This window comes from Cololabis saira, chromosome 6 (assembly GCF_033807715.1).
Source record: "Cololabis saira isolate AMF1-May2022 chromosome 6, fColSai1.1, whole genome shotgun sequence".
NCBI lineage: Eukaryota > Metazoa > Chordata > Actinopteri > Beloniformes > Belonidae > Cololabis > Cololabis saira.
In genome coordinates this window covers 22,359,690-22,431,778 of record NC_084592.1, presented here as the reverse complement: position 1 = coordinate 22,431,778, position 72,089 = coordinate 22,359,690, and the positions used below count along the sequence as shown (strand labels likewise).

The 72,089-nt window shown below is 39.5% G+C and overlaps 1 protein-coding gene across 1 annotated transcript; it reads right to left on the bottom strand.

Moving 5' to 3' along the window:
* Nucleotides 1-42,365: 42,365 nt before the first annotated feature.
* Nucleotides 42,366-67,640, bottom strand: LOC133446019 (neuroligin-4, X-linked-like). The gene is made up of 9 exons (XM_061723693.1): nucleotides 67,200-67,640; nucleotides 64,834-65,789; nucleotides 63,889-64,041; nucleotides 59,030-59,215; nucleotides 58,237-58,687; nucleotides 55,212-55,425; nucleotides 53,917-54,041; nucleotides 47,500-48,109; nucleotides 42,366-45,365 (listed from the first exon to the last, which is right to left on the bottom strand). The coding sequence occupies exons 2-9, from the start codon at nucleotides 65,303-65,305 to the stop codon at nucleotides 44,958-44,960; spliced, it is 2,619 nt and encodes an 872-aa protein (XP_061579677.1). The 5' UTR covers nucleotides 65,306-65,789; nucleotides 67,200-67,640; the 3' UTR covers nucleotides 42,366-44,957.
* Nucleotides 67,641-72,089: the final 4,449 nt, after the last annotated feature.

The window sequence follows — 72,089 nt, the reverse complement described above, 5'->3', positions numbered from 1 at the left end:
ATTGAACCTTTGCACTAGAATTAAGACCTTCTTATGTAAAAGTTTATTGTACTTCACGGCATATAAAAAAAAAGGAAGTAATTTCTCATTGTCACACACATTTGTTTTACTGTTGGAGTCCTATGAGTAGGCTTATGCTTTTGGTTTGCTGTTTCGCTATAATTAAACTTTTATAACATTTATATTTGCCACAAGATAACAGACCTGGAAAAATACTATTTGCTGTTTTGCATACATAATGTATAGAAGACAGTAATGGCCCTTTTCCACTAGTACCTACTCAGCGCGCTTCTACTCGCCACGCCCCTGTCTTGCGCTTTTCCACTACGGGCCGAGGCGGGTGGAGCCGTGCCAAGCAGATACTTTTTCTGTATCTATTCTGCCGAGGTTCTAACCGGGCTGAGTCGGCCCTGTATCTGACGTCATCACCCTCCACACCACCTATTGGTCGGGGGCGGGGCCGTCAGACGCTTGAATGAGGAAGTGGAAGTCAGCGCGAGAACGACTCGCAGCGATTTTATTATACAGCGCAAACGTCTGTTTGTTGATCCAACTCTGAGGTGCAGATGTTCATAAACCTGGTGGCTGAGGAGAGAATTACAGTAAAGGAGCATGAGGCCGGATTGAGGCAGGATTTATGAAAAAAATTTGTATACGTTTTAAGTTTTCTAGTAATAATGTCAGATGAAGCGTTCCAAACCAAAAAGAATGAGCCCTCTAGTGTATCTCTCCGTTGCCTTGAACAGGCTGTGTGCTGCAAAATGTGCTGCAATTCCGGGCCGGAATTTCCCGCGCTGGGCTGCGGATGTGACGTCACATGACGCTGCATGCGCGTTCTCCCCGTTCTCCCGTGCCGGCTTCACTGTTGGCTGCAGTACCCCCGACGGCCGTCGTGGTGAAGGGTGGCGCTAATGAGTCTCATTTCTTAAAAGGAGCCTCATGCTCCTTTAAAAAAGGGATGTAGACCGGCGATAAGGAACGATCAGATCCACAGGCGCTCTGTTTAACTCGCCGCCGCTCGCGGATCCAGCTGATTTTCTGATCAGCGCCGAGTACGTCACAGCAGCTTCACCCCAACCCGCCAACTTCTCACCTGGCTGTGGAAAAAACGAACGAGGACAAAGCGGGTGGAGGCGGTACGAGGTGTGACGAGCCGTCCCGAGCTGGGGCGCGCTGAGTAGGTACTAGTCGAAAAGCGCCATAAGACAGTTCATATCTCCTTTTCCTTGAGACATGTGGAGTTAGTTTGGAAGAGAAATATTTTTCCTGTTTTTGCTTGATATGGTAAATAGATCCAGTATTCCTGGAGTTCATTTTCATTTTACTGTTCTCCAAAGCTATTGGCAACTATGAATGGCTGGCATGTTTAATTTAGTCAGAAATTTGGCTTTACATCTTCTTTCCAAGAAAATAGTAATGTAAATGTAACTTGAATCAGAGATGACATACATTTTTTTTAAATTCTTTAAAAACATTTTTTTTTTTTATTATTCATCAGTGTCCTTTGGGAGTAAAAATTATCTGAGCCTTTTGCCATCAGAGGACGAAGAGGCTGACTTCATCTAGTGTGAGTATAAACATGATCTATCATCTCTGATGATAGTTTGTCCTTTGATTTAACTCTAAGCATGAGTGAGATGAAGAGGGCTGATTGAACCCACTGTAGTGGAAATACTATCCTTCATCTGCTCCAAAAGCTTGTGTTCATAATTAGTTCAGACACACTGAGTTGGTCATCTATCATTGTAGCCAGAGCTACACTTGGGCAAAGTTCACGAGTGGAAAATAACTCACACTTTGACGATGATACCACTGTGGCCATTGAATTGGTCTCACTGTAATTTACCTCATATTAAAGTTGCTGTAAAGGTTATAGATTAGCGTGTGATTACAATAAACACATCATCACTTTGGTGCTAAAATATTATAACCACCACTGATAAATATGCGTTTGATCTAAATAGCTTATATCAACTGAGTGTTGGCCTTTGCAGGATCTGTTTCCATTGAATGTAAAGCAAGCTTTGTGTTTTCATCATCACAAATTGTGATCCATGTCAAAATAAGTACAATCCACTAGTTTTTGGTACACTTCTGGGGCATACACCTGCCATCAATTAGACTGATTCGGATTAAAACCAGATAAAAGTCAGTTGTTGCTGTAATATTTGGATTGAATATTGGCATTGCATTTTGCAGAGAACCGCTGGCTACAAAGAGTTTCCAAAGAAACTGTGGGACATTATTGTTAATATGTATCAATAAGGGGAGGGATGCAAAATATATTGAAGGCACTGAATGAACCGTGAAACACTGTCAAATCTATTATCAGTAAATGGAGAGAATCTGGGAAGATACCCCTCCAAAGTTGATGAAAGGATGAGGAGAACAACAGCAACATTGAAACAAATAGCAGAGTTCCTGGCGACTCCGATAATATTAAGGGGTAGTATTATATTTTGGAGCTGCTTCCACTCGGGTGACCCACGGGCAATTGTCAAGATAGATGGGATAAATCATTTCTCCAAATGCCAAGACATTTTGGCTCAAAACCTTCTGTCAAAAAGCTGTAGATGAAAAAGAATTTCAGAGACTCCAACATAACAATGACCCAAAGCACACTTGAAAATCAGCTAAGAAGTGGCTTGGAAACTGAAACTCAAAGTCTAGGAATGGCCCAGACCTCAGATAAATCAAATACCTATAAAAGGACTTGAAACAAGCCGTACACAAGAGATCTCATCTCAATTTCAAATTTGTACTTTTTTTGCAATGAACAGTAAGATAAAACTCCGATGTCAAGCAAGAGTTTTTACTATGAAGATTTGCAGTCAATTATATTGCAGGTGTTTGAAATATACCTTTTAACCAGGAAATTCAACCTGTTCAGTTTGTGATTACTTACAAAACTTTTATGATTTTTCAACTTAATACCATCCACATTATTCATACTTCATCCTGAACTTTCATTGTTTCCTGGTAACAAGCTAATTGTGTTTAATTTTACAATTTGTAAACGGCTGACAGCATCCAGGGCAGAGAGCTGAAGCTTTTCAGTGTTTGAGAAAAAGTAACGGCAGGCGAAAGAAGGGGAAGAGGAGGTTGAAGGTACCCCAGTAATGGGATTGCAGATTTTTTTTCCCCTTTTATACCTGACCCTTCGAGGTCCACAATATTTTAGATCAAGTTTAACTCAGGCTGCCTGGCCTGAGGGTTAGGCATTGATCCATTTGTCAGTTCTATCAAGCAGCACATGGACACGGCTAGAAGCTAGCCGGTGGCTGAGGTTGAACATTTAGCAGCTGAAAGAGAATTTCCCTCAAACTGATAAAGACCAAGGTAAGGAGAATAATTTCCTTTACCTTGAAAAGGTGGCTGAAAGCACAACTCCACGAGAATGCTTTGTCAGAGTTTCATGGAGGAGCCAGATAAAAACTCACAGGTGGAGACCTGAAGGTGAAGAATAAAATGGAATTTAATTAGCAAAAGCAAAGATGCTGCAAGGCAGAATAACCACAGCTCATTCCAACTAGAAGCACGCAAATCAGTGGTGAAAGCAGGTGAAACCTATTAAAGCTTAATTTGACAAGATAAATCAACTGATGAAACAGAGGTGCAATTAGGCAACTAAACACTGTAAACAAAAAGAAGGAGGCAAAACTAACCTAAAAGAAAATTAGTTTAAAAGTAAAACCAGCAAGAGGCAGAACATTGCAAAATGAAAACAAGAAAACCAAATGGACCAAACCAAACGACACCGTGATAAATTTCGATTCTCTCAAGCTGCAAGACACAAAAATAAGTAAGCGTTAAAAGATACACAACTGAGATGCCATGTCTGTGTGCAGTTGGAGAACTAAAGGCCTCTTCTTTGTTGCAACACACCACATGCAGTAATAGAGAAGAGGTATCAAACAGAGCAGCTCTGATGAGGAAATAAATTGTCTTGTTTCCAGGGGAAACTGGTGGACACAACTTGAATACATTGCTTTAAATGTTTTAAACATGACGACATCGCTGACCCTTAAAGACGTTAGAGGAGAAAGGAGAAAACATATCACTCTAACATGTGTTTTTACAAAAGTACAGTTATGGAAATGATTTCCTTCATCTTAAAATTTAAGATGACCATTTCAAAATTTGGAGAAGAAAAAAGAAGAATTGAATTAAACTGTAATGACTCCATTAGGAAAATGATTTGTGCAGTTACAGAGGTATACTTTCAGGTGCGACTGTGACATTCTGTTTCAGGCAAAATGTTCAACTGAGACTCTTAATTTAAAAAAAGGGGTTTTATTGCTTTGCCTGTGCAAACATCATCAGATGCCTCTAATTTAGCATTTTTCTTTCATTTTACATTTTTTCACAGCTCTGCCTGTAAACCAAACAAAATGTGCAGTAATTATGAATAGATACATAAAAAATTTAAGACCGTCTTGCTAAAGGAAACACGACTAGTTATGCAAGTGGCATCCTGAGGAGACAGGCCAAAGGGTCCCAATTAACATAGCTTCCTTCACCAGAGGAGAATCAAATTTATTCTGAATAATTGCAGTCCAACAGGAGGATACTTCTGAGGTCCTCTCTGATCTTCTACCTCATTCCTCATTTCTGCTACAACATTTTAATGTGTATCTCTGGTTTTTGCGTCCGTGTGGGAGATCGTGTTGTTTTCCCTCAGCCCATCTCCAGATGTCAGGGGAGAGGACGTCAGCAGACGGTCGTCATTGCCCTCTGACAGTGACATGGAATCAAGATGAAGAGAGACGAGGAGAAAGAGAGAGAGAAAGAGAGAAAAGAAATGGAGAACATGGGGAACAGAAGGAGGCACTCAGAGGAACGAGTGATGAAAGACAGTAAAGTCAAACCTGTCAAAACACAACAATCTGTCAGTCTGTCCAGAAAATAATATCTTGTTTTGTTGCTTTTTTTTGTACTTTTTCCCTCGTCCCTGTGGAGCAGACTTGAATTTCCATAGACTGTTTTGTCACGGCTGTTTCTTGAGACAATGGAACTGTATTGCATGTCTGTAAAAAGCAATAAATTTTCTGAAACCGTTCGTTCACGCATCGAAGGCCATAAATTGTGTCGATAAATTGGACAGAGACACCACAAGGAAAAGTTGTTTCGTCATGTGAGCTGTTGTGGTCCAAATGTTTAGATGTCATCACCAATCCTAAAACTGACTCTTACACAACACTATTTATTTATTCACTTATTTATTTATGTCTGAAGTTAAACATTTATAGGGAAAAAAGTACTTCAAAATACTGTAGTACCTGTGTGGTACCTTGAAAATATGAGATCCATTTGTGTGATTACAGTGAGTTTGTTCTGATGCACTACATGTACTGCAAACAGAAATGTCTCCTTTGATCGTATCTTATCTTAAATTTGCCACACAAGGACTTCCCTGTCATACATAAATAAATAGATGCATTGAGCATATTATAAGATGGCATGATTAATGATGTTGACTGTGTACATATTTGCATCGTCCTGCGCTGCCTTGATTCTTGTCTGCCTTCATTCATAAATGTGACTTTGACCTTGTCAGGGACTTCTGTCCTCTCGCATCTACTGTTTACTCTGTTATGTCTTCTCCTGCCACAACCACCCCGTCACTCCTCTTTTTTATGACGTTCTTTTCCTAACTTCTCATGAATTCTCCTTCCAACTAACCTCTAAAGAACATCTTCTAAAGAAACCGGCACTTAGGGCAGGTACTATTAAATACTGAGCAGATGATTGGTGAAAGCATCTGTCTATGAAAGTCAGAGTGAACAACCAATAAGATGCACCGACAACAACACAGAACCAGTCGGTACGAGCTCCCTTTGGTTTTCTGTCACTTTGTGTAAAACCTGCCAAGGTACTGGCATGCAACACTTGTTGGCTCGAACCTTTGAGTGTCACCAGCAGACAGCTTGGACACCCTGCAAGATGGATTTTCTTAATCTTGATTGTCTGATTAGCCTCCGATGCCATTGGGTTAAATTAAAAAAGAATCCTCTGTACATACCAAAGAGGGCAGGATTGTTAAGGAAAGGTGATATAAAGCAGAGTGTTTTTGTTTCTTTTAGTCTATTTGACTATATCTACGTAACAAATGTCACGTAGAAGGTCATTTACAAATTTGGCAAACATCTCAAACATTTAATATGAATGATATTATTTAAATGTGTGTGTACGTGTAACAAAGGACGTACTATTGGCTATTGTGCAAGTATTGTAAAATTTTATGAGTTGGTTTTTAAATCGTTTAAATAAAAAGCTTATATATTTTTTTTTTTTCATTCAAGAATTGGGCCAAAACAGATGAAGTGTGAAATAATGAGCACTACTAAAATGTGCCTCTCTTTGAAATAGCATGTGCTTACAGACAAACGTTACATAATATGAATAATCACGATATGACACACTTTAATGGAAAAAATAATTCCTACATATAAAATTCTGATGTGAATGTTGGCGTGAGGACAAGAGAAAGGTTTCAGGAAAGTTAGGTTGGATGGGGAAAGGAAAAAGAGAGAAGAAAGGGAGGAATAGAAAGAGGAATTGAAGGTTAATGAGTAGTCTGCCTCCCTCGGGGAACCTTTCCTCGGCTCCAGACATACATCCAAATACGTACAGACACCTAAATGCCACGATAAAAGCCCACCAAAAGCAGTTAACCTGTAGTTTGGCTTATCAACTGGCCAATAACACAGGAAGGCAGCCTCATTAACACACACAAGTGCAGCCGCAAGACAAAATGCACTTTTGTGACTACAAGCGCGTGCTGACAAACAACAGATAGCAGTAAAGTGGCACTTTAACAGAGAGCAGTTGTGCAAAGAGAAATAACTCTGAAACCCCAGTGCCTGCATGGAACCTAAGCTGGCCGAGTTTACTGCACTTATTTAGCCCACTTGAAAGCTCTTTGGTGTTTTATTATCCTCTCATTTATTTATACTGTAAACTACAATAAATTGATATTTATGACAGAACCCATTCTCTGAGAACCACTCTGATACTGTAGTGTGCACGAAAACAACAAAACCACCTGGAAAAAAAGTGCTTTATGTAAAAGTGTTTCTCTCCACTGTACTGATCGGGGACAACAAATTGAATGTTTTTAGTTTAATTATATTATGACACATTTATGTTTCAAAGTAGTGAATGTGATATATTGATTTGGTTGAGTTTTAATCCATCTCAGTGAAAGACTTTATAGATGGCAGTGTTGCTCTGGTGACTTATCCAGTCTCATGTATCGTTCTATCAGCAAATAATAATTTATTGCCCTGACATTTTATACAGATGTTCACATCCCCCAGATTATTGATTGCATTCACTTTTTAATCTAGCATCATTATCTAGAGGGAAAAAAGTTTCTCAGACAAGCTATTTACCAAACAAATATCCAAAGATCCTTTTGTATGCTGTCTTTATTTTGTTTAGAAATTGTTGCATATTAACAGACTTAATTTGTTAGAAACGTCTACAGGGTGTCATTTGAGATATTTCTGTTTAATTTATTATTATTAATGTGGGTGGGGACCTTGACAGGGAATGGTTGTCAAAACACCACAGTAAGTTGTGGTCTTAATTAAAGATGGTAAAATATCTTGCATCAATGCCTTTAAATGAAATAAGATAAAGTCTGTTACTGTCACCAAGCTAAAAATAGCATTGCTTCAGTAGTGAGGACATGCCTCCTCCTAGTCCCTCCCCCTTCCCTGCTCTGGCAAATCCAGTGTAAATAACAAATTTGTTGCTTTCAGCATTTTTTAACCGTTGTGACAACACCTGCCTGGTAGTACACATGTGTTTATTTCCATTAGAACAGATAAAAGGCAATTTTCTAATATAAGGAGTGCCATCTCTGCATCCAAGGGATAGCGTATTAGGCTTATGTGCAGCTCCAACTGCAACTTAAGAAAGGTCATTTTGACATGACAAAAGCAATTCCAGACCAATCAAGACAAGAATGCTGTATTTCAGTGCATGGTTTATCGATACAGGGTGAAGACAAATCTTGTTTCAGAAAATGATCGTAGCAAACTTTGTGAAAGATACACCAACACATACACTTGTATAAGAAAAAAATGCTGCTGGTTCTGTAATTTGAAAAAATTTTGAAAAATCAATTTACTAGAATCTCGTGTATTAGCCCAGTCGGCCAAACCCGTTCACTTACCACACAATCTCTGTTATGAAATAGGGCTGGTACCCCTCCAGCCTTTCCACTGCAGAACGTACAGATCACAGCAGAGCGGGGGTGAGGTGACTCATGCAAGAGCTTCCAAGGGCAACTATTCAAAACAATCTAGATGGTTGCAGACACATTTGATCAACACATTTTTACTGAAAAACCTACAAGTCACTCACCAACATTCCAACTTCAGAGCTGGCCATTTTGGATGTTTTGTTGTTGATACTAACCTGGATTTCACATTCTTCATTTCACTGATTGGTTGTACACTTGTATACTATACTTTAGCGGAAGTGTATCTACTTCTGCTTTCTTGAAGGTCAGTGCTCTGCTGTGCTCTAATGTCACTGTTTAATAACTTTCAGGTTGTACCAAATGAAGTGTTAGTATTGGTTTATTATAGTACCAACAGTGAAAAGCACCCATAAAAAAAGAAATTAAGAAAAAAAAGATTGGTACTGTAAATGTAATTTCACTTCATTTTATTTGGACTGCCTGAATTTACAACAAAAATCATCTCAATGCACTGTGCACAGACACCATAACAATTTAGTATTTATATTGTTATATTAGTCATATATACTTCTTGTTTCTACTTGTTTGTATAGTTTTACTTAAACCTACACTTTTCTGAGCGCTCTGCAGTTCAGGCACTTCAATACAGCTGTCAAACCTTTAGAGAGATTCTCATTATTTCTGCATTAATATGGATGTGGTGTTATTGCCGCACAGCCAGACTTCAGATACCTGACAGCATTTTCCAGACATTTTACTGCAAAACTACAACAAAAGCATGTCTGAAGTTGATGAGTTGTGAAAAGGTTGGGAGATAAGCTTTGGAACACAACATTTTCATCACTTCTGTTTAAATATCCTGCCTGCTACTCGAGGACTTTTGATCATCACTGTTTGTGTATCTTTCTGTCTCCTGCAAACTAAAGTGTTTAAAGGCAGCTTGTTAACTGAATGAGTCTGAAGTGTTCATGGGCTCGACGTAGTTTAAACTTTAATCTTTGACTAGCTGGAGTAAAATAAAAAAAAACTAAAATAATTTGCCTCCATACTCACTGTATGGTGTTAGGTTATTTGGTGCCAGAGGCGCAGAGACCCACACATACAACAACAAAAATAATCTACATAGCAGTTTATTTGTTTTCTTCTTTTTTTTGTATCACTCTGCTGCCGAACAGGAAGCACAAAAAAGACCTTCAAAGTAAAAACAGAGGTCGCTGAGGTGCAGAAAACCACATAACCCAAACAATGCAAGCTGCTGTTGAGACACATTTTGCCAAACAAAAGGGACATAAAATGTTGGATCCTGCAAGAAAGTAAGGCAGATCCTAGGCAGTCAACTGAATGACATCAAATGAAAGGAATTAAACAAAATTAAAGCTGCAAGCAGCGATGAACGGGCCCTCGCACTCACGGCCACTGCCCCCCATAAGCATATCAGAAAAGACACCACCCACGAGTTCCTATGTCAAACCATTCAAAAGTTATAGCAGAAAAAAGGGACAACCAATCAGAAGAAGGGGCGGGGCGAATTCAGGCCAATGAAGGTCAAGGACTCCATACAGAATCTGATGACACCACCCACGACTCTCTATGTAAAACCATTCCAAAGTTATAGCAGAAAATCGGGACAACCAATCAGAAGAAGGGGCGGGGCTAATTAAGGCCAACGAAGCTTAAGGACTCATTACAGAGTCCCATGGCACCACCCACGACTTCCTATGTCAAACCATTAAAAAGTTATAGCAGAAAAAAGGGACAACCAATCAGAAGAAGGGGCGGGGCTAATTCAGGCCAATGAAGGTCAAGGACTCCATAAAGAATCTGATGACACCAGCCACGACTCTCTATGTCAAACCATTCCAAAGATATAGCAGAAAATCGGGACAACCAATCAGAAGAAGGGGCGGGGCTAATTAAGGCCAACGAAGCTCAAGGACTCCATACAGAGTCCCATGACACCACCCACAACTTCCTATGTCAAACCATTCAAAAGTTATGGCAGAGAAAAGTATTCTAGGGGGCGCTGTTGAGCCGTTAGGCCACGCCCATTAATGCAAACCATGAAATATCAAATTTATCGCCAAGTCTGTCTTGCATGCAAAATTTGGTGACTTTTGGAGAACTATCAAATATGGACCAATCAGATTTCAAAATGGCCGACTTCCTGTTCGGTTTCGGCCATGGCTCCAAGAGACTTTTCTTTAAGCTGTGCCATGATACAGGTGTATAGCGATTTTCGTGCATGTACGTCAAACCGTATTGTGGGGCTTGAGGCACAAAGTTTTCCGGGGGGCGCTGTTGAGCCATTTTGCCACGCCCATTAATGCAAACCATGAAATATCACATTTATCGCCAGTCCTGGCTTGCGTGCCAAATTTGGTGCCTTTTGGGGAACTATCAAATATGGACCAATCAGATGAAGGGGGGGTGCGCTTGTTGGCGTCTAGCGTCGCCACGGTAACACTTTTGAAAGAGAAAAGTAATGCGTGTAGTCGCAGGATGGAGACGCACATTTTGATGTATAACACATCTGGGTTCACGATACGGTTCGGGCCGTATTAATTCTCGAAGGAATGGCATATATTGCTCCAAAATTACGCGATTAATTCAGAATGTTCAAAATGGCCGACTTCCTGTTCGGCTTCGGCCGTGGCGCCAAGAGACTTTTCTTTAAGTTGCGACATGATACAGGTGTGTAGCGATTTTCGTTCATGTACGTCAAACCGTATTGAGGGGCTTGAGGCGCAAAGTTTTTTCTGTCTGAACCAATCAGATGAAGGGTGGGCGCGCTTTTCGGCGTCTAGCGTCGCCACGGTAACGCTTTTGAAAGAGAAAAGTAATGCGTGGTGTCGGAGGATGGAGACACACATTTTGATGTATAACACACCTGGGTGCACGTTACGGTTCGGGCCGTATTAACTGCCGAAGGAAGGCATAAATTTCGCCAAAATGACACGATTAATTCAAAATGGCCGACTTCCTGTTCGGTTTCTCGACATGACGCCCAGAGACTTTTCTTTAAGTTGGGCCATGATACAGGTGTGTACCGATTTTCGTGCATGTACGACAAACCGCATTGTGGGGCTTGAGGCACAAAGTTTTCCGGGGGGCGCTGTTGAGCCATTTTGCCACGCCCATTAATGTAAACCATTAAATATCAAATTTTTCGCCAGGCCTGACTTGCATGCAAAATTTGGTGACTTTTTGGGCACGTTTAGGGGGGCAAAAAGGCCTTCCTTTTGTCAGAACAATAAGAAGAAGAAGAAGAAGAAGAAGAAGAAGAAGAAGAATTCCTACAGATACAATAGGGCCTTCGCACTGCAAGTGCTCGGGCCCTAATAAAAGGCTCTGCCACTAATCAGGTACCCTGCTAGTATAGTCGCATGACCACAGGGAGAGATGGAAGCCACTGATGTCAAGACAAGGAAACTCCTGGCATTGCACAGGATCCAAGGATCCAGCACCACAAGAGTCTATACAAAGGAAAAGCAGAACATTAATAAACTGAGAGATTCGTTATCAGACTTTTTATGTAGATTTAGAACCTGGGATGAGTTTGTGCCACTTTGCGGCGCTATGGATAAGAGTAACATGCTGTTTCCAATCGTTAGATGGGACAGGGGGGTTTTGCAACCAGAGCCCACGCTGATCCTGAGATCTGATGCTGACAAGCCACTGAGAGTGAAGTGGATTTGCACGACTTGTAATCGAATGACCAAGCAGTGGAAGGAGGACATGCAAAGAGGTTTAGTGCAGAGACGGCGAACAGAGACTTGAAAGAATGGAGAGCTTATAAAATGAGAACTAAGGTTATTGTAATTCCTCATAGGGATTAGTGCTATCTTCCACAGCCTTGTAGACATTTACACACAGACGGCAAACACACAGATCCACAGCATGAGCATGTGCACACGTACGTGCAGGATTTATCCTGATCCAGTCATAATCACCGCACTTCTGATGCTCTGTTCATGACTTCTGGCAACATGCATTCTGACTAACTCTTTTTCTTCCTTTGTGTGTGAGTGTGTGTGTGTGTGTGAGGGGGGGGGGCTCTTGAAGGAGAAACCCTCTTTCTTTTACATTTAATTGTAATGGTTCTCAAGTGTCATAGGAGAGAGGACAACAGATTTAAAACAAAGAAAAAGGAATGAGAAGTTTAGAAAAATGTGCTGAGATAAAGGGTAACAGAGATAAAGAGATTAAGAAAGGCAGAGGAGATTTTGCAGGGAAAAAAATCCTTTTGAGGTTGCATCATGGTTTTTGTGCTATACTTTTCTTTTTTCATTTTTTGTCTTTTTATTTTTTAAAGTTCGAATGTGTCTCCCCATTATTTCTTTGCTCGCACCAACAGATATAAATATAGAAATGTGAAATAATCCTGTACAACTTTTACAATTCAAAAACTTAAAAATATAGATAAGAAACCTCAATATAATATATTGTACATTTCATCTCTATTGTACAATTACTTGTTAGAGAGGGAATACTGAAAAATAATATTTATAGAGGTGCTACAGAGGCGGGACAAAGTGACCATGTAAATGAGACTCATGACTTGGGATTAGGCTATAGGCCTATGAATGTATTGGAATATGGTTTAGGATGGCAAAACTCAAACGACATGGCTTTGAATTTGGGCTGTAGAAAGTGATGTCCTTTTTTTGTTTTTTGTTGTTTTTTCTTCTCTTCTGTTCTTCAACTGCTGTTTCAGTGAGTTTTTGTCACAGACCAGTGATCTTACTACTCCTACATCCTGCAATGCAGCAGTAGCATGTAGCAGTTGGCTGCTACATGCATATCTTGAGACACTTAGCGTTATCGTCTTTTTACGATGTATTCAACTCGTGTCTTGGTGTTGGACCTGCTTTCAGTTTCGATGGAAATGGTGTTAATAAGATTAAAGCTTAGTTTTTCCCCATTGTTTTGTGAGTTTTGGTACAATGTCTATGGCAAAGCCAAAACTTTGACTTTAACAAAATATGAGTTGAATAAAATGTTGTTTTCCCCATTGAAATAGTTTTCTCTCACATTTGCAGCATAGCAAAAAAATGATGTTTGACCTCTGCTCCACATTCTTCCCACAGTTTATGGCTTCTGTTTGGTCTGGGCTTCCAAGTTTAATGACAAAGCGGCATGCCCCCTTGCCGGTGTCGGTGCTTTTTTTTCCCACCTGCTTTTTTTTCCCGGCTCCCCGTACGTGATGACGTTCCGTCTTGTGATTGGCTTATGACCGTACGTGATGACGTTCCGTCTTGTGATTGGCTTATGACCGTACGTGATGACGTTCCGTCTTGTGAAAACTGATGATTATTAAATGTAATAAAGCAAATCGATAATTTAAAATGTCTATTAAGATCAAAATATTTAACTGCTTACTGCTATGCAGCAAGCAAAACATTGTTTACCCTATACTGTATATAGTAGGCTATTATTGTTCTCAGCTCACTGATGAATCTCCTAATGAAGAGAGGAAATAGTGAAAATAGTCCCTAATAAATATTTTAACTCTAATACTTTTTTTAGCCTATGTCAGTAAGATCACTGATAATTCCTTGTATATGTTTCTTCTCCCTTTTACCTCCACTATGATCTGCTGCTTCTGACTAAAATACCATCGCGGGGAAAAAAATGCACACTTCCGGGGAAAATATTGCAGCCCGATACAATCTGGTACCCACACCGGCACTCCGCTCATCACAAGAGCATAGAACAGCTTTGCCCTCTCTTTAAACAATGCAATCTTAGCCGAGACCTTTCTCACATGTGGTTCGAGTAGCCCCAAGAGCAGAGTCGTCCCTTGCTACACTCGGGAAGCTCTTGAGAGCTTTTCTCTTCAAATAACACCTTCTGCTGTTAACTGCTCTCTCTCCTCAGCTTCCTAAACTGCACTTGAATGTCTTCTGAGCTGCATTTGTTTGATGCTGATGTAACGGGACTTTGTGATTTACTGTGTCACTCTGCCTAGATTGTTTTTCTTCTGTTGTAGGTTGCTTTGGATTAAAGTGTCTGTTAAATGTAACGTAATGTAAAGTCTTTTTTATCTGTCTCTGGCGGATCACTCACAGCTCTGAAACAATCTGTTTGGTATTACCGGTATGTATTCATTTTCAATTCAGCTGTATTGAGTTTGAGATTTTCTATATACCGGTATATATATATATTTTTTTTGCATAAGTACCACTAAATGTAAAGTGAAAAAAAGTGGGGCTTTTTACAATTTCCAAAATTCCTATTCGCTCCTTCCAACAGTCATAGTAGTTTGTGCATCCAGTTACTGCATGCACCATTTTACAATGGCAGAGATATAACTGTCTGAAATGAAATGCAGATGCACGCACACACACACACACACACACACACACACACACACACACACACACACACACACACACACACACACACACACACACACTCGTATATCCACAGAATGCATACACACACCCATAATAATACAAATTATGAGTGTGCACAAGAGACAGACATACTGCTTAAAGCGCTAAACATATACCGAGGGGGCATGTGTGTCAGTGGCGTAAAAGACACGCCACAAACAGGAAATCCTGCAGGATTTTTCACAGATCTCTTTTCATGTGGTGGAGTGTTGCTAACTCAGGCTTGGCAGTAAACATGTAAACACAGAGAGATGAGTAGTTTAATTGGCAGAACACAGGATCTAGATCAGACGGGTTCTGATTATAGGCAGAGAGTCACATATTTGGACAACCAAAATGATCTTAAAGAAGCATGTGTGTAGCATGAGGTTTTTACTTTCATAAAATATCTTAGAATCCAGTGTAAAAGAAAATCAGGCACCAGCTACTAAAAATGTGTAATTCCTTGAAAATGTCTGTTTATTAGTTTAAAAAACACCAACATTGAACCAAGAAATTCCAGGGGACAGTAGTCTTATTGACAAGCACGCTGACATCAAAGTCTACTTTGATCCTGCATTACCCAAGATGAATCCCTTAAGGCTTAAACAATTCATACCACTCAATAGACTCAGCTCAGACAATCTAGATTTTTGTGGTTATCACTCTTATCCTGTTTTCCAACACAATCTCACTCCCAGACACATCCAAACACTTATTCTCTAGTCCTATTTTCATGCACGGTTTTGCTGTTGAGGGTAATTTCCCAGAATGTAGAGTATTGAGTAAAATCTGCATCTTGTTGGCTGCCTGAAGGAGCCTACAGCTGCTGATTAAAGGGTGCTGAAGCAACAATGGTGCAAAATTTCCAGCAACAAGATCCAACTTTGCCTCTAACTGTTGAAGAAATGTTCCTGACTAATAAATTTGAATATGATTACTTTCAGTCTACATTTTTTATTTACTTTTTCATAATGCATGATTAGGTTTTGCAACAAAAAAAAAGGTGTTAGAACTTTTCAAGCCCTGCTTCAAAAAGTTTCTCCCGAGTATATGCAGATTTTTTGTTCCACATAAATGTTGGTCTCTGTTCCACTGCCTGCAGCGAGTTAAAGATTATTGGAGACGAAATTTGATGTTGCAGAGATTTTGTTGCTTGTAGTCCTTGGCTCCCCACTGGACAGTGTTGCAATGGATATGCATGGTCTTGATTAGGTAAAAGATTGGTTTGAAATGAAAAGGAAGCAACCATGACAGAGTTCAATGCAACAATACAGCCCTTAATATGCACTGCCTTTGCTGGTGCAACAGATCGGACAACCACAATAAGGTGCTATATATATCCATCACTGTTTAACTTCCATACAAAGAAGGTTTATGATCTCTGTCAAAGTGTCATAAACAACAAACGAATAGCATTATTTTGTTTCAAATGTTTATGGCGCTATGTATAAATGACTGTAGACTTATGTGATCGCTCTCTATGATCTCCTATTAACATTAACAGAAGTTTTCAGACTCTCATCTTGTGACACAAGAGCCATGAAGAAAATGGGTAGGACAATTACACTTACACGGTGCACATTGTTAGTTTAACTGCACTTTAACTTGATGGAACTTAAAATGCACCATTCCAAGTTGCACTCAAAGCTGAACATGACTGAAGTATAACAACAATGTCCGGTTCCACCGGAATCACTGTTAAACTGCCTGAAAACCCAAAGTACACACAAAACTAAAGGGAGTTTCCAATTTGGAAACTAAAAGCTTCAAATCAGGGCCGGGAGGGAGTACCGCTGGATAAGGCGACACAAAGCAGCAGCTGTGCATTGTTTTGATCTTGAATCAGGAGCAAACTTCAGGGTCGTGAAGTTCACAAAGATTTTGGGATTAAGCCCTTGGACCCAGTCTTGCTTACATAAAATTAATTGCTATGCGTTGTTTTTTTTTTCCTGATTGCATTTCATAGATTTTATCACTGCATTGGCCTAAACAAGGGTAAATATTAACAAAATGTAGGATGTAGGGTGAGCTTCGATTTTGATAAGGAAATTAGCGGTAGTGGTAATTAGTTATAGTGATACATGTGATAATTTTTTAGGACACAGCAAATGAGATCTTAAACCCTGTTGCTCAAGATTGTGCAAAAGTGTCACCTCACCCCCAATAACTTCCCCCCCTGCTAACAGCTGTCAGTGGCATGGGTTCCCGGCCTCAGTCATCGAGCCAAAGGTCCCGGCAGTGCTTGTTCTGGCAAGTCATTGTTTCAACTACAGAAGAACTTGATTCAGATATTGTTTCTGTAGCAACATTTTTTAGATTAACCGATGGTGGGTGGAGCCCAATGGGCTTCTAAAGCATTCTTCAGAAAACCTGTAAGGGATGTTACTGAGGGTTAATTCAGTTCTTTTTGTACAGCACATTTAATACCAGACACCACCATTATATCCTCTCAAGCTTCATAAAATGTGCCCTCTGTGAAGGTTGTGGAGGAAAGGACCCGGATGCAGGAGACCAGGAGGCAGGATTGCAAAGAAACCAGACCATGAACATGACCAAATCCAGGTTTTGAACAGCACAGACCAAGGCAAAGGCAAGACAAGATATACACAGAGGGCTTGACGATACATAGGTGCACACGATCAGGGCAGATGGGAACAAGGGAAGTCAAGACATAACTGAAACACAAGGACATGGGGTTTCCAAATTAAACAGGAACTAAATCAACTAAACCATGACACTTATCTTACCTCAAATCTTGCTTTTAAGAACCCAGTTGAGGCCAAGTATTACAACATTAAAAATAAACCTGTTTGTTGATCATGCTTAATGTGAACATGTTCACTGGTCAGTGGGATTTGGTCCCCCAGCCTCAACCACGTCTTAATGCCACATCTAAGATGTGACCCAGAAAGCGTAATATAACAAAATACATGTGATTAATCTCTCACAGATTTTGCTCTTGGTTTTATGAGATCATCAAAGCTCATCCACTGACTCACAGCCCCTCTGATAAAGACCACACTTCCCTTCAATCTGTTCGTAAAGAATGACCTTTTAGAGAGAAGCAGAAAACTCCCTGTGGCAAGAGCATGTTTGGATCTCACTAAAGCCTCTGAAAGAATAGTCCACCATGACAAGGATGAAGTAGGGATGCAACAGACCATTTTTGTGCAAGTGTGGAAGAGTTTTGACTCTCAATCTGTGATATAAAAATACATACATACGTATATACATTATGATAAATGAAACAAGCAGATGAAACATTTATTAGGAACCTGAATAGTGCAGCCCTTCAGCCGGAAAGTCATGTTAATGTGCTTTCCACCTGTTGTCAAAGAGAAAACTTCGGGAGCATTAATCATACTGACACACACATTTAAACTGTCATCCCAGGATGGTAAAATCATTGACAACATAAAGGTTTCCTGGTCTATCTAAATCCATGTTGCCATGACGACCGCCAGGCAGAGGATGTGTAAAACTCTGGACTTTGGTAGCAGTTATGTAACTTACATCCGTTGCGCTCCCTGTCTAAATTCTGGCTCCGCTTTCAGTTTATACCACGAAAGGATAAGAAGATAAAACTCACATCTTGAAGCAAAGCTGAGACACAGATCCGATAATCTTTTGGTTTTTCTATGCCAGAGGAAACAACTTTGTGAGTTTTTGGACTGAAAAAAGATCCCATCTGTGCAGTCTGAGTCTTAAAACAGACCAGATCTGTTGTTATAGTTGAGAGGAAACCATTTATGGTGTTGAAGTAATATAGTGAAATAATTTAAAGTTACAGTGAAATATATTGGAAACAAATTAAAAAAACAAAGGCAGAAGTTATTACAAGTATATTAATCAGCATAATAATCTTTAATGAAAAAAGAGACACTGCTCATTTTTCCAAAGAGCACAACACTTATTAGTATGTGAAGTCATACCTCTTATATGTATTCACTTCTTGTTCACTGTGAGTCATAAAACACTGGAGTATTTGTTTGTTTCTTTCGGCAATAACTCTGATTGTTGATCCCCAGGTACGAACAGGCAATTGCCTGGGTTTTACACACAAACAGGCACATTATATAATATCACACTGGTCACTTATGATTAACATTGTTTTCATTTGTGGCTTATAGGCAGTTATCCCTGGACTACTCTCTTTGTTTGTAAGTCTCCCTTTCCTGTCATCCCAGATCCCTGCAGATGGCCAGCCTTCTTGAGCAGTTCTGCAGAAGTTTTTTTTAGCCCTGTAAATTAAGTATTTTCCTCTCCTTTATCACCTCATACTTGCTCAGGGTGGAGGATTGCAATGCAGTGGAGATTCTGTTGGGAATGTAACTGGACTGAATTGTCTTTAATTTGACTGTATTAGACTTGTCCTCTGTGCAAAGTGCAATGAATTGACTTCTGTCTTGAATTGGCTGTATACAAATAAAGAGGAATCGAATTACACACACTTTCACAAATGCACCAAATTATAATCAAGAGTTACCTTGTAAATAGAAGCTACATCATGGTAAACCGGATCAAAAAGAAAAGTATTGTGTGGTAGCGAAAATGCTGAAAAAAAGAAAAAAATGCAAGTAGAATAAAATCATACATTCATAACAGCACTTGAAGCCAGCAAAACATATTTTAAAAATAAAGAAAATCATGGAAAAAATGTTACTGCATAAAGCAAAAGGATCCTAGACAAAATTGTACCAAGAGCTGTCAATCACTTATGCTGTTACATAAGTAAATTGATCATATTGGGATACATTTCTCAAGTATCATTATGTACACAAATGCCACTAAAAAGAGGAATTTGTATTGAACCCCTTAGGGCTGAGGGGTACTGAACTGGTCTGCTGGCTGTTCTGACTGGTCCCAACTTGAGAAATTTGGAACCAAAATCCATCAACAATCCTGTTCCACACATATTTCCAGAAAAATGGGACAAAATAACATTTACTCAATTTGTATCCTCAACACTACAAAGAGGAAAAAGTGTCTCAATATTTTTTGGAATGTGTTTGCAGGTCTAAAAATTAAAAAAGATAATAATAACAATAGTGTGTATTAATCAATCCAAAAAAAGTTTGAGCGGAATCAAGTATCTGAGTTTCATACTGTCTGTAAAGAAATAAAAGCTCAAGCAAATGTCAGACTCATCCATTCAAGCCTTTTCTGATTTGGCATCGACCAGTTACACTTCATCAGCATACTCTCACACATGGCTGTAAAGTTATTAAACATCCCCTCCAGCCTCAGTGTGACCACCTTAAGAAAAATAATTAAGTACACACTGAAACACTTTCAGATTTAAAGAGCCAAGCAGTTATGTGTTAACACACACATTTACACGCGTGTGCATGTATACACATACAAAGTACAGATGTAAACAATTTGGGCACAGGGAGATGCACTCACACACTCTGATCTTTGTGCCTTTGTGAATAAACATCCTGCACTCACAAACACACACTTAATCACATCTATTTGCTCTCCCCCAACGAAATCTGACTTGGTTGGTTTCTGTATTGTTGTGTGTTTCCACGCAATAAGGACATGCACTCACACTAAAAGTCTTTACTTGTGTAATTTGACATTGACAAATAGCTGCGCTTTTGCAACAGCATACAAATAATGGGCTGCTTGGACACAATGCATTCATTTTATAAAAAAAAATAAAAATAGAAAAAACCTGTAAATAAATAGTAAATCTTTATCCTTTCTCACATTAGAGAACAAGGGACTTTGTAACGAGTGTTGACAGATTTCAAGTTATACTGGAGCTAAACTTCAAGGTGAGACAAATATATCCAATACATGTGTATGGGTATGTCAAAAATCAGATTCCAGATTCTAATATAATTAATTATGAAAAAAATAGATCTTCTTTGATGTTACTTTTTCATTTGTGGAAGAGGTCAAATGTTTTGTGCACTTTATGTTCAGAGAAAGATTTCTTTGAAAATAAATGAAGGAAGAACATAATGAGCTATTATGATCTAAGGCCAATATCTTCTTTATAAACTATGTTTAGGGCAAGAATCGTGATTTTAGTGGTTGGCACTGCTGCCTCACAGCTAGAAGGTTCCTGGTTGAAATCCCAGCTGGAGTATTTCTGCATAGCGCGTTACATGTTGTGGTCATGCTTGTGCAGGTTTTATCTGGGTATGCAATCGTCCTCCAACAGCCTAAAAAGGTGGTTTAGGCAAACTTGTGATTTTGACTTGACCACAGAAGTGGGCAGTGTGGTTTCTGGAGTGTGTGGGTGTGTGAGGGTCTGGTGACCTATCCAGGGTGTACTGGAGCCTTTTGACTGGAGTACACCATGGATAGGTACACTCCTAAGATTCGGAATAGGGAAAACAATGATGTAAGTTTGATGCAGATGCACATCAGATTAAAAAAGCCTGCATGCACATTTTCAGCCGACACATTAAGGTGGTCAAAACTCAGATTGATTGACAAACACTCAACATTGGGAACCAGTGGGATTCTCTTACAGGGTTTGCCCTTAATTTTGCATTAGCTTTCAGTGAAGACACCTCACCTGTGATCTGAAATTATGAATTCAAATGTTTTGATCTCCATTATGAAACATGAGACAAAACAAATTCTAGATAATGAAAACACCACTTGTGTTGTAATTTCATCAAACAGCAGTCATGTTTAATTATTGTCAAAATGGTACTGGAGGGGAACAGTGTTCTCCAAAATAAACAAAAAGAAAGAAGGGACTCTATGTAGAAATTGTAACAATTCAAGCATCTTGGCAGGTAGATGACATTAAAACCAAATGCAATGTTCGACTAAATAGAACTTAAAGAACATTGAGTGCTGTATTATCTTCATCTTTTGTTGTCAGGTTGACAACATCAAATATAACAGTGTTTCGACTATTGAACATAAATTAAGAAATGTTTTTAAGTTTTCTGAACAATTTTCTGCCCATTTCACATATAAGTTTATTCACACTTGAAAGATATTCACGACTAGTCTCTACTCTTGCTAGCTAGTTCACCATGGGAGAATCATCTCTCTGAAAATAGCTCGGCACAAATGCTTGCTTTGCAAAGTTGCATGTGTCCTTTGAGCAGATGAGACCAAAGTGGAGATGCTGGGCATAAGACATAGAGCCATGTTTGCCAGAAAATTAAATTTGTCACCTCTGTATAAACACCTCTCTGTGATGGTGGAGTGTTGATTTTTTTTAAACTCTGTGGCTTACTTGCAGTCATTAAGTAAACACTGAAGTAATTTGTTGTCAAATATGAGGTCAACTGTTTAACAGCAAAGGATTGACTGAAACTATGTCATCCAATAAGAAAATTTACGTCAGAATGGCAGAAAAAGTCATCTCTGACTGAATCAGGTTTCATTTGTTAATGAAATGCGTTACGTTAGACTGTCAGGCTGGTGGAGGACACACACGACCTACGCACAAGAAAACTAACATCTACTGCAAGATTAAAATGCACATATGCTGCACTTTAAAAGATTTAGCCAATTAAGGCACTAATAAAAATACACAAGTAGACAAATAAAGAATAATGGCCAAAAAATTATTAAATAATTGAGACATTATGATGGTCTAGTTCAGGGATTGTCAACCGGTGGTCCGCGGCGGTATTGCAGGTGGTCCGTGAAATAGTAAATTAAAAAACAATAGGGCTTGGTCACCAAGGTGCATTCTGGGAAACGGGTAAACAAACAGCAGTGTTGTAGCAGTGTAGTAGCACCAAGTGAACAGACGGAGCGCAAAAAAAAGATGTTAAAATGCCGGAAAAGAATTGGAATTTACCGGGATAACTTAAACAAGGAAGCCAGGGGCCGGTATTTGGAGAAAATAATGATTATTAACGGTTTGGATCCATATGAAATCCCTTCTAAAGAATGGAGCTCCTCGTCGGAGCTCCACTCTTTAGTAGGGACTTACTGCCGCAGTGTTTGGCAGCTGCTTTGGTAAATGTTTGACTCGCCATGTGTTTCAATAAATTAGTATAATAGTACAACATACAGTACGTGTTTTGTATTACTCTTACTTTTTTCTTTTTTTTTTTTGACTGCTATATTATGCTGAAGAGGCTCCGAGGCGTGAGCAATATTTTTGTTTTCCTCGTGGGATTATTTTTTTCCTCTGCAGCTACAAATAGAGTTAATATTTTTTCCTCAACAAACTAGTTTTATCTGAAGATTGGGGTTAATCACACCGCAGAGAGCTGGCCAGCAATGTTTAGCTTGAGAAGTGGGGAATAAAACCCGTGTTTTGATCCGACCCCGGTCTGTGTGAGTGTTTGTTTGTGCTTTACTGTGGAAGGTTATGTTTGGTCGTTACAGCCGCGATCCAAGCGAGCCGATGACTCTTTTACTCTGTTATCTCAGATACTTGGCCTCCGTGGTTCTGCCTCCGAGCAGGAAAGCGGTGAAAAGTTAAACCATTAGCGATCTTTTCCCCACGTCTGTTATGTGTGGAGCTGCTGCAGCTACAACACAGCAACGGGTTACCATGGTTTACAGAATAACGGAAAGTAACGATTACAAGTAAGACACAACGAAGAGGGAGCACGTCTGTACACAGTGCGCAGTGGTCCGAAGAGCTGCTAAGCTAAGCTAAGGTAGCTTCCAATATGGCGGCTCCGCCAGGTGATGACGTCAAGACAACCAAGCCCTATAATAATTTAAAAAATATATTTTTATTCTTTAGACTCAATTTATTTTCCATTTACTATTCATTTTTGTGAATAATTTACCCAGCCAAATTATGTCCAATGAGTGAGAGTCAACTTTGTAATATTATAAGCCCTTTTGGCTTGACTTCCTCCTCTTTGTCTCAAAGCACTTTGAAAACACCTTGACTGAGTGTTTGTTAAGGGTTTTGTCAGGTGTTTGCAGGTGTTTGCCATGTGTCTTTTGGTTTGACCTCCAATGTAAGTAGTTTCTTTATATTATTTTAGTTAAAGTGTCTCTGACATGAAGAATGGATAGATTTGATCCAATTAGTTATATGTTATTGAGAATCATGTTTTTGATTATTGGAGATATTTGTGGTCATTTAATATGTATTCAACATGCTTTAAAGAGTAAATTCATGATTTATTTGTCAAGATAATGTAATTTGTTCTTTATTTTAGAACCATGGCAATCATCCTGAAACTTCCCTAAATCAACATTCACCTCGTGAATTTAAATAAACTTGATAATTGATTGACTGCAATCCTGTTTCCTGGTGGTTGTGTGGCTCTAGTCAGAACATTCATTCACTACACTATTGTTATTTTTCATTGACTTTTTTTTGTTTTGTTTTGTTTTGTTTTTTATACCAAAAGGTGACAATAAAAATAGACACTGATGCAAATAAATAGCCTATAGCCGAGAGAGAGAGACCTCAATGAAGTAAAGTAACATTGTAAAGAAGAGTTGGCAAAAATTTCTTTATGATTAAGTGAGACTAACAGTGTCGTATAGAAAAGCGTTACTTCATGTAGTTTCTGCTCACTTAGTTGCTGTGAATCTAGTCTTCTAGTCTTCTCTGTATTGAGATTTTCAAATTTTGTCAAGTCAGATAAAAAATGTCAAACTAAAAGGAAAACAGGGGAACTTGAAAACTTAAAAGCCTCTCAGTGTTTAGGAGTTTATTCAAGATGTTTTTTAGTAACTGTATCTTTACAGATGTCAGGGGTCAAACTGTGTTGGCCTCTTCTGAAGAGGTCAAACTCATATTCTTTTCTTCTTTGATGTTGCCCCTCCTCCTGCTCCTCCTCACTTCCTCTTGTTACCTCTGTCAAAGCACAAGAGAAGAATGACATTTTTTCATCTCCCAGCTGTCTGACCTCTTTAATCTGTGTGACTTTTTCATTCTTCTCTATTCATTCTGACTTTTCTTGTTGTATAGAGCGCTCTGCCTCACTGCTCTTTCACTTTAGACCTCAATTCTCTGTTTAACCAGATGCTTTGGGCAAAGACAGTATCTAGTACAGTTGGGGCCAGTTCTGTGGGAATGTTTCTCTGTTTCTTCTCACAGTATCTGAGTGTTGAGTCAGTCTGATATCTCCTATTAGAGAGAGGAAACCAGAACTTTGTCATATATTAAACAAAAACTCTGTCTCAGTCCATTATCTTCTGTCTGCTGCAAAACGATTTTAGCGGTCTGCTTCTTTCCGATTGTTTCATCATCACACAACAGAGGTCATTTTCTCTTGGTCAATTGTTTTACAAATTCCCCTCAAATAACCTTCCCGCTCTGTTACCTCATTTGACTGTTCCTATTACTCTTTGTATAGAAATGTTTCTCTTCACTAACACATGCACACACAAGCATGCAAGGTCTATTGATGCCAAACTTGATGGATTCCTACTCAAATTTCTGTCTGAACAAGCAGATATGTGTGCAGGTGTGTCAGGTCAGCAGATACAAGGCCACGGTTGACAAACAGGTGTGTGTCTGTGTGAGTACATTGCAGAATATATATTTGTAAAAGTGTGTATGCAGCTTCATATGCATGTGTGCAACTCCAGGAGGTTGCATTGTGTTTGACTTGAGGCTACACTTCACTCCCAGCATTGACATTATTGGGTGTCTAAATGTAGCCTACTTGAAAGTAAAAATTACTACCTGTGCTCCTGATAAGTCCTTAACTGTACTTATATGTGTGCGACTTATAGCTTCTGCATGCATATGACTCTTTGTACCAGTTTGTGTATGTACAAAGGTTTTACACATGTTTCAGTTCAGTATTCATACCTGTACATGTGAAACCTCTTTCTAAACAGATAATAATCCTGGTAATAAAAAATAATAAATAGAATAGACATAATAGTTGGGACGGTGTGAGTGGTGGATAATTTCATTTTTTATTTTTTTATATAAATGCTTTTAACTTATTTGAAGGAACATTTGCATACTTTTCGTGTTGTCTAGCTGTTGAGGTCTCCCAACGTTACTACCCACAAAAACCACCCAAAGTAAGTGGGCTCCTATTTCAGTCATTTCTTGGGATAATTGTTTATTGATAATGTAACACAGCAGTAATGATAAAACGGGCTCAGAGAGTTGCAGTGAACTTCGTGGGACAGGTGCCTTGTACTGATTTCCCTTTTTGAACGTGTTGGCACCACAGTAGGAAGGAGAAAAAAGAAAATGCGACTAATCAGACACGGTCAGCATTCAGGCTCATTACTGTGAAACAGAATATTTAAGAACGTAGCAAACTGCTGCTACTCAGGGTCCTTTACGAACACAAACAGACTAAGAGAGACATGATTTGTTTTATTTCTTTTCATTTTCATGACAAAGGATGTTGCGGCAACCAAGTCATCACATATTTTCCCCTTTTGGTTCCAGTAAGCTGCCACATAAATAGATAAAATATATGAGCAGCTAAGTGAGAGCAGCTGGTTCAGTCTCATCTAGTGCTGTTCCCTGAGCCACTGCCCCACCTCTGTCTGCAGATGAAACCACACCCCACCATTACAGAGGACATATAGACGTGTCTTTGTTCTGAAACTCACTGGCTGTTTCTGTTACCTGTCTCCTCATTTCTGATTCTATGTCTAAACTACTCACAGAGCTGCAGGGTTGTGACTGAAATGGAGGTGCACCTATCAAAATGTCCAGCCATCTTGCCCACTGCTATCCCACTCCTGAATCTAAACAGTTCTAGACAGAATTCCTTTCCTCCAATGATGACCAGAGGAAATGCCCGTACTGCAGGTGAGCAGCAGTAAGACATCCTGATGGATATTGTCACAGAAGAAACTCTCTCTCTCTCTCACTCTACAACATAAGGAATTAAGATCAATGATGTCATTTTCTTCTCTCAATTTGCAGATCTTTTTTCCCCTCAGCATGAGCTGCCAGCACTTCCTTTATATTGTTGTCATTACTGTTGTCATTTCATCTCTTTTCCAAATTGTTTCGTCTTGTCATGACTTTTTGTGGGATACACAACCACTTGTATTATTTACTTAAGTCACCACACTAACAAATCAATACACAATGTAACAATAACAGGCTGCCAGGTTGTAAATCAGGCTCATTCCAGGATGTTGGAGACATGTAGGCAGACCACATAAGTGCAACATTTGTGGATTTTGCCATCTACCTGAAAGGAGCATAAGAGTTTTAAGAAAATAATGAAGGAAAAGAAAATGACAAACTGATCAAACAAGCGTTAGTATTGGACAGGGCCATAAAAGCAACTTAACCTCCATACCATAGGTGGACTTTCTGTGCTAAAGGTTGAAAAGGTTCCCCTGCGCTCCTTTTATACATGCAAAAAAGTTGAGATGCTGAGTAAAATGCAAATAAAAACTGATTGAAATGATTTGATAATCTGATAATTTTGGTAATCTTGAATTTCCCTCTATCTATCTATCTATCTATCTATCTATCTATCTATCTATCTATCTATCTATCTATCTATCTATCTATCTATCTATCTATCTATCTATCTATCTATCTATCTATCTATCTATCTATCTATCTATCTATCTATCTATCTATCTATCTATCTATCTATCTATCTATCTATCTATCTAAACCCAATAAACAGCATATTACATGTTGAACCAGTGACATTTTGCACTAGCAAATGTATAATTTGACAGCAGCAACACATCTGCCACAAGTTAGCATAGGGGCAAGAAAAGGCTGCAAAAGTAATTGACACAAATCAAAAACAACCACAGGAGCATTTGATAGCTAATCAAGTTAAGTGGCAACAGGTCAGTTGCATGACTAGTATTTTGAAGAAGCAGAGCCTTTCAGATGTAAAGACGGGCAAAGATTGTGTACCAATTTCCAGGAAAATGTTCTTCAATGTAAAAATTGTAAAGACGTAAGAAGCATTAAATACAGTTTATGCAATTCATCAAAGGATTCAGAGCATCGAGAGGCCATAGATCAATACTGAATCTTTGCACCTTCAGGCATTAAAAACATGTAAGATTCTCTGCTGGAAATCATGGCATGGGCTCAGGAACACTAGGATATTTCTGTCTGAGAACACAGTCCACTGTGCAATCCACAAATTTAGCTTACAGCTAGAACAAAAACGTCATATGTAAGCATGACCCAGAAACTCCACCATCTTCTATGAAGCAAAATTCATTTAAAAGTGGTCTGAGGCAGAAGAGGAAAACTGGTCAGAAAAATCCAAATTTGGAATTTTATTTGGAAACAATGGATGCTTTGTCCTTCAGGCTACACAGCAAAGGAACTGTCCAGCTTTTTATCAGTGTTTAGTCCAAAAGCCTGCATCTCTGATGGCATGGGGTTGAAATAGTTTCTCTGGTTTGGGCAGCTTACACATCTGGAAAGGCACCAATTATGCTAAAATGTACTTCCAAACATCACCTCTTTCAGAGAAAGCCTTGCACATTTCAGCAAGACAATGCTAAACCACATACTACAGTACATCCATCACAAAGGCAAGGCTTTGGAGGAGAAGAATTGCAGTTCAGAAGTGGCCTGTCCAGACTGTTCACCAATATAAAACACTTGGAGCATCATAAACCAGAAAATGTGGCAACAACGCCCAGAACTGTTGAGCAGCGAGAATCCTGCACCAGTTTTGTACTTTTCCTTATTTGTGAGTTCAGTTCAGTATCTCTTTTGGCTTTTGATTATAACCAACATCTAAGCAAGTTTGTTCAGACATTTCACATTTCAGAGAGAGAGGTTCAGAGGGCTTAATTTGGTACAAAAGTGATGGACAAATGATGTCCAGTTTCTCAACAAATGCATGATAAAATTATTGATTTTCTTTTTAAACAACAAACCTCAAAGACAGATTTTAAGGTATTTTCACATTTTATCCTTTACAATGCATATTATCTAATTGCACTTGTATTCTGGTTAGACAATTCTGTATTTAAATAAAGTTTTTCTGTAAGAAAAAGATGCCATACGCTTTCTTTCAAACATAAGGATTATCCAGGCTGTTGTCAGTAATAATGGTATTTTATGCATCTTTAATGGCAGCATTAACGCTTCTTCTACTTAAAGATTTCCAGTTTTAGAGGAACATACAATGTATTGTCTTCAAGATGGTATATTTTCTAAAGATCTCATTCATAACTAAGACAATCTAAAATCACATTCTGCACTGATTACAAATTCAAGGCTGCAGAAGACGGGGGAATGTGTATTGGACTTATTTGGCTGTAGTCTTGACCTGTTCCCATTGAGTTTGAAGCAAAATGAAAAATGTGCCCCCACAGTGTTGCAAACCTTGAGGTGTATTTTCAGGATGAATAGGACCAAATAACTAAAAATAACTACTGACAACTTTAATCCCTTGGTATCCTTAATGCTACAGTGCCTCTAAGGTGTCCTCAGAGGGAATGACGACATTAAACAGTTGAAAGAACTAAATCTACACCTGAAATGTATGGTTGTATACATACAAGTTTATTTGAAACTTGTCAGTTTCAAATAAATTGAAACTGACAAGGAAAATAATTTCTTTTGTTGATACCATCTGCAAAGAAATGAAAGTGAAAATGAATAGAAGAATTTTATTCAAATTTCAGTGTTTTATATCTTTTACACTAGCCTACTTTCTTCTGATTTTGGAATTCATTTCAGATGCACGAGAGGTTTGATATCCAGTAGATGGTGTACCACTTAGATAAACGCTATTCTGTGCAGGGAAGGCTTGTCGCAGGGAAACAGGAAGCAATGGCCTGTTTAGAATAACCATTTTTCATATGAGTTTCATCTTTACTGCAGAATTTAAAACTGGGTTTGCAATCTGCTCTGTCAGGAAAAATGAAACTGCAATATTTTAGCTCTAAGAGCCAAAAATTGCTCCTGGAGACAGGCACACATTAAAATAAATCTGAATTACATCGTTCTTGTGAATCTCTGCAGATGGGCTTCCCATCCTCCCCATAATGAATTCTCAATGCCACAGATAAGTATTTTACAAGGAGTCAAATATTTTAAGTAATATCAAATATCAAGCACTGTAGAACTATGCTGGGATATACCAGTGTAATCACTTTAAAAGTAATAAATATCTCACAAATATATGTATTTTCAGCATCCTCCAGAATCTGTTTTTAATATTTGTATAATACAGACTTTTTGTTTTTAGAAATCTGATATAAACATTAACATTGTGTGATGTAGGCTCCATCAGCCTGCTAAGATGTCGATGGAGACAATGAAGATATAATCAGGCTGAAGGAGAACTACCTTCATGACATTGAAAAGTCTGTAAGTCTGACACTGGGCTCAAACTTCCTCACCATGTCATTAATCTCTCTTTGCAGTAGACACGGTCTTCTTCACCCTGAAACAGACATTATACAAATTTACAGATATGCATGCGTGGGTTTGTTTTGAAAAGGATATAAATCCTACAAAGACACAATAACAGTTTCAGAGCCAGGTCCTCTCTTATTGAAAAACCAGTTTCAGCCTGTTTGTTTGGTAAGTTATTAGTATTCTGGCGCTGAATACATTCACTGGTAGGAAATCATATCAGCCTTACCATCAAAACTGAGGAGCAGAGAACAAAATTGCTCCTATCAAAGCTGTATTCACCAGCAACAGTTGAAGCTGATAAAGAAAAGGTTTTATGTTTTCTATATAATTTCTATTTATTCTCTTTATCTGCAAGTACAAAGATGAAGATATTTAAGGCTAACAATAAACATCTTACTGATCTGATTCTGTCTGTCTAAGCTATTTAATGTCTATCTGTTTGTCTATCTAATGGGGTTAAATACATCCAAAGGGGATTATGTGGTTTGTTTGTTTGTTCATTTGTTTGTTTGTTTGTTTTAAACCATAGGTGGGAAATAACTTCGACATTATTAACTTTCAATGTTAATGCTTTTTCTTTTAATTCTGCTTCAGTGAAAAGACATCTCTTCTTGAATCAAGAACTGCTTAATATGGCTTTATCAAAACAAATTATGTTATCGTTTTGTTTTCTAACCATTTGACCTTCACTATTATGAGGTAAAACATAATAATTTGGAACCTATACCTCATCTATGAAATATTTGAAATTAATATACACACATTTTTCACTTTTTATAAACAAGAAACCTTCAATTTTAGAAAGATTATTTTAATTATAGTCTCCAGTTCAAAGCTGCTGGCAAAAATTAAATATTCAAATCAGAAACTCCTGTCCTAGGTTTATCTGTTCTGTAAAGAGAAATAATAAATGCTTTGGCTGTCTTGTGAATCATTTAAAAAAATTTCTTCCTAAGTCAGCCGGACACATTTGGTGTATTTGAAAGTATGAAGCAAGTATGATGTTGTGAAAGTTGTTGAAGTGGCTGGTGGGACAGTGGTGATTTGTACTGACTGGTGTAGCAGCAGAAATGTGACTGAAAAGAGACTGATCAGCTGTCCATCCATCCATCCATCCATCCATCCATCCATCCATCCATCCATCCATCCATCCATCCATCCATCCATCCATCCTCTATACCCACTTCATCCTGTTTTTGTCGCAGAGAGGCTACAGCCTATCTCAGCCGTCATCATTTGGGAGAAGTGTTACACCCACAACAAGTCATTAGTCCACAGGGCCACACAGAGATAACCATAAAAGCTGTTGGACAATTAAATTCTCAAACTTATCCAGGAATGGTCAATCAAGGGAGAATGTCCCTTGACAACACACACACACAAGGCTTTTTAAATGTCACTTCATACTCCACAACAGCTCCTATGGGGTTGCAATGTCCAAAAGTATTTGGAAAATGACAGAGTTTTTATGATTTTCCTTTTAAAACCTACCACAGTGGGTTTGGAATAAAACAATCAAGATGTGACCAATGGGTAGACTTTACAAAAATATGGCATTCATTAGTCAGGAATTACAGTCACTTTAATCAGAATAACATGAATCTATCAGAGGTTAAATCTGTCACACTTAAACACCATAGGTGTGGCCAAATCAACAGTTTGGTGTTTTATTTATTTCTGCAGGGAAAGAAAGCACTGATTCCCAACAACTCCAAAAAGTCTGAAAACAACTAAAACAACTAAAATGGGCAAAAATAAAAGTTTTTTCCTGATGATGCAAACAAAAAGTCAACAATACAGAACAGAAAGCCAAATGTGGAGAAGGAAAGGAAAAGCTTACAGTACTATCCCAAAGCATACTACTGTAGATCATGTTTCAAACATGGAGGCAATGTTTTGGTATGGGCTTGTGGTGTTTATTGATGATGTGACTACTGGCAGAAGTAGCTAGATTATTTCTGAGGTGTATAGGGCTAAACTCACAACAAACATTCAGCTAAATCCTTCAAAACTGTTGGAGTTTCATAGATGAATAATCATACAGCAAAAGCAACTTAAAATTTGGTGAAGTAAAGAAACTGAATATTCTTTAATAGTCAATTGCTTTCAAAAATTAAAATGGAACACAGATACTTAAATTCCTCCACTTGGGACAGTATCTGATTCCAGACCCAGGGGTACTCCACCCTTTTCCGACTGAGGACCATGGTCTACGCCGTAGACTCTGCGTCAATTTAACGCGGACCCATAAATCAGCTCCGGAGCCGGCAGGCAGAAATCTCGAAATTTTCTGAGCAAATTTCTTAACAGGCGTAGCTACAACTGTTAGATTTCATCTATTAAACCAATATTTATGTTCCTAAATGATTTATTTCAGCCAGCGGTAATTCTCCACAGAGCTGCAGGTTTCTCCCAGGCACAACGGCGCAGGGCGATCACGTCTGTACTCCGGCTTCTGCTGCACCGAGCCGGCGGCTCTTCTCATCTCTGAAAACATCGGGTCAAATTTCTTAACAGGCGTTATTTGGATAAACTTAGGCTGCGTCCCAATACTCCCCCTCGCCCTCGTTTTCTTCACTAACCCTAACTTTTGCGCGTTCCCGTGAAGGTAGTGGTGTCCCAATTCCTCTTTTCACCTAGGGGGAGGGGGCATAACGAGGGCTAGGGGCTGAGAATAGCCCCTTCAAATCGAGGGTTTGCAGATGCTCACTTGGCGAGCGAGGGGGTATGAAAATTTCCCAGAATGCTTTTCGTCGTCATTTGCGGACTGAATCAAAAAAAAAAACATGGCGGACATTTCTTATTTTTTTGGGAATAAAATCAATATTTTGAGTTAGTTTCTGCATAAAAATGCATTTTGATTACATTTCTCGGCGCAAACCAATATTTTACTTTCATAATATTCACTCAGTGAATGTACATAATCCCTTTTTTGTCCGTTGTTCGCTAAAATCGCGCCGGAATATGGTTACGTAACCTACGTAAGCGACGCCGTAGGTTACGTAAGCTACGCCATAGGCTGCGTTGATTTAACGCGGACCTAAACTCCTGAGCCGGCAGACAGAAATCTCTAAATTTCGGAGCAAATTTCTTAACAGGCGTAGCTACAACTGTTAGATTTCATCTATTAAACCAACATCTTCCTAAATGATTTATTTCAGCCAGCGTAATTCTCAACAGAGCTGCGTCCCTGGAGAGAGTTTCTCTCCCGGGACGACGCAGCAGCTTGACCCGGCGGACACGTCTCTTCTCGGGCTGTGAGCTGCTGCTGCTCCCCGGGGGTGGCGGCTCTTCTCATCTCCGAAAACATCGCGTCAAATTTCTTAAGAGGCGTTAATTGGATAAACTGAGCCCCGGTTGCGGATCTTAAGGTTACCTTTATGCCTGAAAAAATATTAAAACTTAATAAACTGCCATATTAACAGCGCTACAGCTGAAATTAAAACAGCTTTTGGCTCTCAGCTTCCTGTTCAGGTTAGGGATGAAAACGAGGGGGAGTAGGAGAAATGGGACAGGCACCTGGGCCAAGTGCCCTAGATCTCAAGTACCCTAAAATCTCCCCCTTCTTTTTTAGGGGTTAGGGAAGAAAAGAAGGGCGAGTGGAGAAAAGAAGGGCGAGTGAAGAAAAGTAGGGGGAGTATTGAGATTGGGCCTTAGCCCAGGTTGGGGATCTTAAGGGTTACTTTTACGCCTGAAAAAATATTAAAACTTAATAAAGTGGCATATTAACAGCGCTACAGCGGAAATTAAAACAGCTTTTGGCTCTCAGCTTCCTGATTTTAGGGGTGGTGCTGAAAGTAGGAGTAGTGGGTGTATTGGGACAGGCCCCTGGGAAGATTTCAAGTGCCCTAAAATCTGTCCCTTCTTTTTTAGGGGTAGTGGTAGAAAGTAGGGCTAGTGAAAGAAAGTAGGGCTAGTGAAAGAAAGTAGGGGGAGTATTGGGATTGGGCCTAAGACAGCCCCACAACATCCAGAGTCTTAAGGAACTCAGGGCAGATCTCATCCACCCCTGGTGTCTTGCCACCTAGAAGTTTCTTAACTTCCTCAGTGACCTGAGAGGTTTGAAGGCTGTGCTTCTTCAGTGGAAAGGCATGTCAGTGGGATTGAGCAGGTCCTCAAAGTATTCCCTCCACCGATTCACAACATCCCTAGTCAAGGTCAGCAGTGCACCCTTTCCACTATACACAGTATTGGGGGTGCACTGCTTCCCTCTCCTTAGCCACCAAATGGTGGACTAGAATCTCTCTGAAGCTTGTTGGAAGTCATTCTTCATGGCCTCTCCAAACTCCTCCCATGCCCAGGCACCGAGCCGGGGGGGCAATAAGTATGCCCACCCCAGTGTGGCACCTCTCACCTTGGGCAAATCCAGAGTGGAACAGAACCCAATCTCTCTCAACGAGAGTGGCTTTGGAGCCCAAGCTATGTATCGAGGTATCAGACTATATCTAGTCGAAACTTTTCAGCCTTGTGCACCAGCTCAGGCTCCTTCCCCACAAAAGAGGTGGCATTCCATGTCCTTACAGCCAGCCTATGCAGCCAGGGAATCGGAACGCCAGGGTCCCCGCCTACGGCCACTACCCAGCCCACCCTGCATAACAATCTTGTTTTATTTGAAATCCATTTTTGTAGTGTATAAAGGCAGGGTCAGAAAAATTCTGTCATTGTCATAAAACTTCTGGAACTGAGTGAATATCTAAGGCTTATTCATATTGTTCCTCTCTTCTGTCTAAATGAATGTGTACTATATGCAGTTCACAACAGAACCATACCTGACTTTTGTTTTGTTTTTCGGCCCATTTTTCTAGAAGCCTGTGATGAAACAGCCCATGGTAAGAGCACTGTCTGGTATACTTAATGCATGTCATACAGAACAAGCAGCTGAGGGCTATTTGGTCAGTTTCACTGAGAAAATGTTGCACCATCACAAGGTCACGTCCAAATCCCGCACAGTTATAATCAGCTTAACTACTTAAGAGAACATCCAGAGCGAACAGAATATTGAAAAAACCTGGACTTACACACACACTTACACATTCAAGTAATTATCTACATCTCCCAGCTGTGAATCTACTAACATAAGTTACATCTCAGCTCAAAGGGACACCTGGGAATACCTTAAATAATACGAAGAACCACATGTGCAGAGAAACACGTGCAAACATGCTCAGGCACAATCTTCTACATGCATCATGCAGAAGTAGTACACAACAATGTATTTACCCATGTGCAGGTCTGAAGCAGGCACAGTAAAATTAGGAATACATCAGCCTCAGTAGAGTGTGGCCTTGCATCTGTCAATTGAATCAGTGCTTCAGACAGTACAGAACCCGTTGAGCTGGCCAAGTGATTCTGTTTGTCTCATCTGTCTTTACATGACCAGACTGGATAAGCAGATCCATTTTTCTCAGAGGCCTGTCACTTACACCACCAAGGCCACAGAAACTCCATACACTGGCATCCTAATGACTGAAGCGTGCAGAAAGCAAGAGATGAAGACTAAGGTAATGTATTGTGGGAGAAAGAAAAGAACTGGTTTGAATTGTCACTTAACACATTTTGTGCTTAAGTCAGGCATTTGATGGCAAATATAAAGGTACTTCTTATTCCAACAGCATGAGACTAATTCACATTCTCAAGCTGTGAGCTATTTGAGCATGTTAACGTCAAGACGTATGTGACTCATTCATTTGGACAAAGACAGGATTATGCTCAGCAGCAGAACTTTAATCGGATACATTGAATTTAAAAAGAAAAAAATTTAAAAGGGTCCACATCAAGTCTGATTGAGTCTGTGTAGTCAGCTGCACTTCTGAATTGGCATGTTTGTCCCAGGCTGACACAGATCTGACATTACAAACATTTTGGGGCTGTAATTGATAAAAGTATATTATGCTTCTTTGTATGATACAATGATGCTTGCATACATACGCCTACCTTTGATTATTCTACTCAACTATCACCTTAAATATTGTCATATTTTCCATAAAATGCAAATTTGTAAGTAAAAAATATTTAAGGGGAAATGAGACATTTTCAGTCAGTGGGCTCATAATCAGGTGAAAGTAATTGCTCTTTTTATAGTTAAAACTAGGGATCTTCTAAAATATGTTCCTCTTATGTTTGTAAAAGAGTATACATATAAAAATTATAATAAATATAAATTTGAAAAAACATTTATGAGGAAATATTTGTTGCTGTTCATCGCAGTAAATAAGGTTGGAAATTCACCTTAATGCAAATCAATCAGTCTCTGGTCAGGCAGTTCCTGCCCTTCACGAGACACAAATGAGTCAACCATGAGCAGAATGCGACTGTAAAAATAACATACCTCCCTGCCTGCAGGTTACTGAAGATCACAGAAGCTTGTAACTCGTGGGACCAGTGATTTTTTTCTTTCTTTCTTTTAAATGGAATCTTTACGCTTGAAGAAAAAAAAAGCACTGCACTCTAGCAAAAGAGTCTCATCTCAGCTGCGAAACATGGTGGTAGTAGTATCATTTTTTAATCCAGCATTGATTAATTTACGACAGAATAATTTACAAAATTTACTTTTTATTAGATTATACGAGCAAACACTGAAGGAGAATGTCAGGATATCAGTGTGTGAGCTGAATCTCAAGAGAAAGTAAATCATGCAGCAAGACGACAACCCTGAACTCTCATTCTACCAAAAGACCAATAAAGAATAAAGTTAATCTGTCAGATTGATCAAATCAGTGTCCTTAATTAATTTTTGCTAAAGGACTTGAATCTAATATCTTAATGAGGAAAAGAACCAACTTCCCAGCGTTGGAGCTCTTATTTATGGTGGAATGGGCTTAAATTCCCTGCTGAACTGATACCGATAGCAAAGGTTTGTTTCTTTTCTTTCTCTTTGTTGTTTTACTTTTTCCTCTCACAGACATGTAACATCTGGACATTTTCCATATACTAAATGACCAGGTCTAGTCTAGTATCTTTTTATTTGATTTGTTCAGATGGGGTTTGTTTATCAGGTTTTAGAATTAAGAAAATAACGATTTATATATATTTTCCAGCAATGTTTGGGTGATATTTAAAAAAATGATTAATTAGATTGATTAATTAATTACAGATCTTAATTAATTAAATGCTCAATTTTTTTAATCACTTGACAGCACTAATATATATATATATATATATATATATATATATATATATATATATATATATATATATATATATATATATATATATATATATATATATATATATATATATATATATATATATATATATATATATATATACATTATTTCTCTGCAATTCTCTTAAGTTGCAGTATACTGAGCTTTAAGGGTAGCCACATAAAAAACATTAAAGACTGGAAACTTGCGTCAGTATTGTGTGGACGAGGCAGAAATAATGTGGCAGGATAAAACAAGATGTTCAATATTGGGAGCAACAACAGCAAGATATTTTTAGTTTTCATTTGCTACACTCAGTTACTCAGCTTATTATTATGTAGCAAACATAATGAAAAATTAATAAATGAGGCAGAGTGGAAATGCAGAGATGCCTTGCATTGTTTAACAAGCACAAGCAACCAGACAAAGTTGCAACGCATTGGACTTCTGTGTGACACAGAAGGTCACACTGCAATTTCAATTAGCTTGTTTCAAGGCTATTTGAGGGGACATTGTGGCATAAAGCGTGAGAAGTGGTAGGGAATTTGAAAGTAACTAGAAATGACTTCAGTTTTCTGCCTGCAGCCAAAGATGTTGCAGGGTGTGAGATGACCATGTCTGTGTGTGTGTGTGTGTGTGCATATGTGTGGGTTACTTGTGTAGGCTCATAGTGTGGGGACATAAACCTGTTAAAACAGTCACACTTTGGCGACTTGACAAAAAGTAAGTGCAGTGTTAGCATGAAAATCTCATTTATAATAAGTATGAACTTTGGTGTATTTCAATAGTACTAAAGGCCGAGGTTAAGAAGCATTTCCATTAACCCTTGGAAGGTACTGATGGTTAAGCAAGCCCTCTAGGGGAACTGACAGGCTTCACTCTGTCTTCGGTCATTTTGACCCCGAGCCTTAGCGCCTTGTAAGGGTTAAAAGAGTGCAAGTTTGTTCTGTTGAAATGGTGGAGACATGACTATGTGTGCAAGAGACTGCCTGTTTCGTAAGACAGTTTTTACAGTGAGGAGAGTCAACGCTGAAAAGCCGTACTTCCTTCCTGTCTGAGACATCACACGCCAACAATAACACACATATTCTCTCTATTTTCATCTGTCTCGCTCCCTCTCTACTCGAGAATAGAAAAGGTTCAAGTGGATGGTACACACCCACACATACAGATGTGGAGAGCTAATATTTGTATCCATAGTTACGACTATTTCACAAAAAGTACATTTTAATTAATAGTTTTCTACACAAGAAAATGGATGATGTTGTGGGACCCAGGATTAATCTGAGCTAAAGTCCCTTAAATTGTTTAAATGTGATCTTTTTAATTAAATAAGGTTTATATAAGTGAAGTGAAATCATGGTTGTCGTTGTTGACAGTCCCTGATTGCAATAATGGCATAAAAACTAATAACAGTAATCAGACTTGATATATGTTAATTCAATCAGATTAATCCATGGCACGCCAGAGCACTTCATAATGTTTCTCCATCCAGCCATGCAGCAGCGTGGAAGATGAACTTGGTCAAGTACTGTAGCTGCAGTTCTTTACTCAGAGGTGGTCGACATGCTTTGAAAGGATGGCTAGATGCTTTGCTCTAGCCATTCTTATCCAGAACCCACATGATCCCATGAAATAAACAAAAACATCCCAGAAGGTGTTGTAAAAGTGAAAGGTTTGCTGCAAATTCTCTCCTCGACTCTTGCTCATTAATAATTAGGAACAATGCTGACCTCAGCTGGACCAGGCGAGCTACTGCTGTTGTGCGCACTAGGAAAATCAGAGGGCATCAGATCGGACTGAATTATGTAGCAATTTTTCCACAGGCAGAAGTCTAACAGCGTACATTCGAGGGGGGAGAAATGAGCAGGGAAAAAAATACTCGGGAAGGGTGAGACAGGCAAGACGACACACACAGACAGACAGATGGAGAATAAGTCTTAACAGGTTGGTAGACTGTATCATAATGGTAATAGAGTGGGGAGAAAGACAGATGGTCAAAAGCAAGTGAGACAGATGAGCAATAGATGGACTCAAGCAGCCCACGCTAAATTAATTTGAGTGAAACACTGCAGGGCTCTTGGCTGCTTGAGAGACGTTGAACGTCTCAAGAACAATAAACCCACACTCAGAGACCCAGATACATCCAAATATAAACATGTATGCAGAGAACCTCGTTTCACCTCATTTCAAAACATTTAGTGAGAAGGGATAGCAAAGAAACCAAGGATGAAAAGGAAGGGGAGGAGAGCAATTGAGTTGTGGGGGTGAAATAGTAGGAGGAGGATGCCGTGTTTGCGGGGGGAGGCAGGCAAAGGAAGGCACAAGCAGAGATGGAGTGAAGATCTGATGAGAGGCGATGAGAGCAGATGAGGTAAAGATGGATGGTAGCAGAGGAGGAGAGAAATGGAGTGTGAGAAAAGAAAAGGATGCAGAAGGAGTGAGTGTGGGAGGAGGACAGATTAGATGGAGTAGGGATTGAGAAAAAAAATAATAAGAGTAAAGAAGCGGTGGTCAGGAGAGGACAGAGGATGGAATGAGAGAGGAGCAGGCAGATGAGCAGTATAGGAGAAAGAGACACGCTGTGACCTCACATCCTCAGCTGCAATGAAGCTTTGAAGATCATCTCAAGGTTGTTAGATAAGAGGGAGCCCATTCAGGCAGGAGAGAGGAGGGGAGGAGGGTGACGAAGCAAAGATGGAGGGAGAGGACGGTAGCGAGAAGACCAACAGCAAGAAGGCAGAGGAGGGGGCAAAAGACAACATGTATAAATCAAAAAAATTAAATAAGTAGCAGGTGAAAGGTGAGAGAGGATGTGGGGAGAGAGGAAGAGAGTGATGAAGACTATGAAGAAAATGATTCAGTGACTCATGTTGCCATGAGGCATGCATTCATGTGAGTGTGCATGTTTGTGTGCACATTTGCAGCTCCGTGTTTTGAGTGCATACGCAGGCATGTGTGAATGTGTGTACAATGTGTGTGCACCGGTATTGGGAGATATGCAAAACTATTTGTATGCAGGAGTGTGTGTGCCTTTGTGCACATGTTTATGTGAGTGTGACTTTTGCCCAGAATGATTAAGTGCTGCAAGCCTGCCAGCCAATAAACAACCATGCAGGCTGTGTTGCATTCCTTAATGAGTTACCCTTATCAGTTTTCCTTGACTCCTCTTCTCCTTTCATGCATCCTTTATTTTACTGTTATCTCCTTCACTCTCCTTCCTGCACATGTCCCACTATCATGCATCTTGCATCCTCCACCTCTGCTCCTCCCTGTATATTTTCTTAGTTAGATGCTTTATTTACGTTATCTTGTTGCGCTACCCTTTTCTACTCTTTCTTAAGGATGGGAATAAAATTGGGGGCGATAGAATTGTCAAAGTCTTTTAGTCTGTGGGATGCAACTCAAGCACCAGACGGGTGTTTGCAATCAGAGCAATGAGTCAGAGTCAGATTCAATCATGTAGACATAAATTAATACCAGCAGTTCATCTTTGTTAATTAAAGGTTGACTCTAATAATAATTGATGAAAGAAAAAGGTAAATAAATAAAATTAGCATTAAAACTGTTGCCAAATTCAAATTGTGTTCAAATCTTGGAAAAAATAACCTGATGCTAGGCATCAACCAAATAATACCACCAGAACAAAATCACCCAAAAAATCCAGATAAGTGAGTAAAAGTGCATTAGTGTCCAACTTACTTTTGATTCCTTAGCCCACAATGCAGGTAATGGTTGCCAAACCCAACTGGTGCTATAGTGATTTTTCTGATCTGTTTCATTTCTAGCACTGCCCTCTCTGCACATGTTGACGTGAAATGAAACAACACCTGGTCATGACTTCACCTCATGCTTTCTGATGTGTTGCCTTCCATAAATCTAATTAACTGCAGTTAATGGGATTAGAACAGGGACACAATGTAGGAGACATCAATCTGGTCTGGAAGTCAGCCATGAATTTGGTTCTTTCACATCTCACAGGGTCTCTCTGGCCAGCTGGCTGAAGAAGGGGGGGGGGCTGATGGTCCGTGATGATTTACAGTAATGTCTCCGTGTTTCACTGCAGTAGTGACTTCAACAGTTGCGCATATACATGCTAATGTGACGCTAAAGATAATCAATGTAACAATCCTTTTACTTTCTTGCAGTCTCACTGTATCACATTTGTTAAATATACTGCAGTCAGCTCTTAGAATCATATGAAGACTAAAATATGTAGCAGCCATCTCTAGTTTTTTTCCCCTCTTTATTTTACGCCAAAAACAAAGTCTGACCGAGGCTTTGTCAAAATTTGCAGGCTGGCACAATTTCTTGACTACCTAAAGTCCACCTAAAACCATATAGTCACATTTAAAGGCAAAGGTGATCCTGCAGGCCTAACTGGTTAACTTAAGAGGAGATACAAGTTGAATATTTTAGAGAAATTCCCCCCGCCTTACTTCCAGTGACTATGCTAAACTAAGCTAATCAATCATTTACTAGATTACTTTTAGGAAGCATCATCAAGTTCTCGCTCTATTTCATTGCTGACAGAAAGAACTCGAGATATTTGATTTGTCTCAATTTCAGTCCCAGTTTCATTGGAAGGATTGTTTAATACTTTTAGGAAATGCCATCTAGCTCTCGAGGTCTCCAGTCCTTGTGTAGCAAAAACTAGCCAAAAGTTCATTTTTGCATTCCCATCTCAGTAATCTCTCATGGCAACTGCATTACTTTATAGCACTATGGCTACTAAATTTTGCATTCTTTTTCCTTAGACTTCTTCTCATTATAATAAGTTTATGAATTCATCGGTTTCAACTACACAGAAACTTCTAGAGTAAATCATGCTGCTGTGTACTTCGTCACACCTAATGTGTTGTGATTTTGCATATGCGGGTCACTTCAGAGCAAAAGCTTGTCCACATTTAAGTCTGATATAACACACGTTTGAAATGCTGATGTAAACAACCATCCAAAAAAAATCCGTTCTTTGGCAAAAAAAAACTGAATTAAGCAATAAGACCTGCAGGGTGAACGTAGCCGAAGTCTCCTGTCAGCAACACTTAAACTAGTTCACCCAAATGCCGTGGACATCATGATAACACAAAGAGACTACAAAACTAAAAGACTTCATAAAATAATGATGGAAGGGGTAACAGGAGAATAGACTTAGCAAATTACCAAATTAGAGTTCATTGTGGACACTATCACTAAAGCAATTTAACCTCCACGCCTTAAAAAGAATTTCCTTTCTGTTGCTTTAACATTAATAACACAGAAGAAATACAATAAATATAAGTAATAGTAACCAAAGCTAATTTCCTTAAAGATTCTGTTGAACATTTCCTTAAATTTTAATAATGAAGACATGAAAGACATTTAAAATGCTCATAAATTGTAAAATATTGATATTTTTTATTTTTCAAAAACGCAGCAGAAATGTTTTGTTCTTGTCACAATCCAGCCATCTGCTGAGATAATAACCCATAAGAAAAAAAAATCAAACATCTCTTAAATGTTATTTTTGTGTCATTTTGTAAACTTTCTTTGCTTGTCATCCACAAATTTTTCAGCTTTCATTTTGACATATTCTGTTAACAATTAAATAAAATTCTCTCATGAAGGAGTTATTTAGGATGAGAGGAGGTTAAATATGCCTCACTGTGACGAAGCTGCATGTAGTCACATTGATGAGGCTGAGAGGGGAAAGAAAAAGGGTTGGGGGAAGCAGGTTAAGGAAAGGAAAAGGGCAAGAAAAGGGGGATGAAACAGGAATGCTGCAATACCAGTGTAAGGACCTTTGGTTGAGCTCCTGGAACTGCTGTTATTTAGTTTTTGTTCATCTAAATGCAAACTTTGTCTTTTTTGCGGCCTCTGTGGCAGTAAAACATTATAAATACCTGACTCATAAATGTGAGCAGTTCTGAATTTGCAATTCCCTTTATAATTTTGATGACACAAAGTAGTAACAACCGTGGCCCTCAAGTGCTCGCAGGAAAACCTCAGTAAAGCCAGTCATTATATCCACAAGATGGTAATTTGACTTCTATGTCAGTTTCACTTTTTTTACATCTGTGTCGTGCTAGAAATGTGTAAAAATATTGCTCCTTTTAGAAGATATTAAGGCTTAAAAAGCAGGATGTTTGGAGCCATGTTTGCCGTCAGCATTAAATCTCTCACATTATCACACAAAACCAGAATCCTCACCTAGAGTCCACATCATGAATCAAAAATGGCTCCAAACCATGTGGGTGACATCACCACGTATTTATACAGAGTTTGGCTGACACTGGAGAGATTTTAAGTCAAAAAACCTCTTATTTAAAGAAGGGGAAGTGGCATTACAGATTCAAGTCTGCTGAGCCAAAATCTTTTAACGGATGCCTTTGAAAAGGACAGGGCTTCAGTCAGCATTAGGCAGTTCAATCAGGTACTCTCCTTGAAACACTGAAACCCCTTGCAAATGATAAAGATACAGTAAGACAATTTTTTTCTTCTCTTTTTTTAAGACATGCTGTAATTTAGGACCCCCTGAATCATCACTGCCTGTGTGTCTGTCTCAATCTGTCCATCTGACTAACTGCAGAAACATTAATCAATGTAGGGTTTTTTGTTGTTTTTTTTTGTTTTTTGTTTGTTTTTTTTTTGTTAAAGGTAAGGTGTTCAGGAAGAAATTTAGGTACAAGGGTTTAGGTTTGAAGGGTTTGCAGTTTTTGGGCTGGTGCTCAATCATCAAACCAATATTGCATTATCTACACAGTACTAGCTCATCATCTGATGGTCAAAAAATTGACAGAATGGTGTGAAAAATGTCCTATAGCTTAGCCTCTACACAAGTACCTAAATGCTCACATAGCTAAGAATCATTGAAATGACTGTGCATAGCAAATATAGCTTTTGAATGAAGGTACTGTGTACATACTACAGTGGGTGTGATAGAAAGACAACCAGCCTTGCCTCAGGACATCTATACAATAATATATTAATATCTGAAATGAAAGCAATAATGTGGTTAAATAAGTCATGTTTTAATGCAAGAGCAGGTAAATGCTATAAATCATAATATATCATCTGTATCTTTCCATTCTATTTACAAGAGTTTAACGTGTAGCTGGTTAGAGTGATTCTTCAGTAAATCTGGCAACACTTCAGAGGCCCTTTCTTCCTCTGAACCTAACTTCTCTCTTGGCACACTTTCAATTTTGATGGGGATTTTTTTTTTCATATCACTCTATCTCCATTTGTTTTCCTCACTCTCGCAGCTGTTAAATCCCACTCAATAAAATCTTAATCTCCATCCTGCCATCTGACTGTTTTCCTTCAGTTAATGTTGTCTTTTTAATCCCCCTCTTCCTCTCTTTCTGTTTTTACATCCATCGCTCGCTGAAATTAGTTATTTTCTCGTCAGCTTAGTTTGATCCTTGGCAGATTCGGCCTTTGATCACATTTGATGAAAAAAAAAAAAAATGCTACATTCACATTTCACAGGTTGTTCAAGTTGACATCAGCAGTCTGTGTGTGGTATTTCTTGACTCAGTTCTATATCTGGATCTGCCTTCCTCTGCCATGCACAGCTGCACTGTGTCGCTCATGTGCAGCAAAGTAATCCATATTTGACCCCTTTGCCACAGCGCTCCTCATCTTCCTCCTCAGGTGTTTAAAAAAAAAAGCAGATTTAAAATCCAACGCGGGTTTCGAGACATTTTGATGGATGTCTTGACTCATCAGGTCGTAAGCGAATGATGCACAGAATTGCATCTCCAGGGATCCAGTTTGTCTGAAGTTCCCCGACATGCAACACACAGCTGTCTGCCTTTTCCTCCTGTTACTGAAAAATGTTTATTGTTCCATCTTTAACAATCCTGGTCTGTAACTGGTAGAGGTATTTCAGTCTGGTTTTGTGTGTGTGAGTGTGAATATGTGTGTGTGTATGTATGTATGTAATCTGCAGCTATGTCCTTGTATGCATGAGTATCTAACTGTGGTTATACACGTGTGGTAGAGTGTGTGTGTGTGGAGATGTGTGTGTGTGGCAAGTGTGTATTACTGTATGGGCTATGGTGTGTGTATCCCTGGTGAGGATGTCCCATCCTCATCCCCACCACTGATCCTGGTGTCATTGGGGTCATTGGCGTCGCAGGAGTAACAGGGTGTGACCCCGGGGTCACAGGCAGCGAGCCAGGGGTCAGAGACGTCATGAGGGGAACATCGTCAGGGGAGCGGCGCAAGGTGAGGGTATAATCAGGGGGGCAGGTGAGGCGCACAGTATCCAGCGTGCTGTAGATGTCCTGGGTGTCCAAGCCGTCCAGAGCGTCCAGCGTATCCAGGGTGTGATGGTGGTGAGTGTTGTTCCTCTCATCTGCTGAGGCAACGTCGCACTCCAGCTGCTTCACCTAAGAATTAAAATGGTAGGAAAACAAAGAAACTAAGAGTGCCGCCTGAGCCCCACATTCATTAACATACCAAACCCATCGTAGAGTGGCAAATAAACACTTCTTCCAGAACTAATCAAACAGTCATTATATTGTTATCAATTATAAATTAAATCTGGTGTAATGTGGTGTAAGGTTAAAACTTGTCTTTTTTTTTGTCCAGCTTAACAGCTGAAATGTGTTTGTTTTACTAACAGATGAAGATGGATGAGACAAACAAACCTGGCTGGGCCTATGACCGATGTGCACATACTAGCGCATTAGCAAGACAGTTCAAATAAATAGTGTTATTAATCTTACCTGACAAAACTCAATATGTGACAACAAAGTAAACCAGTAAGGTTATTATTTGTTAAATTATCATTTAGAAGAATGAATGACAAATTACAGTTTAATGAATAATCTGTTCAGTTAATTAGACACCAATGGAGAGTATTGTTATTTTTAAGGTTTTATTATTTAAGGTTTTGATTTCATTTTACCTGTTTCAAAGCTCTTTTCTTGAACTACATTCCAAATTCAAAGCATATCATGCTGAATTGTTCTGAGTTTTTATTTTATTTTATACTTGCAGTAATATGTTTTCATGTTCTAAAATAATGCTTGAAGAGGAGATATTAGGATTTTTGTGTTTGCCCCTTTTAATTGTTATTATTTTTTCTTCTGTGTTATATTGCTTTTTTCTGTACAAGTAGTGTACAAGTTTTAAGTATTTCACAAAGTTTACGCCAAAGGAAGTAATTCTCTTCAACAAAACAAACTTTTGCTGAACTACATAAAACACTTTATTTGTACCCATTGCTTTTGTCCCTTCGTTTATATCATTATAAAACTACATGACTGCCTGAATCCCAGCCAATTTGGGTAGGTTGTTTTTATAAGGGAGAAGCCAAAACAGAGCCTTTCACAAAGAAGGTGAGAATGCTAAACAACAAAACGTGGGACCTGTGAATTTTGAAGCACTTGCGTCCACATATGCACTGTCAAAGGTATCAGTGGTTTGCAGTACAACTGTGTGTGTGTTTCAAGTGGCTGCTCGGTTCACACCTGGTAGACGCATGTTAATGGCATCGCACTCAGAACCGTCACTTGTGATCACACCACAGAAAATGTGTTAATAACAGATATTTAGCACCTTTTGAGAGTGTCTATACTTATTCTGGAAGGTCTCAAAATTACATGATAACCGTATGAATGAGCCTTATATTAGACCTTAAGTGTAAGCTAAATTTAAATTACTGTGTGGCAAAACTAACCGATCAACATGAGTTTTTTCTGCAGAAAAAATGTAAGTTGTATTGTCGTGGACAAAACGTGAGATTGTATATATACATATATATGTATATGCTGTTTTTTACTTGGTTTAACTTCACAGAAACTCATTTTTAGGACATCTTACAGAGTTGGCAGTTACACATTAACATGTAATAGAATACCTAGAAATTAAATCATAAGGGTCAACACTCTGGACAGTTTTAGTCTCTTTAGACTTTTGTCATACCAGAGATTACAACTCACTTTCACTTTCTTTCAGATCTGGTAATCAATCGAGTCACATGACATTGTATCTATTGTTTAATTTTTTGTCATTTTTTGTCATTTTTATACATATTTGGTCAAGAAAATGGTTTTGTACTGTTGACATGCCTAATTCACACACACACACACACACACACACACACACACACACACACACACACACACACACACACACACACACACACACACACACATATATGATCAAAATTATCACAATTCAACCGCCAATTCTTTGGATTCACAGCCATAAATGATATCTAACATTTGTCACTCACTCCAGACACTTGCATCAAAATATTCAGACACACACTAGTTCTCCCACTGCTGATGAAAGGCTGGGATTTACGAGAGCGGTTTTACCGGCAACTGCAACCCTGACAGGCCAAATAATTAGTCTTGTCTCAACTTATTCAGTGTTACTTACACATAATATAAGACGTGTCATTATTATTACCAATAGCCATGACTATTTTTCATACAAGTTTTATGTTAATGACATTCACAGAAATTCAAGCCAACATTGCAGTGAAGTCCTCACACGTTTATAAGTGCTTACCTGTAATGACATCAGTCCCTCCCCCTGCAGGTGGGCTGCAACATCTGCGGGTGTGATGTCTCTTCTGGGAGGAGGAAGGGGACGTGGCCTACGGTGCTCCAGACGCCTTTTGTCTTTCTTATACAGCAGAGCCGCGAATGCAAGAATATTGAGAAACAACAGAGACGCTCCCACTGCAATTGTCACTGAGAGTTCAGTGGAGTAGTCCTCAGTAGGGGCACGAACGCCGTTTTCCCCTCCATCCTGGCCCAAAGCAGACTCCGGTGGCGGCGGAGTGCCTCCCTGTGAACCCGGGTGACGCGTGCTGCTCGGAGGCCAACCCTTGGACAGACGTTTGGTGTAAGAAAAAGGGGTGTCATCCTGCGGAGAGGGACTGTGTGTGAAGGAGGACACCGACTGAAGAAGCTCATTGACGTGATGCAGGTGAGGGACCAGCTGGAGCCAGAAGGAGATCTTGGTGGCGCGGTAGTGGTCTCTGACACGGGGCTTGAGGCCAATGTGGAGGTACAGCTGCTCTTTAGGGGTGTATTTAGACCAGGCAACTTCTTCAAAGCGATTCGGCTTCGTGTGGATGAACTTAGTATCTTGAGGAACTGGTTCGTTTGGATCGCTGTTCAGAAACAAAAGCTGGTTATTATACATCTACAGTATATACGCTGAATATTTTGATGGCCTCGTCTTTGCATAACCTGTGATCATGCAAACAAGTAACTATAATAAAATTATAAAAGAATGCAATAAAACAGAACATAATAAATGAAATCAGCAATAATAAAACATCTCAAAGCTCTGAATTTAGAGGTGAAATGTTGCACGGTGGCATGCAATTAAACAAAATAATTCATAGCCCTGGCAAAGTTTGATTCTTAGTGAATTGTTATTTGATCAATGTCTTTCATTTGATAGAAAATTAAATCAAAAATAGGAAGAATCATCTATAATACAATGTGTTAGTGACGCTGAGGATAAATTGTATCCTAAATGCAATGTCCAATATTACCAATGCCCTTTCACACGTATAAATGTCAAAGGCATTATTTGCACCTCACAGCAATCAGGTTCTTATTATTGCAAACAATGTTGTTTTGTTCGGGGATTTTTTTCACAACTCTACCGATATTTTGGAGCAGTCTTCTACTCTTGTTTTTAGTGAACTCTACTGGCTGTTGATGGGGTTCAGGAACTGGTCTCAGGCTAGTCACTCAAAATGTTACTTATTTAGTTTTTTTTAACTAATTCGTCATCATCTTCGGTGTACTTTGGATCATTGATGAAAAAAATGATGACATAATTATCTGTGTATATACTGGGATTCTTATTGGTTGTTGCAACTTCCTCCAAAAGATAAAAAGTATTTATATGTGTATAATTTAATTAGCGGTAACCCAGACACATCTGTTTGCTGGCTCTGTTCTGGGCAGGTGACCGGTTCGGGGGGCTACCCCGCCTCTCAACCAGAGCCATCTGGGTGAGAGACTCCATTCCATCCCAAGACAAAAGCCTGAATAGATGAATAATCGTTTTGCTAGAGGGTCCAGCGCTGGCCAAGGCCATGTTTTCCTGCAGGCAGCCCAATGTTTTCCTTCAGAAAATTAATTTAGTCCTCATTTCTTCATGATGTTGTTTACCCTGACAACGTTGCCAGGCCTTTTGGATGAAATAAATTCCCCAAGCAGCACAGTCCAAACACAGTTCATTCAAGTGAGGATGGGGTTTTTTGCATTAAGCATTGAATAGTTAACCTTTCTTTTGCCCAACAGGAAAAAATAAATAAACAAACTTTCCCCTCTCAAAGCCTGGTATTGATAAATCCACTGGAGACCAGTCATATTCAGTATCCACTGCAGTGTCTGTCTTTACTTACTGGCACAAGAATTACTCTGATTCATCTTGATAACATTGGCACTCATATGTGGGCCCTAGATGATTATTGGAAATGAGGACTTTGGCCTTCACCAGGATTTGAACTTTCAGCAAAATAATGACCAGAAACAAAGACTGGTTTTAAATGGAAAGCAAAATATCATCATTTTGTAGCAGGTTACAATGGCTTCCAAACCGAAAAAAGTGAAGGAAATAAAAAATCAGAATAAAAAAAAGTAAGGGTGTAGTGATTCATTTAAATGTAGAATAGATACCAGTCAATGGCCCAACTGTCCCATTAAAAATCTGACTTGACTGCTGACCCTGCCCTGAATGAGTATGCTGGTGGTGTGCCACCTAAACACCATGCTCGACTCAAATCTAGATTTAAAAGCATATAATAAGCTATCTACTGCTGCTTGCAAGGTGAAAATATGGTTCCATGATAAATATGCATGGTAACTTGGTAAAATAAAAAACTAGGCCAATCATAAAACAACAACTGCACTCAGGTAAAAACATAGATGCTCAAAACCTTTTTGAATCAAACCTTGGCCACAGTTAAAGGTGTGTTAATTTAAATTTACATCTGTCAATATTGTTGAGAGAGACTTGTTTGGTGCCATGACACTGTACTTTATCTTACAGCTGAACTTTGACAACTAAATTGTATTCAACAGATTTGCAAGTGTTAAAAAACGTTTTTTAATGAATCACCTTGAGGTTGCCAACCAAAGTCACATTTATAGAGATGAGTGTTTACTTTTACTCTACATTTGTGTTGGATAGCGGGTCAATTTGTGCCAAATCAAACTACACCAAATCATTCAGAAAAAAGGTAAAGTTGCTGCAAGATAAGTAGCAGATTGTCTTATGAGGGTGACAAAAAGGTTTGCTCCATCAAAGAGCCCAAAGATTGCTGAGAAAGAAGAATGGCCCGAACTATCAGTGGAGACAAAAAGAGCTCATTAAAAGTCTGGAGAAGCCATAAATTCAGCCTCAAATAGACCCATATTGTGTTGTGAACTTAAAAATAAAAAAAAAACCTTTTAGATGTATTAGAGTGGTTAGTGTACTTGGCATATATCATAAAGTAATAGCTTTGTTATTTAGGGTAAATGGCATGCTTTGTTAGCATCAGCTTAAATCTGACCACATGGCTGGTTGTTTTACTTTAACTGTGTTCCAGTAAGCTCTTGATTTCTGTTTTTTCTTTTTTTTTTGAGGGGGGGGGGGGCGCTCCGCACAAACCGTGGCGAAAAAATTTGTCCATGTACCAAATCGAGGTCACCTGATATATCTCATAGTTTAGAAAAGAGCAACATCTCCCACTTCAGCTAAACATTGAGCAAGTACAAGTCAGTTGTGCCAAAGCCTGGCATTCAATACAATTTTGAGAGTTCTTTTTATTTCCAGCAAGAATAAACCAACTGTCTCCAATTATAATTTGGCAGAGGTATAAATCATAATAGAATCCCTAGAATAGATTTCTCCATCCCACAAAGCTCCTAATCTGAGATAAAACGGTTTTAATCCACATAAATACTTCTGTTCAAACAAATCTATAACCATTTTAAAAAAATTTAGAATTTCACCACATGAATCCAATGCCTGATGTTGTACCGTGTGTTATTCACATATTCATTGGAACTGTACCAATAATGAATTCTTTTGAACTTCTCAAATGTCAGGGAGCTCTAAAAGCTCTGCTGAGAACTTCTAAGCTGGCTACCATCCACTGAGGATGCTGAGTTTCTCTCAAGCTTGCCAACAACTTCAAAAGACATATTTGTCTTTACAGTAATATCAAGGTGCCATAAAACGAGCAAGTGGCAGGAAAAAGAAAGAAAGAAAAAAGATTTGTAATGTTTCCCTGTGAGCACAGCTCAAACTGTGTGATGTCTGTTTGGCCGGCAGCTAAAATGTTGTCAACAAAAACAGCTACACGTCGTCACAGATATGTCATTAACGTACTATTTGCTCACTTTTCAAACAACACCTATGAAGATCACAGAAAGGCAAATTGCATAATGAGCTTCTGAAATGCAAGCAAACACAAGCTGCGGATTTATACGCCTACACAGAGCATCGCAAAGTATACATCAGGGAGAGTTGCATCTCCCCTGTTAAATTGAGCTGTCGCAGGGCTCCATCATCATCTGAGGCACTCTCAGGCGAGTGAAATCTCTTTTCAGAGAAATCTCCCTGTTGATAATTGAAGTGCAGACTGAACTCTTCACACCCCTCCTCTGTGATTTTGCTCCAAAGCTTGCTGCGGTGGTAATGACAAAGCAAGCTGTGATAGACACTGCAAACTTAATGCGATGTGACTCCTTAATGCAGCCACATTAAAGACAGCTTTTTGTTCATGCCACAGTCAAAATATGTGAGAGCACTGTCCTGATCCTTTATGCTGTGAGATAGGATGGCAATGTGGTGATTCAGGCCAAGGTCTAGACTGCAGATGTCTCTGTAAATCTGAGGAAGTCTCAGTGGAGTGAGCCTCGATTGGATTAATTACTGGTAATTACTCTCTTCTACCACTGCAGAAACAAATCCCACCCTCAACAGTTATTTTTATCTTGTACATTAACAAAAAGACAAAGGTTTGTCAATGTCTTTTGCCAGGTTACAGTAGTATGTTGAATGTGGTTTTTTTTTTCATTCACTATATTTTTCTAAGCCATTGGCATAACATTTAATTTTCGATTTAATAAACTGGATCTCCTTTAGCTACAGGCAGTTCTTTTTCATTTAACATGCTGAGTTATATCTCTATCACGCTGGATTAGCTTTGACCATACATGACAGATGAGAGGAGAAGAGAAGAGAAGAGAAGAGAAGAGAAGAGAAGAGAAGAGAAGAGAAGAGAAGAGAAGAGAAGAGAAGAGAAGAGAAGAGAAGAGAAGAGAAGAGAAGAGAAGAGAAGAGAAGAGAAGAGAAGAGAAGAGAAGAGAAGAGAAGAGAAGAGAAGAGACTTTTATAATGGGGGTACTAAGGTACAAAAAAGTCTCATTGCGATTTTGTTACGACGATAATCTTTTTTTTTTTTTTTTTACCATTGCCAAAATGAGTCTACAGTGCTGCCTTCATTATTGTATTTAAAGTACTAAAGTCATCTCATCAGACATCAGGAAGCTTTGATGGAAAAGCCATAACACATTCTTTGCCCGGGAGCTCAATATTTTAATTGCTCTTTAACTGTTTTCATCCAGTGCCACAGTAAGAAGGAATTTCTCTTAATGGAAACTTCCCTGCAAAGCAGGATCTGACATTTTTATATATGTATATAGATATTGGACACTGCGTCCAATGCCTCTGGATTGGCAGACGGGGATAGTGGTTCCCCTAAGAGAGGGTACCAGTAAGATTGTTCCAATTACAAGGAAATCACACATCCTCAGGCTCCCTGCTGAGGTCTATGCAGGGTTGCTGGAGAAGAGAGCCTGGTTCATATTCAAATTCTGTTGGACGAACTTGGTTCAGTCCTGCCCATGCAACACTGGAGCAGCTCTGTACCGTCACTAGGGTCCTAGATGGGACATAGGCGTTTGGCCAACTGGTCCATATGTGTTTTATGGACATGGAGAAGGTATTTGACCATGTTTATAGGTTATCTTCTGGGATGTGATCCAGGAGTCTGCTTTTACTGTATCTGGGCACTTCAGTTCTTGAATAAATGAAGCGAGAGTTTCGTCTGTGTTGCTGGTAGTAAGTCAGATTCCCTTCCAGTGATAGTTGGACTCCATCAGTGCTAACCCTTTTCACTGCTTCTGTTTATAACTTTTATGGATAGAATTTCTAGGTGCAGCCAAGGATGGTTTGAGTTTAGTGACTGTGGATTTAGTGGATTTCGTCCCTGCATTTTGCACATGAGGTAGTCCTGTTGGCTTTATCAAGTCACAACCTCAGAAAGAACAATTTACGCTGCAATCCTCGCCTATGGTCATGAGCTGTGGGTAATGACCAAAGAATAAGACTACGGATACAAGTGGTTGAAATCAATTTCCCTCATAGGACAGCTGGAGATAAGGTGAAAACTCCCACCATTCAGGTCCTTCACATCAAGAGACACTTGAGGTAATTCAGGTATCTGATTAGGATGCCTCCTGGACTACTCCCTATAGGTAGGTATTTGGGGAAAGTCCAATCGCACCGAGTCCCTGGACATGCTGGATGAGTTATACTTCTTGGCTGAGTTAAGAATGCTTCACTATTTCCCCAGAGGAGCTACAGAAAGGTGGTCATAGAGAGGAAGGTCTCGGCCTCTTTGCTCAGCCTGCCGCCCCCACTACTCAAATTCAGATAAGCGGAACTTAATCAATAGATGGATGGGTTGAGAGTGGTGCATTTTTCCAAATTGTATTTAGTTTGGAGATAAAACTGTTATACTAAGCTAATATGACATGAAAAGAGATCATGATGCATGAATGCTGTTCTGTGCTTTATGTTTTTCTGATTCTAGCTGAGCATAGTACAGGACAAAAAGTTCCTTGTCAGTGGGATTTTCCAGCTGAATGACATTTCACTTCAATGAACAATGTTTTAGCTTACCCAGTCTTGGCAAAGTTGGTCCAGTAAGTCATAACCACTGCGCTCAGCATCACGTCGTTCTTGGAGAAGTTACAGTTGAACAGATCAGTGGGACCCACCATGGGCACACCAAACACGTATGGGACCTGCACACACACATGCTCACAATGTGATATCTTGAACGCATTACATTCATTCAGTGACAGCAATAACAGTTCAAATGTGACATGGTATTATAATTGCTTCATACTAATGAGATAGAACTTAATCTCAAGCCATAAATTCACGATTAGTTCGACAAATCTGTAATCTATCCCTTCAAAGCCCTCTAAAAACATACATTCAGTTAAAGTGTTGAAGAATTCCTGTGTTATCACAACTTCAAAATCTAGCCGACATTACAATAAATTTAATAATCATGTCTCCTCTAAGCTGGTAAAGGAAGTAATTTCATGGCATCAGTGGGCAACAACTCAACTAGGCTTCAGCACCACATCTTTAAAAAATGATCTGGACAAAGCCAGAAGAGTTTTGCTAGTCACACAGCTTTACAGGGGGGTAGTTGTTGGTGCCTGGTATTGTTATTGGCTGTGCTGCAAAAATGCATATACACGTGTCTGGAAAAAGTGAAAAGCAGGATTTAATGGCTGAATGTTCTGGAGGGAAAAAAAGCAAATTCAGACCCACCCATACAGCAAACCAAAAAAAAGAAAAGAGTTAAATACATATCTGTCAAGGGTACTCATAGAGCTGTTATATCCATTAACCCCTATTGTATATGTCTGTGTTGCTGTTTTTCTCTTACAGCAGTAAGGGGATGAACTCATTAACCTTTTCATAACCTTTTAATTTCATATGTTGTCGTAATTGCCTAGGTTGTATGAATAGATTTACCATGAAAGCGAGTGGCTATGCTGAGCATTTCTAATAGTGTAGCCTTCTGTTCACTGTAGCCCCCGGCTCACAGCTGCAGCTACAGCTCATACACTTTCATGCTAATGTGGCAGAAGAAGCCCATGCTCATCTGGTGGGAGGGGCTTATGGCTGAGCTTATTGAAGTCTTCTTTTTTCCCCCCTTTCTCCACATTCTGCCTACCTCAGCTAGATCACATCCAAGAAGCACTTTGAATACATCAATAAGATCAGCTTGAAAATCATGAAAACACTGGTTGTCTTTTTTCTCCCATTTGGATTAGATGTATTTGTCCAAACGAGTCAGCATCTTCAGTTAAATATTTTCTCATTTTCTTGGCAGCTAACCTCACCCCTGTTGCCCTCTGCCATCTTGGCAAAGTAACGCCGTGACATCATCTCACCTCATCGCCGTGGGCAGAATCAGCCCAGGGCGGCGTGGCATCACTCTGGCAGTGATGGTAAAAAGAGTAAAAGTATGTGGGAGACCCATATTGAGCGTGGAGGTCCGCTGTGGCGATTGCTGGTGCTACCCACTGGTGGTCTGTAAAAAGTGCTACTAGTGTTTTCCGGCGAGTTTCAGCGTTGTCTCTGTCCGCCCAGTCGGTGTACATGAACCTGCATAAAGAATACATTTGAGATTAGCTCATGGTTCATTTCACAGCTTGAAAACATTTTTACTAACACACAGCACACACTTACTTGCATACTTATATGCAAGAGTGTCCAGAGTGAACTTAGAAGTTCCACAATCGCTCTGCTATAAGTTCCACCATCAGTAGCTGCCACAGCATCAGCTCTTAACACATACTCCAAAATGAAGAGCTAAAACAGTGGAATCATAGCGGCATTAGTCAAGAGGGGTGTCTGTTCGAAGTCTGGATGCCGACACTATAATGACGTGATTTTGAACCAAGATCAAGTGTATTTTCTATGTTGCTAAATAAATCTGCATATTATAATTTAATCATGTCATTGAGTACTCAGACTAAGTCTTTTTCCAACAGCCCTGATATGTCATAATAAAGATTTCCATCGATATACAACATCAAAAGTAAAAAAAGAAAAGATAAGAACAGTATGGGAATACTTTGCAGCACTGAAAGGGAAGCAGCAGAAAAGTAGAACTTAGCAGAATGACAGATAAGTAGAATAAACTGAAAGCTTGATGTTAATATCCAGAAAAAAGTCAGCCTATCACTATGTTGCCAAGCAACATTGTTTGTGCACTAATTTATCCGTGCTTGTGGGTTGCAGCTGCTGTGCATAGAGTGTATCTGGTCTCATTTTGAATGCTAGCCAAACCAAAGCAAAATAATAAAGATTCAACAGAACAGCCAACTACACAGTGCACACAGACACACTGATGAAATAACAACATGATGAAATAACCGAGCCAGCTGTCGGACCCATCATCCCGCACCATCGCATGAACTGCAAAAGTCTGATATGATAATGTACGAGTGCATGGGGCTAAGATTTGATGGAAATATCTTGCAATGAACAATATCACACTTCTCCATCAGCCTGCCAGAAGCCCATGTTTAAATCCCATAAAAATATCTTTAGGATTTGCTGAGCAAGGGTTTACAACAGCATCCAAAACCAAAAAAAATGCAACATCAGCTCTGCAAAGCACTGGCCGAGGCCGTTCCTCCTCAATCTAACCAGAACAGTCAGTGCTGCCCTGCCACTTTATGAGGAGGCTATTAAGGCTGTCGTTTGAATGCACCAGTTACTTAACACATCATTGTTTCATTTTTGATTTTGATTTTAGACATACAGCCTTTTTATTTCTTAACACTTAAATGTGTTGAATAAATGCCAATGTATTCTAATAAAAAAATGATATAAAGACAAATTATTTTTAATCAAATACATTCACAATGACTGGCATTGTTAATGATAAAGGACTGAAAATCTCAGTTAATTTCTACAAGAGCCGCTTACATTTAACCTTTAACCACCACTATTATAAAATGTAACATGTTTAATTTAGAGTGCTTTCAAGTTTTTTTATTTGATTACCATTTCACAATAATATCACAAGCCCCAATCATTAGTCATTTTATATCAAAACAATTAATATGTTTTATTTTAATTTGAAAACTTTAGAGATTCTGGCAAGGCAAGTTTGTTAATTTATGTGTTCATGCTAGAAATTGAAATATTTCTAACTGAATTGTATTATATGGCTCTTTTGTGTATGTCATAGAGCTACAGAGTTTCAAAACTCTCTGTCTTCATCAAATTCAACACTGCTCCCATGAGGATTAAAATGCCAAATTCTGAAGTCTTGGTTTGCTTTCCTTTACCAGGGATACACCGATCCAATTTTTTAGTCTCTATTCTGAGCGATACCAAATAATTATAAACATAATGCAGATCCAACACCACAGATGTCTGGAATGGACTACATGTATCTGGCTTGACTTAAGCTTTAATTTCCCAACATTGTAAAACAAAATATGACACAGCCTCATAAAAAATATTGGCACTTAATTGTTATTAATTATCAAAATGCATTGGCAAGAAAAATTAAGGGAACCAATTGGAATTAGCTGTATTTCTGTATTAATTTGCCAAAAAAGAAATTCCTGATCATCATCTCACTCACTGTTAAAGAAAACACAATGTGCTTAAGCTACTAACACCCAAACAATTACAATTTCTGTCTTAACTGAACACACTTATCGAAAAATCACTGTGTGAAGGAAAACGTGTTGATGCATCTGAGAGCAAATGTATAGCACATAGAGCCGCCTCATAGATCTGCCCCAACATCCTGTAAGATCCAGCTATTTACACCATATTAGCCCAATATTAGAATAGTATAAATATATTCCTATCACCATGAAACACCTTTGCTAATCATGAACCGCTGCTTTTTTCTTTTAACAAGTTACAGCAGACTGACCTCTAAAAAGAATCAGAGGCACAGGAGCTAAAATAAAGTGTCTCATAAATAACACAACAAAAGTTGCTGCTGCATTTTACACAAGTGGACACATTTCTTGGTACACTTCCATTAAAAAAAGAAAAATCCACTATGGAAATAACTTGAAACTGACATAAATAATAAATAATAATTGAATGAAAATTAACTACTTAAAATCGGTCATTTTATTCTGTTGATTTCAACAAAATCAAACTGGCCTGAACAAAAATTAAGGGACCCCAAATGTAACATATGTAATATGTATGTATGTCGAAAAAACTCATGTTTTTATGTTTTTCAACATTAAACCTTCTACTACTGTTTCAAAAGGCTGTCATCTTAAAAAAATGCATATGTAAATGTGAATATTAAGGGACCCTTACTGGTTGGGATTCATCTACTTGTGGCTCTCAGCAACAACGCTGAGTATTATATTTTTCTGAATGTCAAAATAATTATCATAGATACCAGACAATGATATAATCACTCACCGTATGCTCTCTCTCAGGGTATCTCGGCCTTCTGGGTATCCATACAAACTATCCACAAAGTCCGACACAGCGAAGTCAAAGTCCTCAGCAGTGACACCATCCTCTGAGTCCACAATGCCTTCCACAAACTTCACACCCTCACCTTGATTAACCCCCAGCATCACATCATAGTTCAGAAACTCTCCCTGCTCCATCAGAATCTGAGGGTCATCGGGTATCACATCACCATCAATCACCGGGGCAAAAGCTGTGTGATATTTTGCTGGTGTTACGTTCTGCTCCACAAGTTCACGGTAACTCCGGCCCTGGAGGCAGGCAACCAGTTGAGTGCTGTCATCGATGCCACAGCCCACCCTTTCACCAAGCTGCCGCGCATACTTGCTCGGCTGATAGTTGACAGCCCAACTGGCTAAAGCGCTACCACTCTGGATGATGGCTCGGTGGAACAGGTCTGATGCATAAAAACACAAAAACAAAAACATTTGTGAATAAATACATACTCTGAGGCACATGTATACATATAAGGATGCATTTGCCATCACACATGCATGCATGCATGAATGCACAAGAAAATGACTGCACATTGGAAGGTTACAAAACACATACATATACATACAAAAAAAAAAAAAGCAAAAACAAGTAGCCAGAAAAATAAAAACACGAAAAGGTAGTGATTAACTTTCATCAATATCTGCCCCCACTGTTTTCATATTTCAACTGCTACACATATCTAACTTAGTCAGTATAATAGAATACAATGGAGAAAGAGTTTGTTTGCATTAATCCCTCTTACCCTCAGAGTAATGGGACAAAGTAAGAAGGCTCACACAGGATGCCCCAGCACCAGATCCAAACACAGTGACCCTGGTTGGATCTCCACCAAAGGCTGCAATGTTCTCCTTAACCCAGCGCAGGGCCTGGATCTGATCAAGCAAGCCATAGTTCCCTTTTGCCGCCTGGTCACCTGTGCTGAGAAATCCTGAACCAAGGCAGCGATAGAAAGCAGTTATGTTGACATGTTGCAGAACACAGGGTACATGAAACATAATTTAAAATCTAAGCCGGCAAGGAGACATTGATCAAGAGACATTGTTTAAAGACAGGGCGCCCACGTCTCACAATGACGCAATGTACATACACAAAAGAACATGGAGCGGATTGATTGGTTTAGACATGACATAAAGGCATTCCCTCTGGTAAGATCGGGATTAGCTGTTTATTTAGTACATTTGAACATATATTTAAAGATATATATATATATATATATATATATATATATATATATATATATATATATATATATATATATATATATATATATATATATATATATATATATATATATATATATATATATACATTCTCTCAGTTCGAATCAAATCATGAATGTACTGTACATCTGAACTCATGTGTAACAAAATCAGCTTACATAAATTTAAAAAAGAAACACACACAAGTCATTTCATCCACCTCCATCCCCTATTCCCTTTACTACCACCATTATGAAATAAACAAAGAGGAGCCGAATGGTTCCCTCCAACACACTATATCTCATTACAGCAGAAGCTCATTTCTATGAACCTCACGCACATAAGACTATAATGAGTGAGAAAGACGAGGCTAAAAATATATGTTTCCTCACTCAAGTGCTTTTTGTCAGATATTTCATTGAAGCAAAAAAGACAATTGGAGGATTATATTAATTTGAGTACTTCTTAGGATGACTTCATGGATACTTTATTACCAGTACATGCTTCCATGCTATGTTTGTCTTTACATTTTGTAAGAGGCATAGTCCAAACTCAGGTGACCACAGTCGGACGAGAAAAAACAAATTACTGGCATGACTTCACATTGCTCTATGTAAACAAGCTCACCTCATGCATCTGACTCATGATGAAAATAAGGAGAAGGAGGAGGAGGGAGTTGATGCTGTCACTCAAGATGATGATGACTGTGATGATGATGGAGGTGGCATAAACACAAGGGATGGAAATGAAAAACACAAAGAAGTATGTAGAACTGGTATTATTTGCTTTTTAATGATGATCCCAGCTTTAGCAGTTATATATTCTTCAAGAATTTTGTGTCACTGACAAAATAATGTGCAGAATAAAAGCAACATTGTATAATAGCCGCTTCTAAAAGAAAAAATTAAAAGGTCAACTTATAAAGACCTTTCAAATGTATTCTAAAAGATGTTTTGAGTCCAGAAAAGAGGGCCTGCAGTGACCCGGTAGTAACGTTTTTAGAGTAAATACCACATGGAATAAATGCCCTCAAGCAGTTAGCGCCAAGTCCAATTCCCAGCCCGTTGGACCTTTACTGAATGTTTTCCCCACATTTAACATTTTCCTGTTCACATCTAATTGAAGAAAAAAATTAAAGAATTAAAAAAACCTACCTGATTAAAGCCGAGCCAGGATGTAGCCTTCCTTCTAAAAAGGCCACATCTTGGTTCTAAATGGGCTAAATTAACCAATTAATTCTAAAAGATACAGTATCAACATAATTTGCTACCTGCCAGTGCATTTTAATTCATTCTCTCAAATGAATATCTAAATGGTGCACAACTCTACATTAGAGAGCATGCATGATTTAACGCAGGCACTTGAATGATATGCATTTTCTGCACTTGATTATACTCACATAAACAAGTCAATACTCATGCCCTCTGAATCGGAAACGAAATAATACCTTGTCATGCCAAATGTTTTAATCCTTGTGTTGCATGAAAGCCTGAATTTGATTTTAAGATATGGTTTTTATTTGGCCCCGGGGCATTGCATAATTGTCTAAAATTAGGTAAATAAGAAAGAAATATATTTGCTGTTCAAAGAGCAATAAGTCTGGGAATCATAGAGTTACTGTAAAAGGATTAGATTTCAGTGAGTCTATGATATTGAACATGTTTTCTTTTTATTTAAAAAAACATTCAATAATGGTTTTTACATCTTATTACAGTTTTTCTCAATTGGTTTGGTACATTTCTCACATCAGAATTGAAATTCTCAAAAGTTCTTGTTCAGTTTTCACATCATCATGCCATTTGTGCAGATGAAAAAGGCAGTTTCTCATTGCATTGAACAAATTGCAAATGCTTTTGTCCATCCATGCAAATGATTGTGTACAATTCTCAGTTTTTTCGTACATTATCAATTGCTTTTGTCATGCTAATCAAAATGCTTTGTTATAGGAATCTATCAAATAATCTCTTTCCCCAAAACATTTAGACTATAGTTCATCATATAAGTCTTCACATGCAAAATGATTTACCAAGCCATCATAACATGTCAAGCATATATACATTTCCATAAGACATTTGTCTGTAAATATGATCTAAATTGGTCAATTCCTCCCAGGTGAATCTAGTCTTTCTCTAATGAAAAGAGTTGATCAACCAATGATCGACAGTTTTCTGAATGAGCTCAAGGGAGCATCTCATGAACAATCTACTGGGGAGTATATAGGTAACCAGAGCACAATAGAAAGTTACAATGTCTGACAATGGAAGGACAACAGCCAAGAAGAAGGAGAGGAAGAGGGGTGAGGCTGCGTGGTGGAGGAGTAGGAAGAGGAAGAGGCAGAAGAGGCGGACACATGCGTGTTCCTGATGAAATCAGAGCAACACTTGTAGACCATGTTTTGAATCATGGGCTGACTATGGCTGAAGCGGGGAGAAGGGTGCAGCCAAATGTTGGCAGAACAACTGTGTCCTCAATTATTCAAACTTTCCGCAGAGAGAACAGGTGTGTAATCTAACAGTATGTGCTGAATTACATGGAGTTTACTGTATTTACATGTCAATACAGTAATGCCCCATACAAAATCACAGTAGCCTATTCCACTGATGCTCTATACAATGCCATTGACCTATGTTTATATTTTTGACCTATGTTTACACTAACGTATTGTATTTCACCTTTGTTATGTGCAGTGCTGTCTTTTTTTTTTCTTTACGGACTGCAATGTCAATGTTTGCCAATGAAGAAGTCATTCTGTAAATGTGAATCTTGTCTTTTCCAATCAATCTTGCACGTATACATTATATGAGGTCAAATGTACAACACTTGTCATCACACCTAAACCACATTTTACATCAACATGTCCCTTCAAAGTGCCTTCAATTGCCAACATGACTAATGAATTTGACTGTCTTATCTGTACACAATGACACAATGATTAAACATTCTGATGGCACTGACAAGTATATTGACACAAAAACTTGCTTTTGAGGGATGGACTAAGGATTTTGAGCAAGAGACTGGCTTTTGCAGGTGATCCACAGTGTTTTGCTATTTGTTCAAACTGTTTTGAGAAATGCACTTGATCTTCTGCAAATTGCAAGAATGATTGGAAAAATGTACCAAAGTGATTGAGAAAAACTGTAATTGTTAAAGCTAAAACACCTCAGATGGTGAATGCTTTATGAATTTGACCACAAATGTTTGGATAATTTTTTTTGTTTTCTTTAGAGGCAATAATACCACACTTTACTTTACTCAGAAAATATCCAATAGTAGAATCTCAAGATTATGAGAAAATAAGTCGGCATGAAAAAGTAACAACCTGCATAATAATTAATAAACGAAAGCCTAAAGCCTAAACCTTAATGCTGTAAGACCACAACACTAGTTGGTTCTCTTTGTATAAATTACTTTGTCTTTCAGTGGTTTGTATCTAAACACTCAAGATTTGAAATAGAGGATTCATCATTTTCATTTGCACTTAATAGTGCAATTAAATAAAGGCAGAGAAGAACGTAAGGAAGTGACATAGTTAAAAGAGAGATAGTCAAATATCATACTGCAAAAGCTTTACATAAAAAAGTGGCCATTCCTGTAAGTCATCTAACTGCTTTCATGCAGATGAAGGAGAGCTATTCTTACAATCCCACCAAAACCCCTGGGGTTAGATCTAATAATCACAATCAAGTAATTACACAGAATTACATAAGAAGCCTATGTGGTTTGGTTTTCTTATAACAGGAGACAGAAAAGGAAAATGTGATTCAGTGGCTCTGTGATCCTGTAAAATGCCTTGTGCTTGCTTGTTTGCATCCACATAGAAGGAAAAGTCATGACATAAAGTCAAAGCTGTTTTAAAACATCACAATGGAATTGGATTCTTCCAGGATGAAACTGCTATTATCCACAAAGGTTCACTGAAAAATATTATAATCACTGTGAATCTTATGATGTAGCCTTCCCAACCATAAGATTTCACTTCAACACCTGTGCTAAACTTTGAACCAATATGTTAGACATCACTATCAATTGAAATGCCAAATGTGTTTTGGAGGAATGATTAGCCGCTCTTTGAACTTTCAGAGATTTCTACAGTCAATACCAAAGGGCACTCAAGCTGATCAAACGGCACATAGTGGCCAAATATTTAGTGTTTTCCATTTATTTGTCACCTATTTGTAAATCCATTTAAAAGTATTGTATATTTAATGACTGGCAGATGTGAAATATATCCAGCTGTATGATGAAATAAATTGGAAAAGTAACTAACAAAGAAAATTATGAATTTAAAAGTTTGTTAGGAAAAGAAATACATTCATACTAAAGGCAGACACTGCATACTCATTGAAGCTGTTGCACCTCACTTATATATTGAATATTAAAAATGAATGATTTATTACTTTACCTAACACTCCAAGGCGGTAGTTGAGGGTTATGACAATGACGTTTCCATAGCTGGCTAACACGCTGCCGTCCATCATGTTACCAGTGCCCTCAGTATACGAGCCACCATGGACGTAAACCATCACTGGCCGCTGGCCCCCTTCTTCATGGATGTCTGATAGATAGATAGATAGATAGATAGATAGATAGATAGATAGATAGATAGATAGATAGATAGATAGATAGATAGATAGATAGATAGATAGATAGATAGATAGATAGATAGATAGATAGATAGATAGATAGATAGATAGATAGATAGATAGATAGATAGATAGATAGATAGATAGATAGATAGATAGATAGATAGATAGATAGATGCATCAACATATGGTCTGATAATTACTTCAAGCCATCAAGGTGACACCACTGAACACCTGATGCCAGTGGGAGTGATCATTGCATTATGTGACTGTTTCCGTGTGTGTGTGTGTGTGTGTGTGTGTGTGTGTGTGTGTGTGTGTGTGTGTGTGTGTGTGTGTGTGTGTGTGTGTGTGTGTGTGTGTGTGTGTGGTGTCACGTGCATATATATGAACCAATATGTATGCATGAGTGAGTCTCTGTCCTTCCTGCTTTGCTCCACAAGTTAAGGCGTAAACCCCATAGCGACTGACGCAGGTGTCTGCATATTAAGTGTTGGTTCAACCAGCGGCATGCAGAGGGGTTAGAGGAAACAAGGCGCATGTTTAAAAGCCTTTATTTATTTATTCAACAAGGCTAAGTCTGTGCCCTGACTGCACACTTACATGTTTTAATCATTTGTCACAACCGAAGGTATCATTGTCTTTGTGCATGTTATGACATTAGGGCACATTGAACCTAAACGCACAATTCTAATCCTAACTATCCATGTATATTTAATAAATTATGTCCCTGAAAGTTTGTGCAGATCCCCAGGTTTACTCACCTTCCTCAGTGGGCACATAGATGTTGAGGTAGAGACAATCTTCGCTCTGGTGTGTAAGGTAGGTCGCAGCTATATCCAGGTTTGCAGTGAGCCAGGATGGCATCATATCTCCCAGCATGCTCCTCTCATCCAACGACTGCGGGCACACAGGGGCAAACTGTGTCACATTTCGTATTCCTGGCCATGGCAGTGGAGGCTCAGGAGGCTGGAAGCGCCGGTCCCCCGTTGGAGGTCTGGCGTACGGTACTCCCAGGTACTGGATGACAGGCCCCAGAAGGTCCGAGGGCAGAGGGGTCAGGATACCACGGATGCGGCCCTGCGCCGTGGAAATGACAGGCACAGTTGCCTGGCCCCATGAGGCTGCCGGTAGAATGGAAAGGAAGAGGCAAAGGGAGAGGAAGTGGGATAGAAGTCCAGGAGGGGGGAGGAGGCTGGGAGGAGGGCTAGCTCTGAAGGCTCTCAGCTCACACATGGTGCGTTTAGCTGGAAGATGAGAGGTAGGAGGAGGGGAGGGACTGGAGGCGGGCCGGGGGTTACGGCTGAGCTGACCCCTCAGAAGTATCCAACACTCACACACAGCTGCTACTCAGCTTGGCCCATAACATGCACAACAGTTATGTCTCTTATTAACAACCTTTTCTCCCTGTGTGAGTGTGTGTGTGTGTGTGTGTGTGTGTGTGTGTGTCTGTGGGTGAGTCAGTGATTATGTGCCTCTGAGTGTGCAGTGACTCAATCAGTGAGTCCCTTGACTACACCACTGTGAGCCAATGTATGCATGGAAGTGTTTAGGTGAGTGTGTATGTCCTGGACTGGCAATCCGAGCCTGTGTGCATGTCTGCGGGTATATGTATGCATGTGTGCATGTTTGTGAGTCCCTCGTTATGTAAACAGTAGCATCACTGTTCCTCTGTCACTTTCTCCTTACAGTCACCCCCATAACAAGCCCAAGCTGCCGCCTGGAAACAAGAAAGAGAGAAAAAAAAGAGGCATTCAATTAGTCTTCACTGGAATAATCACAGTGTCGATGGCACAAAATGTCTCACGTGTACACACACACACACACAGCACACACATATGTCATCAGATGGATAGGCTGTGCTACCTTGCTTGCTGCTCACTTTAAAAATAGATATGAAAGTGATAGATAGGGCAAAACGAGATGTTGTCCGCTCAGCTTAACTCTGTGTCAGGCTGTCGGGGCTTGCTGTGTCACATCCTCACAACACACTATTTCAGATTGCACGGCCTCTGTGGGGGGTTGGGGTGGTGGGGGGTGGTGGAGTAAGGGGCTGGGGGGGAGTGGGGTGTCACGTCACACGCTTAATTACACCCTGGCTACACCAGGGGCTCTTGACCTGCATGTAGCAGAAGGTAGGAAAGACATGTGACAGAGGCACTCGATTCCCTATCTCTGTGCAGCACATCTTCTTTGAGTTACACAGGGTCTTGATCACCTTCTTGCTCTCTCTCACACACACACACACACACACATACACACACAAACTCCTTCTCATTCTGTATCTCACTCTCTCTCTCACACACACACACACACACACACACACACACACACACACACACACACACACACACACACACACACACACACACACACACACACACACACACACACACAAACACAGCTGCTCTCCAGTCGACTCTCCCCGAGGGCCCGAGGGCAGAATATGAACACATAGACGCATCCATACACGCGCTCGGAGAAACACTAATTTATTTCTATAAAACCACACCGACCGAACCACACGTGTAGATTATAAACTGGACTTATGTTAGGATGTAAAAACGATCGTCGGTGCCTCGTCTCTCCTGACAGATCGTATTGGTGCTGTCCAAGGTGCTAGTTAACATTCCGGTGGTGATCACACACACGCTGCTGAATAACGCTCCATTTATCAAGGCAGACCCGCCGCCTGCCTGCCTGCCCCCCCTCCACTATTTCCACTGGAAAGAACGGATAAAAGCAGCGGCTCCGCGTTCTTATCATAATTATTAATAAAAAGCAAGAGGGCAAAAGGAAAAACAAGTATGGGGGCCGGGGGTGGGGGGAGGTATATATACTTGAGGTAAATGTTCCTGTTTAAATCTATTGGTGTATCTATTGTGGCATTGAAGCTGACTATGGTAATAAAAATACATTATAAAAAAGGAAAAGAAAGAAAGAAAAAAAACTAACATTCATTCACGCTATCTCGATCTCGCTCGCTCACTCAAAAACACACACACACACACACGCACATATATATATATATATATATATATATATAGAAACACGCTCAAATGCAAAACTCAGCCTGCGTCCCCTCTGCAGTAAAAATCCCCCAAATGACAAAATGCACGATATAGCGTACCGATCCGGGCTGAGAGCAGGGAAACCCGGTGGAGCATATTCCTCTTTTCGTCCACCGCAATATCTGCCTCGTGTTTTCCCCTCCTGCGGCTGCTCCGACGTGCCCGGGATGGATATGTGGAGATCTGCTGCTGCTGCTGCTGCTGCTGCTGCTGCTGCTGCTACTGCTGGTGGTGATTGTGGTGGTGGCAGCACGTCTTGTGGGTGGAAATAACCCAAATAAAAAAAGAAGGGGAAAAAAAAGCCTTCACGTCTTTTCAGTCCGTGTAGGATAAAGACCAGTGAAAAGGGGATGCTTCATATATATAAATATATATATGTATATATATGTGCATCTATAAAGAATAAACAGTTGGAATTGAACTGTGTCTCCGTGAAATACAGGGCCCAGGACGTTTAAATGATCAATCTCTCCCTCTCCTTCTCCTTTCTTTCTTTCTTTCTTTCTCCTCCCCCCTCTCCCTCTCGCTGCCTCGCTTTCTTTCTCTCTATTTCCTCCTGCTAGATGCGATTGGACAGTCGGGCAGGCAGCAGCTACTGATCCAATGATACGCACCTCAGCGAGGAAGCGCAGGCTGAAAAGTAAAGGGAAATGGAGGAGAGGAAGAAAGGGGGTGCATACATTTTTAGAGCACACTAGTGCAAAAAAAAAAAAACACGCGTGGCTTCACGTACACCTGTAGATTTTGCCTGAAAATATTAACACTGTCAAAGAGAGTAACATATTTTGATGTGCGCCCTCTCTCGTTCTCTCCCTGGATCTGTCTTTCACATGCGTGCACACACACATACCCACACACACACACACACACACTCACACACACCTTAACAAATGAATGGTGCTGAAGTACACAGTGACCTCTTCCGGACCAGAACAGGAGAGTCTGTCCCCATTCCATTCAGCTGTGCCTGCGAGCAGCGTTTTCCCTCAGGCACTGTGTGTGTGTGTGTGTGTGTGTGTGTGTGTGTGTGTGTGTGTGTGTGTGTGTGTGTGTGTGTGTGTGTGTGTGTGTGTGTGTGTGTGTGTGTGTGTGTGTGTGTGTGTGTGTGTGTGTGTGTGTGTGTGTGTTGTGTGTATGGTAATGCAGTTGGTCTGCAGTCGCTACTAACTGTGTTTGGGAACACTCCTCACGTCAGCACACCCTGCAGCAGCAGCATTCAGGACTTTCTTTCTATTCCTCTCCTCAACAATCTTCTGTCCAGCCATCCATCTCTTTGTCTGCCTGTCTGTTCCAGCACTTGTTTGCTCATCCCTCCTAGTCAACTCCTCCTGTTCCTTTCTCTTGCCCTCTTTTAAAAACCAGCATCAAATGAGGCAAAGAGGAAACAGAGGAAACCGTTTACACTGATGGGTTCTGAGAGGTGATTTAGAGAGATGACACTGACTTACAATCTAAGCTATGGCCTCGTAAAAGGAAAAGTCCTGTCATTTACTCTTTTTAGGCAAGACTGCCAAAAAAAGATATCCAGCATAAGTATCTAAAGCCGTGCTCAGCTTCACATCGGCTTAAAAGTTCAGAGTTCTAGCTGGAAGATAGCCCCTCACACACTACAGAAAGTGCAGATAAAATCAAAGGCAAAACTTTAAATCTGAAAAGAAATATAAGTAAGGGCATACAAATATATATGCAGCTATGCAGCAAGGCATAAAGAAAAGACTGTGATCACCCAAGAAACAAGCTGTTACAATTGTAACCTTTAGTTATGTTTGTAATAAAGTTATCCCTGGAGGATGGTGACATGAACGCATGTCAGATCTCCAATGGGCTCCTCTTCCTTCTTCTAACCAAAGAAATTCAGTTTAATGACATCTGGTTAATACTGTGAAGGGGAAACATGCTATTTTCATTTTCCAAATGAAGTAGTGTTCTTGACCAAACGTAACTTAACCAATGGAAACAGAAAAACAAAACAAAAGTCAAAACAAAAGTTGAATTTCCACCGTGCATCAAAGTAACATGATTTATTGCCTACCTGGATAGAGATTATAAGAAAATAAGGTAAAATAATAAAAAAAGGTAAAATAATAGTACTTTCATAGAGTGCCTTTTTTAGTCATTAGACGGCATAGTTCCTCTTCCTCGTGGCCCAACTCTGACATGTTGCAGTGCTATATATTTTTTTAACCTTTTATTTCATGTTTATTTTAATATTAATGTGCTTTTATTGTGTGAGTGGAAGTGTGGTTGTTTTTTATGTTTTGATGAGCTGCTATCTATCCATCCATGATATCTATCCATCTATCTATATTCCTAGAGGGGCTCAACATGAAGAAACCATGCCCTGGCTCTAGAGTGAGCTCATTTTCCCCAATTTAAGAGGTCACCATTTGTCTTATGTATATGTTCTGAGGGAAAAGGCAAAGTTAATAGCCAAGTGACACAATAAGTCTCCAGCAGGAGTCTTTCTGTGTGGAGTTTGCGTGTTCCCCTTGTGCTTTTTTTCCAGGTACTCTGGCTTCCTCTCACAGTCCAAAAACAAGTATGTTAGGTTGATTGATTATTCTAAATTGCCTGCAGGAGTGAGTGTGAGTGTGTATAGCTGTCTGTCTATTAAGTGCCCCTGCAATGGCCTGCCAACTTGTCCAGGGTGTACCCCTGCTTTGTCACCTGTAATGAGCTGGGTTAGGCTCAAGCAGACCCTTATGACTCTGTATAGGATTTCAAAGATAGTATTGCAACAAAAGGTTTGTGGGGTTATTTAGGTTAGAGTTTACAATGTTCAATTATATAATGTACAATTCTTCTGTTGAAAAGACATGTAAAAACCAATTTGGTCATCAGGGAAACCACATGAAAAATATGTACAAAAAAGATAATCCTTTATTAGTTCCACAGTGAGGAAATTCACATTGTTTCAACAGGAAGAAGTCTATTGCACAGAATTCAAAACAAGTATTAACTGGTATAAATCAAATAAGTAAGTATCAGGTGCATAATAAAGGAAAAAGAAGGTGTCAGAACTCATGGGTGTTGCTCTAAATAGCGTAGATAGCATGTGGGTGCAACTAAATGGTGCAGATAAATACAACAAATTCAATACGGTCAGTAATTCAAATATCTGCAACTGTTAACAGCCTGTAAATATGTGTAGACATTTACTGTCAAAGATATTGAGCTTTCAACACGATGTTATAAATAATGGACTGATCACGATTGCAGGAGAAGTGTGCATCCTTGAATGGTTGGTTCCAACTTATATGGAGGAAAGACCTGTTGGAACCAGCCCCCCAGTCTCGCGCTCAGAAGGTGTGCCGTTTTTTTCCAGTGGCCAGCCGCGGTACTGCAACAAAAAATCCCATGGGGCCCAGAAAGCTTTTTTCCCATAGACTGCAATAGTAAGAGAGAAGCCTCTAAAACTGTTCACAGGAACCTCCAGCTGTAATCCCCGGCAATTACTAATCTTTGTATTCTATATTTTTAAGTCATGGACTTTATATCCGTCAAAAATGTTTTATAACGGCCAGAAAAGTCAAAGAAAAGTCTCTTTCTGGGCGTGACGTCACAGCCGTGTCGGTGCCATTGATGTTGCCCCGGGGCATGATGGGAGGCCCCAGAGCATCATGGGAGGTGACTCAACTGCGCATGCTCTATGGGCCCGTGTACACGGAAGTAAACCAGGAAGTCCGAGATTTTTTCGGCACATGCGCTGGCTGAGCAGAATGCATTGAAATGAATGGGCGGCCATTTTGGGCACTGTATCCAGTTAATATTATAGATCCATGGTTGGAACGCTTCCTCTTAAAGGAGCATGAGGCTCCTTTAAGAAATGAGACTCTCTAGTGCCACCCTTCGCCACGACGGCCGTCGGGGGTACTGCAGCCAACAGCGAAGCCGGCACGGGAGAACGGGGAGAACGTGCATGCAGCGTCATTTGACGTCACATCCGCAGGACAGCGCGGGAAATTCGGCCCCACAATTGCAGCACATTTTGCAGCACACAGCCTGTTCAAGGCAACGGAGAGATACACTAGAGCAGGGGTAGGCAATTCCGGTCCTCGAGGGCCGGTGTCCTGCATGTTTTAGATGTTTCCCTGCTTTAACACACCTGATTCTAATTAATCATCGTCATCAGCTTGTCATCCAGGGCTGCACAATTCTGTTAATGACACAGGTACTTTTATCACGGTGTGCTGAAGCAGGGTAACATCTAAGACATGCAGGACACCGGCCCTCGAGGACCGGAATTGCCTACCCCTGCGCTAGAGGGCTCATTCGTTTTGGTTTGGAACGCTTCATCTGACATTATTACTAGAAAACTTAAAACGTATACGAATTTTTTTCATAAATCCTGCCTCAATCCTGCCTCGTGCTCCTTTAAGCAGTTCGCCCATCTTATGCATGTTCTCCATTGAGATCCCAGCTTGGCCACCATCTTGCTGTCTCCCACTACCACCACAGGATCAATGGACCTTGCCAGGAAAGAGCTGTCCTTCGTTACTCATGCTTTTATTCTCTTCTTGTCAGCCGTTGAGTTTTCCAGCAAACCACACCGTTAAAGAGGCCACCAGACAGGTGTAGCTTGTCTTCTCCACTGCTGAAGTCTACTCTCTCCTGTCTTTTATAAATACCCGAACAATTAACCAGATTGGAAAACCAACAAGCAGGGACTTTATGAGTCCAATATCTCAACGTCCAATTACTGGATGTTCACAGGTGTGGGAGGAGAATGTTTACCCTGCTGGAAGTTCATCACCATCCATCTTTGTTTTTCTCCATGCTGATCCAGAGGTGGTGTCTGTGTCGTCATTGCACAAGGTCCCGAATCAGCTCGCTCTACTTCCTGCACTGATGAGATAGTCATTAGAGAATTTTTCCAGATGACAGTTTGCTGAGTGAAATGTTGACTCACCATTTCAACCATGAAGATTTCACAGGATTTAGCAAAGAGA

What these genes read in the sequence shown, in the direction of transcription:
- LOC133446019 (XM_061723693.1), bottom strand. Translation starts at nt 65,305, where the DNA reads ATGTGTGAGCTGAGAGCCTTCAGAGCTAGCCCTCCTCCCAGCCTCCTC. An exon ending in CTACCGCCTTGGAGTGTTAG is followed by an intron (nt 59,216 to 63,888) that starts GTAAAGTAATAA and finishes GCCTTGGTTCAG; the next exon opens with GATTTCTCAGCACAGGTGAC. An exon ending in TTTGTCCCATTACTCTGAGG is followed by an intron (nt 58,688 to 59,029) that starts GTAAGAGGGATT and finishes TTTATGCATCAG; the next exon opens with ACCTGTTCCACCGAGCCATC.